This window comes from Megalops cyprinoides, chromosome 16 (genome assembly GCF_013368585.1).
Source record: "Megalops cyprinoides isolate fMegCyp1 chromosome 16, fMegCyp1.pri, whole genome shotgun sequence".
NCBI classification, from domain to species: Eukaryota; Metazoa; Chordata; class Actinopteri; order Elopiformes; family Megalopidae; genus Megalops; species Megalops cyprinoides.
Genome location: NC_050598.1, coordinates 33569052 through 33639051, shown reverse-complemented (window position 1 = coordinate 33639051; position 70000 = coordinate 33569052). Strand labels below are relative to the sequence as shown.

Here is a 70000-nt window from a genome sequence, read left to right as displayed (position 1 = left end):
GGGGGAGGGGTGGAGGGGTGGGGCCGGTGCATGTGGAGGGGGCGGGGCCGGTGCATGTGGAGAGGGCGGGGCCGGTGCATGTGGAGAGGGCGGGGCCGGTGCATGTGGAGGGGGCGGGGCCAGTGCATGTGGAGGGGCGGGGCTGGTGCATGTGGAGGGGGTAGGGCTGGTGCATGTGGAGGGGGTGGAGCCGGTGCATGTGGAGGGGGTGGGGCTGGTGCATGTGGAGGGGGCGGGGCCGGTGCATGTGGAGGGGGCGGGGCTGTGGGGCCGTGGGGCCGTGGGGCCGTGGGGCCGTGGAGCCTCTGTCATTGTGTGGAAGCTGTGTGTCAGAGAGGGGTGGGACCAGCCTGGGGGAACAGCATGGTCTGCAAGTCTTTCCTCTGCTGAAATAAATCACATTATTAGATTTCAGTAATGCTGATGAGCAGGTGCTCAGTGCTGCCACTCATTCTAATTGAATCCATCATTGAACCAACGGTACTCTATGGCAGTGGAGTGTGGAGGCCACTAACTAAACAGACTTAAGCTCATTGGGACAAACATCCAACTGAAGCCCTGCATGCAGAGATCTGCTAGTCTCACACAGACACGGGGAAAATGCAGATCATACATGAGGGCCAATATGAATAATTAAAATCCAAAAGAGAGCAGTAAAACTGTACAGATCTAAAAACAGCAGGTGAAATAAAGCTAATACCAAGAACTGAACAAGAAAATCCGCTCACCCAGCCGCTCCTGAGAGCACTGCGCTAACGCCCTCTACCACAACCTCATAACCACCCACATTCAGCCAATTACAGTTCACCAAATTATTATAACTTATAAAAACAATCCAAACAATACTACATAGCCTTTTAGGAATCACAAACATGAACACAAACCAAAATGGCATATTATCTAGCCCTAAAAAGACAGGACACCATGGCAAACTACCTGACCGTGGCAAACCACCTGACCATGGGGACTGATCAGGAAAATGTCAGTCAGTCTGTCTGTCTGTCAGTCTGTCTGTCTGTCTGTCTGTGAGTGGAGCCTGGTGAGTGGCAGAGAAGCATGGCTACTGAAGGAGGAAAGGCTGTGAGCTCACCGCTCTCAGAGAGTCTGTGGCAGAGCTGCCCTCACTGTGGCAGAGCTGCCCTCACTGTGGCAGAGCTGCCCTCACTGTGGCAGAGCTGCCCTCACTGTGGCAGAGCTGCCCTCACTGAGGCTGAGCTGCCCTCACTGTGGCTGAGCTGCCCTCACTGTGGCAGAGCTGCCCTCACTGTGGCAGAGCTGCCCTCACTGTGGCAGAGCTGCCCTCACTGAGGCTGAGCTGCCCTCACTGTGGCAGAGCTGCCCTCACTGTGGCAGAGCTGCCCTCACTGTGGCAGAGCTGCCCTCACTGTGGCAGAGCTGCCGTCACTGTGGCTGTGTTCAGGCCTGAGCCCTGAGTGTCTGTCTCTTCTCCAAAGCCCTGCTGTCCCACTGTCCCACACTGCACAGAGCACCTGTACCGGGCTGCAGGGGATTTAGAGGGATTTACAAATGCTGATTAGTTTGAGAACACTCAACAAACCATCCCTTCTCTCTCCCGTGGAGAGGTCATCTCTTTGTTCTTTAACCTTTCTGCTTTTCCCAGAAGCCTCAGAGTGTCTGTGGTGTGACTGAAGCAGCCCCTCGCTGGGGTGTATTGCGATTGTGTGGATGGCAGTGTGGCCGACACTCACATTCCCCTGCTAATCGTGCCGGCTGCACTGCTGCATCTGACAGCCATGCCTGCTAACATCTGCGCGATTCAGGGGAAAGACCTGCCCCTCCCTCTCCACACAACCTGCTGCCCGTTTACCTGTATCCCCTCCTGCCTCACCAACACTGGCAAATATAATTTCCAGACAAGTTCATTATTAGAGCGATGATTACTTCTGGTTCACTTTATTAATTATATACATGGGTGAAACACTACAGTCAGCTGTTCACATTCCCTTGTGATTGGTTGAAATCTCAAGGGCTTCATTCAGGGACACACATTCCATCATTCCACCATTTTCTGTCTTTCTTGCTCAGCCCAGTTGAGCATTATTATCAGTGCTCTTTCTATTCATACTGATGCCAGTGTATACTGATATGTACTGCTGATAGCAATTACAGTACCATTTCATAAAAAAATGGAATGAATCTCATATTCCTCCACACCCTGTTGTACTAATGCTGCTGATGATGATGATGGTGATGATGATGATGATGATGGTGATGATGGTGATGGTGATGGTGATGATGATGATGATGGTGATGATGGTGTGGCCATGGCTCCTGACAGAGCTTCTCCTCTCTGTTCTCTCCTGCAGATGGGGAGGGGGGGGAGGTGTCCCCCCCGGTGGGGGCCGGCGTGGACAGTAACAGCTGGCACTTCCGCTATGGCTCAGGCCCAGGATATGCCCCCCCCCAGCACCTGAAGCCGGGCGAAGTTCCTGAGGCCTTCATCATCCCAGGTTCCCCCGCCATCATCTCCATCCGCCAGGACCAGGACGACAAGAGCGAGGCCAAGAAGAAGAAGAAGAAGAAGAAGGGGAAGGACAGGAAAGAGAAGGGCAAGGAGGACGGAGAGGAGTAGGGAGGGCATCAGCACAGAGGAACCGGCGACAGTCCAGACGGGAGGCGTAGGAACGGCATTTAACACAGCGTTACCAACCACAGTCTGAACAGCACAGAAAGGGGGAAAAAACTGAAAAAATATAGAAAAAAGCAAAAATGTAAAATATAAAAGCCAAGGGACTCAGCGCACTGTGACCCAGGGAGTGTCTGGCTGCGTGCCTCCATGTCCACAGAAAGCAGATGAATTCTGTTCTGCTTTTACAAAATGATTCTCATCCCCTCTACAGCAGGGCCTCCATTGACCTGAGCCACGGCTGGAGGGAGGGGTGTGAGGTCCCTACCCAGCAGCAGGGAGGGGTCCTCGGACCCCCCCTCCTCCAGGCACTGAGGGAGATGATGATCCCCACCCCCACCTCACCACTGAGCTTGAGAGACCATCCCGCTGGCCTGGCTAACAGAGAGACCGTCCCGCTGGCCTGGCTAACATCGGCACCTCTGTCTCGACCCGACCGCTGTTCTCACTGACAGAAGAGGATCAAAGAACAGAGCTGCACGCTGGCCTGATCCCAGGATAAAATGTGCAAAAGGTAAATAGCTGGTTATATTAAGAGCAGGACACACATGGCACTTGTAAATACAAAGAGAGGCAGTGCAGGCTGCATCCATACCCCTCTGCAGCAACTGTGATCAAATACAGTAACCACGCCCCAACACACCCCGGGACCATGCTGACACACCCTGGCACCATGCTGACACACCCTGGCACCATGCTGACACACCCTGGCACCATGCTGACACGCCCTGGCACCACGCCCAACACGCCCTGGCACCATGCTGACACGCCCTGGCACCATGCTGACACGCCCTGGCACCATGCTGACACGCCCTGGCACCATGCTGACACGCCCTGGCACCATGCTGACACACCCTGGCACCATGCTGACACGCCCTATTAGTTTTCCCTGTGCTGAGTTAGGGTCTGAAGGCAGCCAGCTCTGCAGGGTCCCTGTGTCTGAGCCAGACCCACTCAGGCTGAGGGAGAGAGAGAGGGGAGAGGACAGACCTAGCAGGTGTGTCCAGTGAAAACACAGCAGTGAGACCTCAGGCTCTGGGCTCAGACTGGATCACTCTGCCTCTGCTCAGATGCAGTTTGTGGGTCTTGTAATATAGCTGGAATGTTGCTCTTTTTCTCTCGATTGAAGCCTGATTCTGCTCTGAATGTTTTGTAATTGTCTTTGGCTTCATAGTGCGAAAGCTCTGCTTCTTGCCGACTCTTTGCCGTTTGGTGCTTGTACAGTGAACTCTTCTGAGGGGACTGTTTTCCTGCCCCTTCCCCAGTCCTCTGAAGGCCGCCCGTCGTTAAACCTTGACTATCCTGCCTTTGATTATTTTTTCCTCACACTGGACTGTTTCCTCATTTAATGTTTTTCAAAAAGAGATGAAAAAAACTGAAACTAAAGTAAGGCCCCTCTTTCTGTGAGCTGTGGCGGTTGGGCTGTGAAATACTTGCACCGCTGAGTAGGTTTCCAATGGCTGGGAGGAAATGTGGGCGGATCTATGTAAGGCTTTGGTTTTATAATGTAAGAGGGTGTTTGGCTTACTGTGGAGAGCCCTTCTCAACACAAACGACGGAAAATGGCTGAAATAAACGAAAACAAACAGAAGGAAACTCTTGATTCCACCACAACAGAAACTCTATGAGGGGTATAGCTTATGCTTTATTTATGAAATACCGAAAAAATCAAATTCATGTTCATTCAGCTGCCAAAACAACATAAGGGAGAGTTTCACGCAAATGAAGTGAGAAATCTGGACTCTCCCAGCCCCATCCCTCCCATCCTGCTAGCCTGTTCTGAACACACTGACTCATCCCACCAAGGGGTGGAGTCAGCTTTTTGCGCCGCTGCTATTGGATGGCTTCCCTGTCTGTCTGTAGACACGCCCAGATTCCACGATTCAATACTGTCACAATACTGTCACATCACTGCGTGGCTGTTGCATGTAATTATCAGACAAAACACATACTATATAGAGCTGTATATAGATAGTTATGATTTTATTAGTATTATTTTCCTCCATTATGACACAAAAGATAGATGAGCATACAATTTCTGCACAACTTGCACATTTTCCGCAGACAGAAGTTGGGATTGTGTGCTGGTGTGTCTCGGACTGACGTTACCCTTATTGATATGTGTAATGCTGTACTGTGATGCCCTCCAATGCAATTCTCCCTATTTTTTCATTTGTTTATTTTTACAAGGATTTTGTTTTCAGAATAAGCAGAATAAGCCCTTTTGTGTTCAGCATTTACATGATTATACTTCCACTGTAATGTGAAATTGAATTATGTATGCGCCTATGAAGAGATATTCCCCCTCCCCTCTTTCAAAATGTAAAAACGAAAAGAAAACAATGGCATAAAAAGGTAGATGTGGTGTGTATATATGTAGTGTAGCTTCTTTAGTGGTGTATGATGCCATAGACAGCACTCTGATCCTACAACAACAGTGCTGCTCTATGTTAAACCTTATTATACACCTGCTCCTCTGCTGTAACAGTGTAGTAGTGTTTTTTATTTCAATAAATACTGTGGTAATGTGTTTATAAATCACAAATAAAGTTTTCTTTCTTAAATATCTGAAGGATGAGTGCCATGGTCTTATTCCTACTGTCTGCCACTCAGACACACAGTGATATTTGTGCATCATGTCTCTAATTCAGACACTAAAGAGGGCAATGTGTATCCATGTTTTCTGTATTTTCAGGTGTTAGCTATGCTGAAATGTCGGAGCGTCTGCTGAAATGTGTGCATTTGACAATGACAGGTGTCCTGTTGGTCAGATCTGCTTCCAGCCCTGAAGAATTTAGGGACTTTTTCATGCAGTTTGCACCAATGTCCAAGAGCAAGGGAGAAATGGGCTGGTGGATGGACCTCTGTGTGCCCTCTCTGCCCACAGCGGGGAGGGGAACCAGGGTGCTGAGTTCCATCATAAAGCACCACAGGAACATGGAGTTCAGTCTCAGGGTCTTTAAATCATGAATCCATTTCTGAAGTGCTGAGAATAGGATCAGATCATATAGTTAGAGTTACACTGACTGGTCCACTCTCAGTCATTGATAAAAAACAGTGTCAGACAGTAATTGACATATGAAAGTGAACAGGAAAATCACATATATGGCAGCTCAGTGAAGCCTCAGTTCCGTGCTTCCCTGAGTGATGTTTGCAGTCTCTGTAATTGAGGCTTTTATGTGAAATATATGCATAATGCTTCTACAACTCCTCCGTTTTCACTTCATTCTGTGAGAGCCACTCACAGAGAGTTCACTAGTTCAGCTATTTGTTTAGTCAAATAAGCACTCTCCCTCCCCCCTCCTGATGCAGGAAGTAGTTTCCATGGTTACAAGGAACGATGTATTTCCATAGCAACAACCTCCTGGTGAATGTGGTAGGTGTGAGAGTGAAAGAAAAGATGAGGGGTGTATGTGCGTCTTTCTGCTGACAAGCACCTGAGTAATCGGAGCATGAAGCTGTCTCCACACATCCAGGGAAGGATGCATAATCTAAAGCTTGGATTTAGGCTAGTGGTTTTCAGTGAGATCTGTGATGGTTTTCCTGAGTGGGTATATCACTGTTTGATGGGTACATTATCTTTCATCATCATTAATGTAATAAAATCTAGAGCAGCAAGAAAATGAGGGCAGATTTAATTATAGCTGCCACTGACACAGTGTGGAGAAGGTCTCTATTTCAAAGCCTACAGACAAACCTACACAGTCACTCTCTCTAGCACTAATGGCGCAGTCTGCTGCCTGCAGTTTAAGCTCCTTTCCCTTGAGCAGCCATGGCTTTCCAGGGCTGCAGAGGAGAGGAGCGTGAATGGAGCTGCACTGCAGTGGTGGAAACCCTGGCGTGTGACCCACTTACACCCTCCTCCGCAGACACAGCACCAATTCCCACAGCATCCAGTCCTCCCATATCCTAGAGAACAAACTCATTTACTCTACACTGTCTGTTCTGTAGCTGATAGTCCAGTTACTCTATACTGTCTGCTCTATAATATACACTCCTGTTATTCTACACTCTACTCTATAATATACACTCCTATTATTCTATGCTCTCTGCTCTATAATATACACTCCTGTTATTCTACACTCTGTTCTGTAGCAGATACTCCTTGGTTTCAACACATGGCTATAAAGTTTACTCCACAGAGTCAGTATTAAAGTGGCTAAGAATCTTCTTGCTATTGAGCAGTTTTCTTTGCTTCCTAGAGTGAGAGAGGCAGCTTTACGGACAGGACTGGGTGTGGTCATTAATGAGGAAGGGAGGCGGAGTTAACGTGCCATTCTCTTTCAACAGGAGTGTTCAGCTTCACCTCACTAAAATCTGCACACAGCTTGTACACAAAGAATTAAAGGCCACCTTGCAGCAGGTAAAGGCTGCGCTGCTGGTCATTCCGTCACACCTTCACCGGCCACCTGCTGCAACACGGCCGCTTACCTGCAGCGTATCCTCACCATTGCGCTTTCTGTGCAACACGGCCGCTTACCTGCAGCGTATCCTCACCATTGCTCTCTCCTCTCTGTGCAACACGGCCGCTTACCTGCAGCGGATCCTCACCATTGCTCTCTCCTCTCTGTGCAACACGGCCGCTTACCTGCAGCGTATCCTCACCATTGCGCTCTCCTCTCTGTGCAACACGGCCGCTTACCTGCAGCGTATCCTCACCATTGCGCTCTCTGTGCAACACGGCCGCTTACCTGCAGCGTATCCTCACCATTGCGCTCTCCTCTCTGTGCAACACGGCCGCTTACCTGCAGCGTATCCTCACCATTGCGCTCTCTGTGCAACACGGCCGCTTACCTGCAGCGTATCCTCACCATTGCGCTCTCTGTGCAACACGGCCGCTTACCTGCAGCGTATCCTCACCATTGCGCTCTCTGTGCAACACGGCCGCTTACCTGCAGCGTATCCTCACCATTGCTCTCTCCTCTCTGTGCAACACGGCCGCTTACCTGCAGCGTATCCTCACCATTGCGCTCTCTGTGCAACACGGCCGCTTACCTGCAGCGTATCCTCACCATTGCGCTCTCCTCTCTGTGCAACACGGCCGCTTACCTGCAGCGTATCCTCACCATTGCTCTCTCCTCCCTGTGCAACACGGCCGCTTACCTGCAGCGTATCCTCACCATTGCGCTCTCCTCTCTGCTGCAACACGGCCGCTTACCTGCAGCGTATCCTCACCATTGCTCTCTCCTCTCTGTGCAACACGGCCGCTTACCTGCAGCGTATCCTCACCATTGCTCTCTCCTCTCTGTGCAACACGGGCGGTTACCTGCAGCGTGTCCTCACCATTGCGCTCTCTGTGCAACACGGCCGCTTACCTGCAGCGTATCCTCACCATTGCTCTCTCCTCTCTGTGCAACACGGCCGCTTACCTGCAGCGTATCCTCACCATTGCGCTCTCTGTGCAACACGGCCGCTTACCTGCAGCGTATCCTCACCATTGCTCTCTCCTCTCTGTGCAACACGGCCGCTTACCTGCAGCGGATCCTCACCATTGCGCTCTCTGTGCAACACGGCCGCTTACCTGCAGCGGATCCTCACCATTGCGCTCTCCTCTCTGTGCAACACGGCCGCTTACCTGCAGCGGATCCTCACCATTGCGCTCTCTGTGCAACACGGCCGCTTACCTGCAGCGTATCCTAACCATTGCTCTCTCCTCTCTGGGCAACACGGCCGCTTACCTGCAGCGTATCCTCACCATTGCTCTCTCCTCTCTGTGCAACACGGCCGCTTACCTGCAGCGTATCCTCACCATTGCGCTCTCCTCTCTGTGCAACACGGCCGCTTACCTGCAGCGTATCCTCACCATTGCTCTCTCCTCTCTGTGCAACACGGCCGCTTACCTGCAGCGTATCCTCACCATTGCACTCTCTGTGCAACACGGCCGCTTACCTGCAGCGTATCCTCACCATTGCGCTCTCTGTGCAACACGGCCGCTTACCTGCAGCGTATCCTCACCATTGCACTCTCTGTGCAACACGGCAGCTTACCTGCAGCGGATCCTCACCATTGCTCTCTCCTCCCTGTGCAACACGGCCGCTTACCTGCAGCGTATCCTCACCATTGCTCTCTCCTCTCTGTGCAACACGGCCGCTTACCTGCAGCGGATCCTCACCATTGCTCTCTCCTCCCTGTGCAACACGGCCGCTTATCTGCAGCGTATCCTCACCATTGCGCTCTCCTCTCTGCTGCAACACGGCCGCTTACCTGCAGCGTATCCTCACCATTGCGCTCTCCTCTCTGCTGCAACACGGCCGCTTATCTGCAGCGTATCCTCACCATTGCGCTGTCCTCTCTGTGCAACACAGCCGCCTACCTGCAGCGTATCCTCACCATTGCGCTCTCTGTGCAACACGGCCGCTTACCTGCAGCGTATCCTGACCATTGCGCTCTCCTCTCTGTGCAACACGGCCGCTTACCTGCAGCGTATCCTCACCATTGCTCTCTCCTCTCTGTGCAACACGGCCGCTTACCTGCAGCGGATCCTCACCATTGCGCTCTCTGTGCAACACGGCCGCTTACCTGCAGCGTATCCTCACCATTGAGCTCTCTGTGCAACACGGCCGCTTACCTGCAGCGTATCCTCACCATTGCTCTCTCCTCTCTGTGCAACACGGCCGCTTACCTGCAGCGTATCCTCACCATTGCGCTCTCTGTGCAACACGGCCGCTTACCTGCAGCGTATCCCCACCATTGCGCTCTCCTCTCTGTGCAACACGGCCGCTAACCTGCAGCGGATCCTCACCATTGCGCTCTCCTCTCTGTGCAACACGGCCGCTTACCTGCAGCGGATCCTCACCATTGCGCTCTCTGTGCAACACGGCCGCTTACCTGCAGCGGATCCTCACCATTGCGCTCTCCTCTCTGTGCAACACGGCCGCTTACCTGCAGCGGATCCTCACCATTGCGCTCTCCTGTGCAACACGGCCGCTTACCTGCAGCGTATCCTAACCATTGCTCTCTCCTCTCTGTGCAACACGGCCGCTTACCTGCAGCGTATCCTCACCATTGCTCTCTCCTCTCTGTGCAACACGGCCGCTTACCTGCAGCGTATCCTCACCATTGCGCTCTCCTCTCTGTGCAACACGGCCGCTTACCTGCAGCGTATCCTCACCATTGCTCTCTCCTCTCTGTGCAACACGGCCGCTTACCTGCAGCGTATCCTCACCATTGCACTCTCTGTGCAACACGGCCGCTTACCTGCAGCGTATCCTCACCATTGCGCTCTCTGTGCAACACGGCCGCTTACCTGCAGCGTATCCTCACCATTGCACTCTCTGTGCAACACGGCAGCTTACCTGCAGCGGATCCTCACCATTGCTCTCTCCTCCTGTGCAACACGGCCGCTTACCTGCAGCGTATCCTCACCATTTCTCTCTCCTCTCTGTGCAACACGGCCGCTTACCTGCAGCGGATCCTCACCATTGCTCTCTCCTCCCTGTGCAACACGGCCGCTTATCTGCAGCGTATCCTCACCATTGCGCTCTCCTCTCTGCTGCAACACGGCCGCTTACCTGCAGCGTATCCTCACCATTGCGCTCTCCTCTCTGCTGCAACATGGCCGCTTATCTGCAGCGTATCCTCACCATTGCGCTGTCCTCTCTGTGCAACACAGCCGCCTACCTGCAGCGTATCCTCACCATTGCGCTCTCTGTGCAACACGGCCGCTTACCTGCAGCGTATCCTGACCATTGCTCTCTCCTCTCTGTGCAACACGGCCGCTTACCTGCAGCGTATCCTCACCATTGCGCTCTCCTCTCTGTGCAACACGGCCGCTTACCTGCAGCGTATCCTCATCATTGCGCTCTCTGTGCAACACGGCCGCTTACCTGCAGCGGATCCTCACCATTGCGCTCTCTGTGCAACACGGCCGCTTACCTGCAGTGGATCCTCACCATTGCGCTCTCTGTGCAACACGGCCGCTTACCTGCAGCGTATCCTCACCATTGCACTCTCCTCTCTGTGCAACACGGCCGCTTACCTGCAGCGTATCCTCACCATTGCGCTCTCCTCTCTGTGCAACACGGCCGCTTACCTGCAGCGTATCCTCACCATTGCTCTCTCCTCTCTGTGCAACACGGCCGCTTACCTGCAGCGTATCCTCACCATTGCGCTCTCCTCTCTGCTGCAACACGGCCGCTTACCTGCAGCGTATCCTCACCATTGCGCTCTCTGTGCAACACGGCCGCTTACCTGCAGCGTATCCTCACCATTGCTCTCTCCTCTCTGTGCAACACGGCCGCTTACCTGCAGCGTATCCTCACCATTGCGCTCTCTGTGCAACACGGCCGCTTACCTGCAGCGTATCCTCACCATTGCTCTCTCCTCTCTGTGCAACACGGCCGCTTACCTGCAGCGTATCCTCACCATTGCTCTCTCCTCTCTGTGCAACACGGCCGCTTACCTGCAGCGTATCCTCACCATTGCGCTCTCCTCTCTGCTGCAACACGGCCGCTTACCTGCAGCGTATCCTCACCATTGCGCTCTCTGTGCAACACGGCCGCTTACCTGCAGCGTATCCTCACCATTGCGCTCTCTGTGCAACACGGCCGCTTACCTGCAGCGTATCCTCACCATTGCGCTCTCCTCTCTGTGCAACACGGCCGCTTACCTGCAGCGTATCCTCACCATTGCGCTCTCTGTGCAACACGGCCGCTTACCTGCAGCGTATCCTCACCATTGCGCTCTCTGTGCAACACGGCCGCTTACCTGCAGCGTATCCTCACCATTGCTCTCTCCTCTCTGTGCAACACGGCCGCTTACCTGCAGCGTATCCTCACCATTGCGCTCTCTGTGCAACACGGCCGCTTACCTGCAGCGTATCCTCACCATTGCGCTCTCCTCTCTGTGCAACACGGCCGCTTACCTGCAGCGTATCCTCACCATTGCGCTCTCCTCTCTGTGCAACACGGCTGCTTACCTGCAGCGGATCCTCACCATTGCGCTCTCTGTGCAACACGGCCGCTTACCTGCAGCGTATCCTCACCATTGTGCTCTCCTCTCTGTGCAACACGGCCGCTTACCTGCAGCGGATCCTCACCATTGCTCTCTCCTCTCTGTGCAACACGGCCGCTTACCTGCAGCGTATCCTCACCATTGCGCTCTCTTCTCTGTGCAACACGGCCGCTTACCTGCAGCGTATCCTCACCATTGCGCTCTCCTCTCTGTGCAACACGGCCGCTTACCTGCAGCGTATCCTCACCATTGCTCTCTCCTCTCTGTGCAACACGGCCGCTTACCTGCAGCGTATCCTCACCATTGCGCTCTCTGTGCAACACGGCCGCTTACCTGCAGCGTATCCTCACTATTGCGCTCTCTGTGCAACACGGCCGCTTACCTGCAGCGTATCCTCACCATTGCGCTCTCCTCTCTGCTGCAACACGGCCGCTTACCTGCAGCGTATCCTCACCATTGCACTCTCTGTGCAACACGGCCGCTTACCTGCAGCGTATCCTCACCATTGCTCTCTCCTCTCTGTGCAACACGGCCGCTTACCTGCAGCGTATCCTCACCATTGCGCTCTCCTCTCTGCTGCAACACGGCCACTTACCTGCAGCGTATCCTCACCATTGCACTCTCTGTGCAACACGGCCGCTTACCTGCAGCGTATCCTCACCATTGCGCTCTCCTCTCTGTGCAACACGGCCGCTTACCTGCAGCGTATCCTCACCATTGCGCTCTCTGTGCAACACGGCCGCTTACCTGCAGCGTATCCTCACCATTGCGCTCTCCTCTCTGTGCAACACGGCCGCTTACCTGCAGCGTATCCTCACCATTGCACTCTCCTCTCTGTGCAACACGGCCGCTTACCTGCAGCGTATCCTCACCATTGCGCTCTCCTCTCTGTGCAACACGGCCGCTTACCTGCAGCGGATCCTCACCATTGCGCTGTCTGTGCAATACGGCCGCTTACCTGCAGCGTATCCTCACCATTGCGCTCTCCTCTTTGTTGCAACACGGCCGCGTACCTGCAGCGTATCCTCACCATTGCGCTCTCCTCTCTGTGCAACACGGCCGCTTACCTGCAGCGTATCCTCACCGTTGCGCTCTCCTCTCTGCTGCAACACGGCTGCTTACCTGCAGCGTATCCTCACCATTGCGCTCTCCTCTCTGTGCAACACGGCCGCTTACCTGCAGCGTATCCTCACCATTGCGTTCTCTGTGCAACACGGCCGCTTACCTGCAGCGTATCCTCACCATTGCGCTCTCCTCTTTGCTGCAACACGGCCGCGTACCTGCAGCGTATCCTCACCATTGCGCTCTCCTCTCTGTGCAACACGGCCGCTTACCTGCAGCGTATCCTCACCATTGTGCTCTCCTCTCTGTGCAACACGGCCGCTTACCTGCAGCGGATCCTCACCATTGCTCTCTCCTCTCTGTGCAACACGGCCGCTTACCTGCAGCGTATCCTCACCATTGCTCTCTCCTCTCTGTGCAACACAGCCGCTTACCTGCAGCGTATCCTCACCATTGCGCTCTCTGTGCAACACGGCCGCTTACCTGTAGTGTATCCTCACCATTGCTCTCTCCTCTCTGTGCAACACGGCCGCTTACCTGCAGCGTATCCTCACCATTGCGCTCTCCTCTCTGCTGCAACACGGCCGCTTACCTGCAGCGTATCCTCACCATTGCGCTCTCTGTGCAACACGGCCGCTTTCCTGCAGCGTATCCTCACCATTGCTCTCTCCTCTCTGTGCAACACGGCCGCTTACCTGCAGCGTATCCTCACCATTGCGCTCTCTGTGCAACACGGCCGCTTACCTGCAGCGTATCCTCACCATTGCGCTCTCTGTGCAACACGGCCGCTTTCCTGCAGCGTATCCTCACCATTGCTCTCTCCTCTCTGCTGCAACACGGCCGCTTACCTGCAGCGTATCCTCACCATTGCGCTGTCTGTGCAACACGGCCGCTTACCTGCAGCGGATCCTAACCATTGCGCTCTCCTCTCTGTGCAACACGGCCGCTTACCTGCAGCGTATCCTCACCATTGCGCTCTCTGTGCAACACGGCCGCTTACCTGCAGCGTATCCTCACCATTGTGCTATCCTCTCTGTGCAACACGGCCGCTTACCTGCAGCGTATCCTCATCATTGCGCTCTCCTCTCTGTGCAACACGGCCGCTTACCTGCAGCGTATCCTCACCATTGCGCTCTCCTCTCTGTGCAACACGGCCGCTTACCTGCAGCGTATCCTCACCATTGCTCTCCCTGCAGCTCCAGGCCTCTGTAGCCCTGGTCTTCACAGTGTGAGAACGATGCCCTTCAGCAGCACTGAGGTGTTCTGCTGCAGGAGTGCCCCTCCTCTGCCTCAGCGCCAGCTGCTGGTGGTGCTTGCTGCGTCTGCTGCATGTTATGGGGAAGATAACAAACAAACAAAAGCATTGCAAACACCGTTTGATCTCTTTAAGAGCGATCTCTTTAAGCATTCTGCTGGGGCTCATGAATATGGATGGAACTGCAGAACAAACAAACCAAAAACATTAAGCACAATACTCTCACAGACACACACAATACTCTCACAGACACACACAGTACTCTCACAGACACACACAGCACTCTCACAGACACACACAATACTCTCACAGACACACACAGTACTCTCACAGACACACACAGCACTCTCACAGACACACACAGCACTCTCACAGACACACACAGCACTCTCACAGACACACACAGCACTCACACAGACACACACAGCACTCTCACAGACACACACAGCACTCTCACAGACACACACAGCACTCACACAGACACACACAGCACTCACACAGACACACACAGCACTCTCACAGACACACACAGAACTCTCACAGATACACACAATACTCTCACAGACACACACAGTACTCTCACAGACACACACAGTCTCATCAACAGAGACTACATACAGGCCTATATCAATGTTATTTATCAGTTTTATTTAATGTTTATATAACCAGGTAAGTCCTATTGACATAAAAAAATCTCTCTCATGGGAGACCTGACCAAGAAGGCAGCAGGACACAGAGTTACAGATTTTTAAAAAATTCAATATGAAACATTAAAAGGCAATCACAAGATACCAAAAAAGCCTTCAAGAGAAATAACACACGGAAAAGAGAGAGATAAGAACACACAAAAGATGGAAGGACAAAGAGAGAAAGAGAGACATGAGAAAGAGGGACAGAGAGAGATCACATACAGAGTAAGAGAGGGAGAAAGAGGGAAAGAGAGGGATGGAGTAGACAACAACTTTACAACAACTTTCCCATAGCCTTGTCTTCCACAGCCCCAATAGCAGACATGAACTCAGAGACAGAAACCAGTTCCTTCAGTTTCAAATCTTTTTGCAGGCTGTTCCATGCAGAGCACTACCTTTGTTCCGGCTCTGGGGACACAGCCTCACCTCTGCTGTGCAGTTCAGGGTGAAGATGATAATAGTAAGGAAATAAAGTGGTAACATGGAAATATTAAAGTGAACTTCCTCAAGGGAGTGTATGTGAGGTACACGTTCAGGGATTTTGGACGGGGTCAAGGTTGTAGGTAGGAGAGGAGAGAAGGGCGGGGTAGGGGGGGCGATATGGCTCAGGTGGTTTGGGGTTTGCGTTTACACGTTTTGCTTCTCACTCACCGTGACTCAGCACAATATTTTGCTGAGGAAGGAGAAGGCGAGAGAAGCAAAGACGAGGGGGAAATTAACGGCCACAATAAATCAAACCTGCAAACGTGCGCTTTCCCTCTCCGAGACAGCTGCCGGCTGGAGCTGAAGGAAAATTAAATGCCAAATCGGAGACTCAGATTGTCGGCTCCTTTGAGAAATCAACACCTGCTTGTCGTGTGAAATACTGCAACATTGCTTTGTTATAAGTGCATTAGCCTGGTGATACAGTCGCGACTCGGCATTCTCTCTCCACAGCGCCGCGACGTTACGGCGGTTCCTGCACCATTAGCATGTTTTTTGCTTTGGATACTAGCACACTCACCCCGTGTCAGCCTTACACTGAAAAAGCAGGTAACCTCACAGCAAGGAGGCCACACACTCACTGTCATTCATCTGTGCCTTAACATGCGAAATATTCCAACATAATGTTTTCACAGTTTCATATTGTCTGATAGCAGTCCTCTCCATCACATTCAATGACACTTTAACCATACGTAACACGTGTGCGCCAAGGTCTACTGCGAAAGGTTATAGTAACTCTTCCTGGTATAACGAAAGCAGTTGTTTTTTCCTGTATTAATTGTTGCCACATAAATATTTAAAATGTATTTACAGCGATTATAATATATAATTTGTTACAACCACAAACTGTTTTCGTCCATCTCTGAGAAGCGATTCAATTTCCTGGGCGTTTCCGCTTATGTCCCACAGTTCAGCGAAAGGCCGCTTCGGACCGCAATGTGCGTTCATGGAGAGGAGACCAACAAACCACAAACTTGCGCCAGTCTCAGCAAAGGCGGAAGCGTGGAAGGTAACGTGTGTTCTTTCCCTCGTTTGGATTAATTAATTCACAAACAGTGTCGGCATAATGAAACGTAGACGACCACTGTTTTTGCTTTGTAGAATAGCAATGTATTCGTTCGCCTGCCTATGTTTCTTAACTGTTTAAGGAAGTACAAAAGAAAATAGTTTTTCTACACCCACGAATTAAATAACCAAAATAACGTGTTTATCCGTTACAAAAGAATTACCAACAGTTGATAGGCCATTTGGTGTCGGTATCTTTTGTCCTTATCATGCAGTCAAAAATAGGAGATCAGCCCACGTGCATTAGATGATGTCAGTGAAAATGCGTAATAATTCCGAAACGGCTCTCACGGTGTGAAACGCCACCCTGCTGCCTTCTCACACCGTACGGTGCTGCTCCCAGAATAGAAACGGAAGAACAAGCTCTGTGTATCGGGCAACAGCGCCCCAAGAGAGCACGAATACACATAGCAGATGCATTCTCAGTGTGTCGGAGAGGGAGAGAGAGGTTGAGCGGGGCTTTGCATATGACGCACTTCACACAAAGGCCTTGCACTGAGCTAAGCAGGGAACAGGGGCTTAAACACAGTCATACAATCTCTTCTGTTTCCACTGCTGCTGCAAGCATGCAAGCTTTAAGTGTATCACATATTCTGCTTTCTCCCTGTTTCTCTCTCTCTCACTCACACACACACACACACACACACACACATATTCTTTCTCATAGCCAAGGGCTCAACCATGTTCACAGATTTCACCTTGGTTTAAGAACAGACAGTGACTGTATCCAGCTGTGCTTTCATATGCCTTTTTTGCATGCAGTGGACCCAGTCTTATCCTGAGTACCATTTAATCATATTGTTAGCTGGAATCAAATTCTTGGAATATTAAATCATTTCTTTACATTATTGGCAACATTTCTAGTAAGATTCTCTTTATGGAAAACTGTTTTGAAAGTGCTTTTCATTGTGGAGTGGGGCGGATCTTTCTGCTGTTTAACCATAGAAGTTTACTGTATGACAGATAATTGCACCTTTGGGCCACCATGTCTACAGGGCCATTTACCAGAATCAAGTGTGTTTGTATGTGTGTGAGTGTGTTTGTATGTCTTTGATTATCTGTGTGAGAGAAAGTGTGTGCGTATGTGTTTGATGTGTGTAATTGTGTATGAGTGATTGTCTCTGTGTGTGTGTGTGTGTGAGAGAGAGAGAGAGTGCATCTGTGTATGTCTCTATGTAATTGTGTGTGTATGTGTGTGTGTGTGTGTGTGTGTGTGTGTGTGTGTGTGAGAGAGAGAGAGAGAGAGAGAGAGAGAGATCTCTGTATCTGTGTGTGTCTCTATGTAATTGTGTGTGTGTGTGTGAGAGAGAGAGAGAGAGTGTATCTGTGTGTGTCTCTATGTAACTGTGTGTGTGTGTGCGCTTGTGTGTGTGTGTGTGTGAGCGTGGGTGATTGTGTGTGAATGTGAGTGTGTGCAGGTCAGCTAACATGGCTCGGCAGTGATGCTGTTTGATCTCCTTGTTTTTCCCTCAGCTGTGTAGCAAGCATTGTGCTGCCTTTGTGCCATTTTATTGGAATTAAAGATTCTTTTTCAGGTGAAGCTAACAATTTGGAAGAGACCTGTAAAGCATTAAAATGACAGCAGGATACTGGGATGCTTAAAAATGGCTAGCTTGATAAAACATACACAATAGAAACTGTGCCATGAATCTTACAGTATAATCCTGTACTGAGCACACTCACAGACTGTAGCAAATGTTCAGCTGTTGCAGTCATGTTGTGGACAAAGTGCTTTTGAATTGAAAGTGAGTTTTTCCTGAAACTTCAGGAGCTGAGATGGTGACATGCTTGCTGTGCGTCGCTGTGACATCACTTCCTCTCCCGCGGATGGTGTGGTAGACAGGGTATGTAAAGCATTTTGATAGTCACTTTGTGAAGAATTTCATGCATTAATATTCAGCTGGTCATAGTTGTGTAAATGTTCGTTGCTGTGTGGGATCTATTCAGAGGTATGATACACAGTGTATGTGTGCAGTTCAAGGTTTTAACACATTGTTTAAATGCTGAACCTTGGCATAATGAGATAAATAGCTTGCATTTATCTTGGTCTTTTTTAGTTTGGTATACTGTAGTCATGGTGCTGATGCTTTTGGTGTAGTAAACAAACAGCGCATTTCATTTAACAGCAGTGCACACATGGGCATATCTTAAAGAGAACATATACAGAAGTATGATATTCATTTTAATTAGCTGTATTGATGTGTATTATTTATAGATTGCTGTACTGTTGTTAACACAGCCTGACTTGTAGCTCTTGCTGTTCACTTTAAACATCCGGCCTGGAATTTCATGCCATATCCAGGCCTGCAAGGATTCTGCTTTTGTTTTTGAGAATGCAGGGCTATCATAACTAAATTTGGCAGAATAATATTTTTGGTTCAAAGGGATTATTCAGTCAATGAAGAAACAAGGTTGAAAGGTGCAATCTTCTGTCACAGACAGAAACCTACCTGGAATAATTTCCCTTCTGAACATGAAGTAAATAGGATCTCTGAGGTCACATGGATTACTTTGACTTTTGTATTTTCACACAGAATTCATTGTGCTCATCCAGTGTGCTTAGTCCCTAGCCTAACTGACTCCAACCTGAGGAGGCAGTGTTTGCAGCTGTCCTTTGACTTTTCACCCAAAATACCTAAAAGGTCCAGCAATCGAGAGCGCAGTAGAAATGAGCTGGTGACTGTGGTTACAGACGGACTGTTTGTTCCGGTGGAATCCTGCAGAATGCTGTCCCTCACTCACTGTGTGTAAGTGAATCAATGTACCCACACTTGTAGAGAAATGGTCTGAAAGGTTTGAAACACTGCTTTTGGTGGCCTTTGTCTCCTCCTTTATGTATCAACTGCAAATGTATGCAGTTTTACAGGAAAATTCTTATTTAATTACTTAATTAAATTCTTAATTAATAGTCTGGATTGTCTTTATTTTAATTGTACACTTTGGTGTCATATTGTAGTTATAATCATCATCATTGTCCTTATTATGTCACAAGGAGGACATAGTTATGCAGTGTTGTGGCTGCTAGAGGCTTGATAGTGTAGCCTGTTCCCAATGACCTGCAGGGTCACACTACTCCTCTACAGGGCCGCACTCACAGACTACACACATGCCAGACCCTCTGTCTGTTTACACAGCCACACATACTGCCCCAGGGATCAGGGTAAATCCCCAAAGAGCATTTGTTGATTTTATGTGGGTCATCCATTTTAAGAAAGATTTAAACTTCAGACATTCACCTCAGTCAGCCACTGGGAGAAATGCTAGTCCGACCAACAATTCGTGGGGTTTACCCTAGCCCTCTGAATCCCTCTACTGTGAAAACTCACCTGGATTTAGTCACTGCTAACATGCATCCCATAATCATGTAGAGCACTGCATAAGCTTTACCCTGAGGCTGTGGGTCTTTATGATTCCACACTTTGCTGGATGTCTCGATTCTCCTTGACATCACCACCCTTGACATCAGGAAAGAGTGCTTTTTGGACAGCTATGTGGTTGTTAGTTCAACAGATGGTGCTTGTTTAATGTCTTAGACTCATTCACTTTTACATAAATGATGTAACATGATTACCATGCACACATACACATACACATACTCATATACTTAACATGATGTACCACTTCACTAGCAACAAGCAGCAATACACTTGCAGAATCTACACAAACCAGAAAGCCAAAATAGATATAAAAATATTTTATTGCATAATTCTGGGGAAACATTTTTATATACTGTGAGAAATACCACATCAGTGCCTCTAAGTTATCTAAATTGGTTTCTTATGATATGTTGTGTGGCTGTCTGCCCTGCTTCTGAGAAAAATACAAAACAACAGTGAGGGCTAAAGTCCAGACAGACAAAGGCCCAGAAGGAGGTTCCTCTGTTCTTCCTGTGGTCTTCCAGTCCCCTGGTTCACAGCTCCCTGCTTACATGCCCAAGCATTAAAAGCTCGATGCTCTGCATGATGCTGAAATCAGAGCGAATGCCATCTTTGGCACTGTTAAAGATAAGAGTAGTATAACATCTTTTGATATAATCTTTCCATAAGGAAAAAATAAACATGCAACTGATAACATTTTAACAAAGGCAGAGATGGGGAAACTCAACACCAGCTAGCAATGTCAGAGAGGAAACTTTATAGTCCTTGCTTAGTATGTCAGAGAGGGGAACATCAGAATAACACAGCATGAGAAAATGAGAGTCCATGGAAGCACTTTTGTCTGGTTGGTTGCTCAGTGTTCATCCGCCTCATAGACATGCCCACTTCCTGCAGTGTTTGATCAGAGGAGGTTGCTTATTCTGTGGAGGGCAGTACGGCACTCCATCTCCCTGACCTCTTCCACTGAGCTACCCGCTGTACACACTGCTGAGAGTGCTGCAGGTGAGCACGCACACTGCTGAGAGCGGTGCAGGTGAGCGCGCACACTGCTGAGAGCGGTGCAGGTGAGCACACGTTTAGCCAGGAAAGCAGCCAATGCGGCCACCTCCAGGTGCAGCAGGCAGTGGGGTAGCTATGTGTGTCCAGGTGCAGCAGGCAGTGGGGTAGCTGTGTGTGTCCAGGTGCTGGATACAGCAGGCAGTGGGGTAGCTATGTGTGTCCAGGTGCAGCAGGCAGTGGGGTAGCTATGTGTGTCCAGGTGCAGCAGGCAGTGGGGTAGCTGTGTGTGTCCAGGTGCAGCAGGCAGTGGGGTAGCTGTGTGTGTCCAGGTGCAGCAGGCAGTGGGGTAGCTGTGTGTGTCCAGGTGCTGGATGCAGCAGGCAGTGGGGTAGCTGTGTGTGTCCAGGTGCAGCAGGCAGTGGGGTAGCTGTGTGTGTCCAGGTGCTGGAGCAGGCAGTGGGGTAGCTGTGTGTGAACAGGTGCAGCAGGCAGTGGGGTAGCTGTGTGTGTCCAGGTGCAGCAGGCAGTGGGGTAGCTGTGTGTGTCCAGGTGCTGGAGCAGGCAGTGAGGTAGCTGTGTGTGTCCAGGTGCTGGAGCAGACAGTGAGGTAGCTGTGTGTGTCCAGGTGCTGGAGCAGGCAGTGGGGTAGCTGTGTGTGAACAGGTGCAGCAGGCAGTGGGGTAGCTGTGTGTGTCCAGGTGCAGCAGGCAGTGGGGTAGCTGTGTGTGTCCAGGTGCAGCAGGCAGTGGGGTAGCTGTGTGTGCTTGGCTAGATGTCCCTCTACAGGGGGCAGCTCCTGCATAGGCCTGGAGTGGCATCTCTTGGACTGTCTGTGACAGCAGCCTGATACCAAAATGGCAATACACATTACATCAGATACAAAATACATATACATATCAGTTATAGTGGTGCTGAATAATATGTACTGAAATACAGTGTTTGTCTGATCTTCTCATAAATATGCTAAATTATTCAGATCTCTGGATCACGATTGGTGTTAGTGTTTCTGGACATCCGGACACGGCGATATGTCTAAAAGTCAAAACACAACACAAGGCTGATCATATATATGAAATTTTCCGTTTAGGTGTTAAACTCCCAAAGCCAGTGACTGCGTGCTGCGGGAGCGCGCCGGTCTGACGCAGCCGCGCGCACCTCCCTGCTGGCTTTAAGGCTCATGCATCCAATAGTTTGAAAAAGTGTTCATTATTCTTGACATCAAAAGCATTCCATCCAAGGCAAACCCCAAAGAATTTACAGAGTCCGACAACCTTCTATCACTGTATCACTTATCACTTACTTATGTATTACTATAGTCTACCGCTTTTCTGTACGTTATAGAAACGTTATCTTTGCTCTTTATACTTTTACTCTTTCAGATACATTTTATTAGACTGGATTCGAGTATTAACACATTTTGTAGCTTCACAGCACAGCAAAGTAGAAAAGACAGTAAGCATTGCTGTAGAGTCACAGATATATTCGTCCTGATAACGGAATTGGGCAGTTTGATCGTGATGAGACAATTGCAAACATTTGTGACTGAATTAGGGTTCCTTCGCTTATTTAGTGCACAAATCTGCCAGTATGTTGGAAGCTTTCATGATGATATTGTTCCGGTGTAAATCCGAGAAGGTGCTAATGAAGGCAGTGCAGTGAGTAGGGGATATCGGAGGGGTATGCATGCATGTGTATGGTGTGTGGGTAGCACCGTGTTAGCGGAATTAGCGTAGTCTTCATACTTTTAAAGACAAGTTATATTGAGTCTGGTAATGTGGTATGGTGTGCGATGCAGTGTGATTTGGGAAATGGTAAAGGCTACAGTAGGAAGTAATCCCCTCTGCCACGTGGCTCTGGATAAAAGCCTCTGCTAAATGACAATAACAATTAAAGATTGTATACTGTATTAAATGGCATTATATTGCATTAAATGCTCAGCTCCTGTTTGGTGTGTGAAAGTTGCTGGACTTGCAAAAGCAGATTAACTCGACTTGATCTCGCCAACGAGGGCTTTAGAAGTGAAACACGTTAAATACATGCCTTAGACTGGCACCATTGTAAGCTGCTTGAAACGACCGGCGAATCAGTTTTTTAAATGAAGCGACTCTTACACAGAGCGCTGTCTCTGGCGTCGTTTGGAGAGCAAGCAGGTGCAAATGGGCTGTTGCTGTTATCCGCAGGTTGTGCCCGCCTCACTTGTAAGTCGCTTTGGATAAAAGCATCTGCCAAATGAATAAATATAAATGTAAATTCGCGTGTGGGTGTCATTCATAAACACATAGCATCACATAAATAAATTGCAATAATATCGTAGGGTTCTTGTGGAATAGCAGTGTAGATAGAAAGATGGAAACCAGCTCTGAAATGAACAGAACTAGACCGTTTAAAACGTTTTATATGGAAGTGTTGTCAGAGAAAGTAAACGCCGAGCCTCTTGCACATGGCTGTGTGCAGTTCGTATCTGACCCACTGTGCGCCGCTGCGTCGCACCGGGCGGCAGCAGCTCCCAGCTCCTGTCTGAATGTATCACTTTTCCGATTTTATGAGCATGTCTCATGGAAGGACAACCATGCAGGTTTCAGTATATCAGTCGTCTATGATTGTGCTGTTTTGGTATTTTTGTGCGTGGTTTTTTTTTTTTGGATAATCGTTTTGACATCCAGCGTAGTAAAGCATAGTGTTTGTGCGTGTGTGCATGTGTGTGCGTGTGTGCTGTGTGTGCGTGTGGATGCTCTCACAGCCTTCCTGTTATATTAGGTTTGTGGAGGTTTGTAGTTCATAAGTTGCCGCTATAGCCCCGAATATTTTCTCCCTGAAAAAGGAGGTGTTTATAGAAAAAGAACAGACTGTGTAACAGAGCGGAACTTGACTTGCAGCGTCCGAAGGTGTGATAATATTTATTTATTATAAAGGTAGATATAACCTCCCCAACCTACCGATGCCGATCTCCCTTCAAGCCCCAGGAACACTGGACTTCGCCCGGATCTTTTCAATAGCTAGAAACGTCCCTGTTGCCACTTAAATGCCATCTGCTTCATCTTTGAATCTTCAAAGCATTGCCGCTGTCCATGGTGCTAAAATACTAAGTACTGAACGCTCTGGTTAGCGTCACTGCGTATATAATTATAATTTCACGAAATTTTGTTGTTATATTTAGCCAGTTAAAATTATTTTCCGCGGGGTAAGTAAACAGGCTTATATTTAACACATTTAAATCAAATATTAATATATAATTTGATCAGATCTGTGAAGATGCTACTAATTAACCACGTTGCAACACAGCACTGCGCTGTTTTCGGAAATACCGTGTGCAGTGGTTTAAATATTCCGGTTAAGACCGATGCAGGTTTTCCTTGTGTTGATCGGTATGTTTGTGTGAATCTCCAGCAGTTACTGCGCGTCGCTGCTGCCGCGGCCCCGCGGCTACTTCTGCTGCTTCTGTTGAATGTGCCTGACGTATTCAGTGGCAACGTCCTGTCCTGCTGACGTACGCTGTATATTTGGCCCTGTTGTACATACCGGTTTCTGCCTCTGTGTGCTGCTGTTCAACAGCTTTGGATTTTAAGGCTCAGTAACCCACCCACTTTAGATTGCTGGCAACCACAAACTGCGCGGATCATCGTTGACCATTGCAGAACACCGCGTCTGCTCCATTTAAATCTAGCGGACTAACAACTGCAATCAGTCGGTTTTAAGAGTCGCAGTGGCATCAGCATCTTTGGGACAAAACATTACTGAAAATACCCGACATGGGCAATGCGAGGATCCGATACAGGACCGAATTGCAATTGCAGTGCGCGGTTTTCCTGCTCTTTCTTATGCGGGCCTCTTTTGGAGACATTGGCTACTCTGTTCAGGAGGAAACAAAGAATGATTATGTCATCGGGAGTCTGGCTAAGGACCTCAATCTAGATTTTCAAGTGCTGGCAGCTCGCAGAGCGCGCCTGGATTACCAGGGAGACCGGCGGTATTGCGGAATAGACTTCAACACCGGAGATTTCATTGTTCTTGAGAGAATCGACAGAGAGAAGTTGTGTGGACAGACATCAGCGGACAAACCTTGCCTTTTGCATTTTGAATTTATTCTTGAAAATCCACTAGAGCTATATAACGTTGCATTGGAGATAGAGGACATTAATGACAACGCTCCTGTTTTCCCCAAAGATGTGATTAAACTGGAAATAAGCGAAGCTGCGCCAAAAGGGACTCGCTTTCAAATAGCCACTGCTCGCGACCTAGACGTTGGGATAAATTCAGTCCAAGATTACCGTCTGGAACAAAATGATAATTTTGTGTTAGATGTTCAGACCAGTCAGGAGAGAGGCAGGTATGGGGAACTTGTTCTGAAAAATGCCCTGGACCGAGAGCTGCATAGGGAGCACGCTTTGTTACTGACAGCGCTGGACGGAGGCAGTCCTCCCAGATCCGGCACAGCGACTATCCACATTCTCGTCATGGACATAAATGACAATGCTCCGGTATTCTCACAGGCTGTCTACGAGGTTAACCTGCTTGAAAACGCTGCACCGGGGACTTTTGTTGTTAAGGTTAGTGCGACAGATAAAGACGAAGGCGCAAATGGTGAAATAAACTACGATTTTAACCATGTGCCTGAGAATGTGAAGCGGTTATTCCACATTGACCAAAAAAGCGGTGAAATTACAGTAACTGGTAAAGTTGATTATGAAGAGACTCCTTCGTATGGAATGGAAATTCAGGCTGAGGATGGCGGAGGCCAGGCTGGACATTGTAAAGTTATTATTCATGTCACAGATATAAATGATAATGTGCCAACAATAACTATCAAATCAGCCGTAAACCCGATTCCGGAGAATGCGCCCCCAGGGACAGAAATTGCAGTTATTAATGTGAAAGATCAGGACTATGGCGAGAATAGCAGAATCCACTGTTCACTCCCAGAAGATAGTGCTTTTGAATTACAGTCGTCTATCAAAAACTACTTCACCTTACTGACCACAGCTGGTCTTGATCGCGAGGATGTTTCTGAATACAGTGTCACCATCACGGCAACGGACGGAGGGTCACCGCCACTGTCTTCAAATGCGCATTTAAATTTCAGAATATCAGATATTAACGACAACCCGCCTGTATTTGATGAACAGTCTTACAGCGCCTATGTGTGTGAAAATAACAAACCCGGCTCCTCTGTTATTACTGTAAGGGCGAGAGACCCGGACTGGAGACAGAACGGCACGGTGTTCTATTCTCTGCTGTCGAGTGAAGTCGGCGGTGTTCCGGTTTCGTCGTTTTTATCCATTAACGGAGACACAGGAGTGATCCATGCTGTGAGATCATTTGATTATGAGCAGTTCAGAAGTTTTAAAGTCCTCGTTGTTGCCAGAGACAATGGTTCTCCTCCACTGAGCAGCAACGTGAGTGTGAGCGTCTTCATAACAGATGAGAATGATAACTCTCCACAGATATTATACCCTGCTCCAGCAGGGAGCTCCTTCATGACCGAGATGGTCCCCAAAGCTGCTCAGGCGGGCTCCCTGGTTTCCAAGGTGATCGCTGTGGATGCGGACTCTGGACAGAACGCGTGGCTGTCCTATCAGATGGTGAAATCCACAGACCCGGGACTTTTCACTATTGCTGTCCACAGCGGAGAGATCAGGACACAGCGGGACATTTCTGAATCTGACAGTATGAAGCAGATCCTTGTTATCTCAGTGAAAGATAACGGACAGCCCTCTCTGTCTACAAGCTGCTCGGTGTATCTGCTGATTTCGGACAACTTGGCAGAAGTTCCCGAGTTGAAAGATATGTCTTATGAGGAGAACAATTCCAGATTAACGTCATATTTGATCATCGCCCTGGTGTCCGTCTCCACCTTCTTCCTGACCTTCATTATTCTGATTGTAGCGGTGAGGTTTTGCCGCAGAAGAAAGCCCAGACTGTTGCTTGACGGCGCAGTCGCCATTCCCAGCGCATATTTCCCCCCCAACTACGCAGAGGTAGAGGGAGCAGGAACTCTGCGCAGTTCTTACAATTATGACACGTACTTAACAACGGGCTCGCGCACCAGCGACTTCAAGTTCGTCAGCTCTTACAATGACGTCACTCTCCCCGCTGATCAGACGCTGAAGAGGAGTCCCAATGAAAGCACTGAACAGGGTGTAGCAGCAGCGGGTGAAGTAAATGAGGTAAGACCAAACACTTTTTTTAGCTTTTTAGAGCCATTTGTTAAGTTTGTATAACTGTACTACAAGGCTGTGAGTGCAATGTACATTATTTGTAGTCTACCTGAGAAGACTGTTCTACTTTGTAAATATTATAGCTCCTAATGCATTTATCTTCATACAGTCCCTAGAGATATGACTCTCTGTGAAATATTAAATCAGCTATGCCTTTTTATATTCATTCCACCCATTAGCATAAGTATTATGCTTAGTAATATATGAGAATCACACATGTACACACTGTTACACCTACTAAATGCACCTACATTACACTGCTGTTTGCTTTCTTTTTCTCTTTCTTTGGCACTGGCTTCATCCCACCTACAGGGGGTGCTCTCACTTCCCTGCAGGGCAGGTTAACGGGGCGGGACCTGGCCTGGCTCAGGGCAGATAGGAGTTTCTCTTGTTACTGCAGCGGCAGCAGCATCTGTGTGGTTCTGCTGATAAACTGGTGGGTTTTGGAGACAGTGTTCCTCTCTTCCATGCAGCTTTTGCACTCTCACTTTCCAGGAACGTTGTATATTTATTTGCCATTTTTCTCACCTCTGGGAAACTGGACTCCCGCCATCAGCCCGAGCGGCTGGCCAGCAGGGGGCGCTGTGAGATCTGTCTCTTCCAGACCCTGCTTCCACTGCTCCTGGGGGCAGTGCCTTTTACTTTTCTTTTGTTTCTGTTCATTTTGTTTATATTTCCCTTCACAGTTTCACACACAAACCACACCCAGTTAGGATGTATCTAGCATAGGTGAGCTCGTATATGTACAGAGGGTTGACAAAATAAAGGAAACACTGAACAGTGTATGAATGTTTATTAAGGATAGGATTTATTATTAAGGATTATATCTAATAAGGAGTTTGACTGCCCTTTGCCTTGAGAGCAGCTTCAGCCCTTTCCGTAATGCTGTGATACAGATTGTGAACTGTTAGATCTGGTGAAGCCATAGACAGTTTTTCCTTCATTCTGTTGGACGGGCCAACATCGGTGGCGGCTGTGCCCCCTGTGCACGTGCACACAGAACTTTGTGCGAGTGTCCGGTCGCTGCCTGCGCGGCGAGCGGAAGCCAGGAAGTGTTCCTGAAGGGACTCGCATCCCCCTGTGTGCATGTGGCTGTGTGTGTTATTGACAAGCTGTGGGTGACAATTGCTTTGTTACTTTGATGTGTTTCTCATTATTTCAGTGTTTGTAGTGCCTGTCGATTGGTTGGTACACCGTTTGATGCGACAGTACCTCCTGTGTCCGAGGTCTGCCTCGCATGACTTGCATCTGTGACATTTGTTTCAGCGGTTTGTTGGGTTGTCAGTATGCGGTTAAGCCTTTTTTGGTTGTTGTTGGCACTAGAATGACGATGGTGTTCGCCAGTGATGTGTTTGTTGTCGACGAGGTGCGGGCGTGGTGAAGTGTAAGATGGTGGTGCTATTTGAGCAGTTCCTGCCATGTTGCGTGTGAGGTTGACCACTGGAGGGCAGCGTGGACCAGGATGATGGCCTGTACATTTGTTGGTTGTGTTGTTGAGTTGAACCACTATTCTGCTGCCTCATTTGTGATCATTTGGGCTTTGTTTGTATTTTATGGAACTTATTGTAAATCTGTTTATATTTGATTTCCTTCTAGACCACATACAGATAGGCCTACTTATTGATGTGTACACACCAGTAGAAGTTGAAGTTTGAAAGAGTTAATTAGCCTGTGCAGTACTGTGCTGCTGTATTACTACTTCTACCTTCTAAGTAAAGACTGTTAAGTGCATTCCAGACTCTGAGACCTGTGTTCTGACCGACACACCAGGGAGAGCACCACGTTAGCCTGACCCACGCTTACAGCCCACCTAACTCACACAAGGTTTAACACAACCACTCTTCAATCTGTTTGGCAGTATCTATGGGTGTGTTACCGTCTTGGAATATGGGAACATCTTGAAGAAACAATGTTTGCACCATGGGGTGTATGTGGTTGTCTAAAAAGGCATCATATTCTGTGACCTTGATTCTATCATGCAGAGTTATAATCAGACCCAGTGACTCCCATGATATGCTGATCCACCAGCATGATTAACAGTTGGATCAGACAATGTGGGCTGAAGGCTTCCTTTGGCTTTGTCCAAATACAAAGCCATCCAGATGTAGAAAACAGTAAAAGATGACCCATCAGACTGTATTGCTTTCTCCCACAGCTGAGAAGCACAGGCTTTGTGCACCAGGTGATGCATTGTTGCACAATGGCCTTGGTTATCACCGAATGGTATGATATATACATACCATAAACATCAGGCTTTGGGAAGCTCACAGTGTGCAGTTTTTGTTAAGACTTTGTCACTGAGGTGTGCAGTCTATTCTGTGGTCATTTTTGAGGCTCCTTTTTAACAACTATTCAGTTTGTCTATCTCTAACTGAGCTTTGATGTGCATTCACCGGCTGTCTGTCCTGATGCAGGGTTTCTTTGTTTGGCTGACAAGATTTTCAGTGCTGTGCCCCTTGACACATTAAATAATTTTTGCCATTTCTGTGACTGATGCACCTGCAGTTTAGGCACCAACAACCCAGCCTCTTTCAAAATCTGTTCAATCCCTCATATTCTTTTACAAACTCACATAAAAAAGTTTTGATGTTAAAATGTCTTTTAGAGCAGAAATATATTAATTACTTTTGACATCAATATGCATATGTGTAAACTCCTTTTTAGTTCCAGTTTAGTTACTCTATGTTGTTCTTTACGTTAGCGTATCTGCCTCATTCTGTAACATCAGTAAGTGTTGTTTCACACTGTCTTATAAATGACGTACCTCAGCTGACTGACTGGAAGCTGAATTTCATCTTCTTACTCATTCTGACCTATATGGCAGCTTGTATAAGTACCTAAACCTGTGTATTGGTTTGGTAATGGGCTCAGTCATATCCTGTCCATAAAATAAGGAGGGCTGTTTTCTTTCAAGCCTGTATCCATCTTTAGAGTTGTGACCATAAGGTGTTTGTGCATGTGCTCTTAATTGACCGGTTCACATCATTTTGCTGCTCCTGTGGTGAGGGTGCTTGTGGATGTGTTTCTAACACTGTGTCATAAAAGTGAATATATTCCTCTTCACTCAGAATAGAGGCTGAAAAAGGGGAACCTGTTTTTCAGAGACATGCTGAAAGCTTTTGTATGTCACGCTGGAAAGCAGAATTTTTATACATGTTTGTCAGTGCTCCCGCCCCCTAGCCGTTGTGTTTTTGTTTTTTCCCGATCCATGTGCTTTTGTTTTCCTTGTGTTTTAGCCCTGCCCTGCTCCCCGCCCGGTTCTCCGCACATCCGATTGCTCATCGCCTTCACCTGCCTGCCTGCACACCTGCTTCCCATCCCCTTGTCAGCCCTGCCCTAAATCCGCCCTGCGTTTCCCTGTCCTGGTGCTAGTTCGTAGCAGTTCATTTTCTGACTGTCTTCGTCCCCGCAATTTTTTCCTGTTTGTTGCCTTATTCCGTTTTCGACCTGCCCGTTTTTCGACCTGTTTTTTGCCTGTCGATCTGTGCTGTTCGCCCGATCTCTCTGCCTGCCTGTTGTTCGACCCTGCCTGTTCCGGTTTACCCTCTCCCGCTATTTTCCCACGGACTGCCTCTCTGGTTTTCGACCCTGCCTGTATACTGTTTACGATCTGCTCATCGGATTACTTCTGCCCGAACATCTACGTGGTCTGCGACTGAGTCCTTGCCCGAGCCCTGACACATGTTAGTGAAAAAATGACATCAGGATTGGGTTTTTTTGGTGGTCTGGAATTTGATTGTATGAAGCGTTTTGCTCGTAGGTGAGCGTGTTACACTCTCTCCAGTGTTGCAGTATTGTTTCTGTAGCACTGCTTTATACCATACCTGTCAACAGGGGCGCGTGGGGGGGGGGGGGGGGGGGGGTTGTTGGGTGATGGTGGTGCTGGATGGTGGCAGAGGCAGGCTAAATGCGCATAAATAAATACATAATAACGTGACTTATTCATGTTTCTTTTTATTATTATTATTACAAATTTTATTACATAAACAGAAACACTGCACAGCAGTTAAGCACTGCGGTGCATGTAATGTAGCACTGTGGAACATGTAACACGGAACGTCCGTCCGTTAGTGAGGAAGGTCGAAATGGCCGGTGTGCCCTTCTGTGCCTCCGCTGCGCGATTGTGCCGTTGTGATTTAATGTGCTGAGTAACGTCATTTTTCCCACCGTATCCGATATTAAAATCAGTGCGACACACTTTGCAAAAGGCGTGGGCATTGTCGATATGGCTTCGAGATATGAAATTAAATTCTTCCGTTCAGCAGTTGTTAAATTTATATTTATGTTTTTTGTTTTTTTTTTCGCCGGAGCACCACCGGTCTTCTCCCATTTCTACCAGTGATGCTTGATTCAACACCCGCGTCTACTACCTGCGCAGATATCAACAGCGCAACTGGGTTGTACGTTGCGTTTCATCTAAGATCTGGCAACTGGACAACCTTTGAATAATATATTGATGTGAATATTCATAACGAGGTTTGGGTCATACAAATTACGGGAGTTTCCCGGGAGAAATTACAAAACGGGAGGGGGACGGGAGATGGGTGTGAAATACGAGAGACTCCCGGGGAAAACGGGAGTGTTGACAGGTATGCTTTATACTGTCTCGCTCCTGTTTAGATGCGTTACTTTCGCTTTCCGGATCAGTGCTGTTATATGTGTGTCTTTATACACAGTTTCTCCTTCTTCCCTTTCCCAGCGAAACACGGGGTGTCGCTATTCACTAAGAAGGGAAATCCCCTCGCTCTCTTTTCTTGCTGCCCGTCTGCATGATTGAAGCTACGCGTGTATTTTACTGCACGGCTGCAGACAGGTGGGGGTTTGCTGTCTCTTTCCTCTCCGAATTGCGGATAGTCACTGATGAACAATAGGTTAAGGGAAGATATTTATGTTTAACTCATCCGAAGATGTCGGGGGAACGCAAACGAAGCTTATTTTTATATCAGGTACCGTGGAAAAGCTTTGCGTTTTTTCTTGTGACTGTCAGTATGTGCTTTGGAGACGTTCGCTATTCTATTCCCGAGGAAATGAAACACGGATCTGTTATTGGAAACATCGCACGGGATCTAGGAGTAGATGTTGAAACGTTCGCTCATCGGAGAGCTCGTACCGACTTTCAGGGAGGTAAACGATATTGCGACATTAACCTGCAGACTGGAGACCTTACTGTGAATGAGAGAATGGACCGCGAGGAGCTGTGCGCGCAGAGGCCCTCGTGCGCTGTGAATTTCGAGATATTTTTTGAAACCCCTGTGGAATTGCATCGGATTGTGCTGGACATACAAGATATAAATGACAATTCTCCTACATTCCCAAATGATGTGATTAATTTAGAAATAGGAGAATCTGCATTTAAAGGAGCTCGGTTCTCTATAGACGAGGCCCACGATGCAGATACGGGACTCAATTCAGTGCAGGGCTATGCTCTCAGTGCGAACGAGAATTTTAATTTGGTTGTTCATACCAGTGCCGATATAGGTAAATATGCAGAAATTGTGCTGGAAAATGAACTGGATCGTGAGAAGCAGAATGAACTCTCTCTGGTTTTGACGGCTTATGATGGCGGTACTCCGCAGATGTCTGGTACTGTAGTTATACACGTCACTGTGCTGGATGCTAACGATAATATCCCCGTGTTTACGCAGTCCGTGTATAAGGTGAGTCTTCCTGAGAATGCGCCATTAGATTCTGCAGTGGTGAAAGTTACCGCTACCGATGCGGATGAGGGAGCGAATGGCGAGGTGACGTATGAATTCAGTCACATTTCTGCGAAAGTTAAAAACACATTTGATATTGACCGGAGTTCTGGAGAAATTAAACTGAAGCGGCCGTTAGATTTCGAGGACACGAGCTTCTTTGAGATCCGCGTTAAAGCGAAAGACGGAGCAGGTCAAGCAGCGACCTGCAAAGTCATTGTTGACATTAGAGATGTTAATGACAACGCGCCTGATATTCTTATTAAATCTATGAATTCACTGGTTCCCGAGGACTCTCCCATTGGCACCGAAGTTGCGATTATAAACATACAGGACAAAGACTCGGGAGACAATAGTAGACTTAGGTGCCATATTCAACCCAACTCGCCTTTCAAAATAATACCTACAGTTAAAAACTATTATTCCTTGGTCACTAATGATCAACTGGACCGCGAATTAGTGTCTGATTACAACATTACAATCACTGCTACCGACGAGGGCTCTCCGCCTTTGTCTTCCTCTAAAACTGTGCAGTTGTCTGTATCGGACGTGAACGACAACCCGCCTGTATTTGATGAACAGTCTTACAGCGCCTATGTGTGTGAAAATAACAAACCCGGCTCCTCTGTTATTACTGTAAGGGCGAGAGACCCGGACTGGAGACAGAACGGCACGGTGTTCTATTCTCTGCTGTCGAGTGAAGTCGGCGGTGTTCCGGTTTCGTCGTTTTTATCCATTAACGGAGACACGGGAGTGATCCATGCTGTGAGATCATTTGATTATGAGCAGTTCAGAAGCTTTAAAGTCCTCGTTGTTGCCAGAGACAATGGTTCTCCTCCACTGAGCAGCAACGTGAGTGTGAGCGTCTTCATAACAGATGAGAATGATAACTCTCCGCAGATATTATACCCTGCTCCAGCAGGGAGCTCCTTCATGACTGAGATGGTCCCCAAAGCTGCTCAGGCGGGCTCCCTGGTTTCCAAGGTGATCGCTGTGGATGCGGACTCTGGACAGAACGCGTGGCTGTCCTATCAGATGGTGAAATCCACAGACCCGGGACTTTTCACTATTGCTGTCCACAGCGGAGAGATCAGGACACAGCGGGACATTTCTGAATCTGACAGTATGAAGCAGATCCTTGTTATCTCAGTGAAAGATAACGGACAGCCCTCTCTGTCTACAAGCTGCTCGGTGTATCTGCTGATTTCGGACAACTTGGCAGAAGTTCCCGAGTTGAAAGATATGTCTTATGAGGAGAACAATTCCAGATTAACGTCATATTTGATCATCGCCCTGGTGTCCGTCTCCACCTTCTTCCTGACCTTCATTATTCTGATTGTAGCGGTGAGGTTTTGCCGCAGAAGAAAGCCCAGACTGTTGCTTGACGGCGCAGTCGCCATTCCCAGCGCATATTTCCCCCCCCAACTACGCAGAGGTAGAGGGAGCAGGAACTCTGCGCAGTTCTTACAATTATGACACGTACTTAACAACGGGCTCGCGCACCAGCGACTTCAAGTTCGTCAGTTCTTACAATGACGTCACTCTCCCCGCTGATCAGACGCTGAAGAGGAGTCCCAATCAAAGCATTGAACAGGGTGTAGCAGCAGCGGGTGAAGTAAATGAGGTAAGACCAAACACTTTTTTTTACTGTTTTAGAGCCATTTGTTGATTTTGGACATTTGTGGTGTGAATTCATCAGTGAAATGCTATTACAGTCTACTCGCAAAGTTTCTACTGTCAAGAAGTATTTTGGCCCCGTTTCCTTTATTTTGTTTCAGATAGAAGACGTTTTATATAGTTTCTTAATTTTAAAGAGATTTGTGAACTCTGAACCAGTTATGTGTGAAGACGTTTTGTTGTGGCTGAAACATTTAGACATGTTTTCAAAGGAGTATTGTATCACATCTGTAGCAAACGTTTCTTGGCGTCTCATGAATCAAAGACCTCAGATAGGAAGCTGAATTCCATCTTTTTAACTCAATCTGACCTATATGGCAGTTTGTATAAATACGTAAACCTAAACTGTTGGTTTGGTAATGGGCTCAGTCATATCCTATCAACAAAATAAGGACGGCAGTTCACTTCCAAGTCTATATCCATTAGAGTTGTGATGACCATAAGGTATTTGTGCATGCGCTCTTAATAGACCGGTTCACATCGTTTTGCCGCTCATGTTTCTAACACTGTGTCGTGAAAGTGAATACATTCCTCTTCACTCAGAATAGAGGCTGAAAAAGGGGAACCTGTTTTTCAGAGACATGCTGAAAGCTTTTGTGTGTCACGCTGGAAAGCAGAATGTTTATACATGTTAGTGGAAAAAATGACATGAGGTTTTTTTTTTGGTGGTCTGGAATTTGATTGTATGAAGCGTTTTGCTCGTAGGTGAGCGTGTTACACTCTCTCCAGTGCTGCAGTATTGTTTCTGTAGCCCTGCTTTATACAGTCTCACGCTTGTTCAGATGTGTTTCTGGCGCTTTCTGGATCAGTGATATTATTGTTATTGTTATCGCCATTCCCAGCGCATATTCCGCTCCCTGCGAAACTCAGGAGCTTTTATACTGATGACGTGTATTTCAGGACTGGTTTGCGCAGCAGTGCCTTCAGGTTCGCCAGATCCTACAGTGATATCACCCGTCCAGCTGATTCTAAGATGAAGAGGGTTCCGAATGGAACCACTGAAGTATAGAACGCTACTGCGAATGCATCCAAATAACGCCTCTAGTTAACTCATTTTTAATGTTTAATTCTTCTAATTTTCCGTGTTTGTTGTTTTTCTAGTGTACCATGATATGCTTTAATTGACGACAAATAAGCTGTCGTCATTCTCTTCGTGTGGATATTAAGGCATATTTGTATGTTCCATCCAAGAATTCGATGTAAAGACACATTTTTATTCAAATTCACACTGTGTGACTGCGAAAATCTTTTTATAGATGAATTATTCTTTGGTTGTTTTTAAACATCTTAGTAACACTGTTGTCGGAAGATTGTTTTTAGCTTTTTGGAGCACGGTGTTTGATCAGGCCCAAGTTTTTACTGTCCTCCCCTCAGGAGTGAGTCATTATCGTCAGGTGCGACTGTTATTTACTATCAGTAATGATTCATAACAGCGTTTCCCCGGTTTTACTGCCCGCTTTATTCTAATATTGGAATTAAGTTGTGCTCCAGTCTTGCATCACATCAACGAGAATAGGATTTAGGATGTGAAATATGTGTCAATAATGTATGACATCTGTATTTTTGCGGTTTTGTTTTGGAGCTGGAAGCATTTCGGGACATTTCAGAAATGTATCTAGATAACATAGATTGTGTACATCACAGCATTTTTTTCTACATTGCTTTTCAGAAGATTTGCAGAAATGTTCTTTGACTACGCTGCTTTGTAAAACGTTGCATTATTCACATATAGTATTCACGTAGGAAATTTTAAGCACATGCGACGACAGTTTCACTTTGTGAATTATTCTGAAGCTATGCAAACATCTCAAATATAATACGTTCTGTTTGTGTTTGCCGTTTAACATGGATGCCGCGTTTGTGTTTGTCGCAAGTTTAGACATGTTTTAAAAGCCATCGGAGACTTTCCTTAGCGTTGATCACTCTTTCCACCTGATGAAAACGTTTATGGATGAAAATTGAAGATTTTATTATGTCAATTTCAGGAAGCCAGTTTAATCTGACCTTCTGTTTGTGTTATTCTATGGCCGCATTGGAGAAAGACCATCTGAACTGAAACCGCTGTAAACGCACTGATAGATTTAGGTGGCTGTTAATGCCTGCAGTTTGTGAAGAGTACTCAAAGTGTCGCTATTCACCAGCTAAGGGACGTTAGATGTAACTCTCCACCCACTGGTGTAATATTCAGAAGCAGGAGAGTCGCAGCAGCACCACAGAAAACCATCATACGAGCCTGACTGGTCGTGTATTTTCTGTTACTGAGTGTTCCTTTGCTGAACGGAGTCTTTCCATGCGTAATACTTCTGGATGTGCAAGACTGTAATGATAGTGCAAAGTATCTGCGGTTTCCATCTGAAGATGGGCTACAGAGGATTCTCTGTGAGCCGCTCGACGCGCTGTTTGGTTTTCTTTCTTTTCGCCCTGCCTGCTTGCTTTGGAGATGTGAGCTACTCTATTCCGGAGGAGATGAAACGCGGATCTGTCATAGGAAATATAGCGAAGGATCTCGGTGTGGATGTTAAAAGCCTGTCTGCTCGCAACGCTCGTATTGATACTGAAAGAAGACGTCGGAGTTATTGCGACATTAATGTGAATTCTGGCGATTTGATGGTGTCTGAAAGGATTGACAGAGAAGCGCTTTGTGGTCAGAAGGCTTCGTGTGTTTTAAAATGCGAGCTTGTGCTGGAGAATCCTTTGGAATTACATCGTATTTCGCTTAATATCGAGGATATGAATGACAATGCACCCCAGTTCAAGAAGGATCACATCAATTTAGAAATTAGAGAATCTGCGGTTAAAGGCGCCCGCTTCCTCTTGGATGAGGCCCACGATGCGGATATCGGGCAGAACGCTGTTCAGAGCTACACGCTACAGAGGAATGATCATTTTACTCTGGCTGTTCACACGACCGCAGTTGGAAGAAAATACGGTGAGTTAGTTTTAGAAAAAGAGCTGGATCGCGAAGAGCAGCAGGAGGTTACATTGTTACTTACTGCGTCTGACGGAGGGACTCCGCAGAGATCTGGTACTGTAGTTATACACGTCACTGTGCTGGATGCTAACGATAATATCCCCGTGTTTAGCCAGAGCGTCTATAAAGCCAGTCTGGCTGAAAATTCTCCTTTAGGCACCGTAGTGGTTACAGTCAGCGCCAGTGATGCAGACGAGGGAGCGAATGGTGAAGTGACGTATGAATTTGGGCATGTGTCCGATGGGGATATGAAATTGTTTTTTCTTGATCACAAAACTGGCGAAATTAAGGTCATTGGAGGAATCGATTTCGAAGAAGAGTCCGCATATGAAATGCGAATCAAAGCAAAAGATGGATCTGGGTTAGTCTCGTATTCTACAGTAATTATAGAAGTCACCGATGTGAATGACAACGCGCCTGTCATATTTCTGAAATCTCTGAAGAATCCCATCCCTGAGAGCGCGTTACCTGGCACAGAGGTTGGCATCATCAATGTTCAGGACGAGGATTCTGGGGAAAATCAACAGGTCCGTTGTTTCATTCATCAAAATGTTCCTTTCAAGTTAACTCCGTCCATCAAAAATTACTACTCGCTGGTAACTACAGGAGAACTAGACCGCGAATTAGTGTCTGATTACAACATTACAATCACTGCTACCGACGAGGGTTCTCCGCCTTTGTCTTCCTCTAAAACTGTGCAGTTGTCTGTATCGGACGTGAACGACAACCCGCCTGTATTTGATGAACAGTCTTACAGCGCCTATGTGTGTGAAAATAACAAACCCGGCTCCTCTGTTATTACTGTAAGGGCGAGAGACCCGGACTGGAGACAGAACGGCACGGTGTTCTATTCTCTGCTGTCGAGTGAAGTCGGCGGTGTTCCGGTTTCGTCGTTTTTATCCATTAACGGAGACACGGGAGTGATCCATGCTGTGAGATCATTTGATTATGAGCAGTTCAGAAGCTTTAAAGTCCTCGTTGTTGCCAGAGACAATGGTTCTCCTCCACTGAGCAGCAACGTGAGTGTGAGCGTCTTCATAACAGATGAGAATGATAACTCTCCGCAGATATTATACCCTGCTCCAGCAGGGAGCTCCTTCATGACCGAGATGGTCCCCAAAGCTGCTCAGGCGGGCTCCCTGGTTTCCAAGGTGATCGCTGTGGATGCGGACTCTGGACAGAACGCGTGGCTGTCCTATCAGATGGTGAAATCCACAGACCCGGGACTTTTCACTATTGCTGTCCACAGCGGAGAGATCAGGACACAGCGGGACATTTCTGAATCTGACAGTATGAAGCAGATCCTTGTTATCTCAGTGAAAGATAACGGACAGCCCTCTCTGTCTACAAGCTGCTCGGTGTATCTGCTGATTTCGGACAACTTGGCAGAAGTTCCCGAGTTGAAAGATATGTCTTATGAGGAGAACAATTCCAGATTAACGTCATATTTGATCATCGCCCTGGTGTCCGTCTCCACCTTCTTCCTGACCTTCATTATTCTGATTGTAGCGGTGAGGTTTTGCCGCAGAAGAAAGCCCAGACTGTTGCTTGACGGCGCAGTCGCCATTCCCAGCGCATATTTCCCCCCCAACTACGCAGAGGTAGAGGGAGCAGGAACTCTGCGCAGTTCTTACAATTATGACACGTACTTAACAACGGGCTCGCGCACCAGCGACTTCAAGTTCGTCAGTTCTTACAATGACGTCACTCTCCCCGCTGATCAGACGCTGAAGAGGAGTCCCAATCAAAGCATTGAACAGGGTGTAGCAGCAGCGGGTGAAGTAAATGAGGTAAGACCAGACAGCCATTTGTTGATGGTTGGTGTTGTTTTGACATTTGTGTTGTAAAGCCATTTGTGAAATGTCTATGACAGTCTACTTGCAAAGGTTCTTTTTTCTGTTTCGAATAGAAGTTATATAGAGAGAGTTTTCTTGGTGAACTCTGAGAGAGCTATGTATACGTGGATTTCGTTGTGGCTGACATATTGAGACATGGTTAGAAAGGATAATTTTACCACAATCTGTAGGGTACGTCTCTTGTCGACATATAAATTGCGTATCTTTATACAGAGATGTTGGATTCCATCCTCTCATCTCTTTCTGACATATATAGCAGTTTCCATACGTACTTAAAATTATGCAGCTAAATAGTGGGCACGTTTCGGGGTTAGGTGTACATGATTGTGTTCAGTTTAGGCGCCCATAAGACTGATTTTTGTGCATGTACTCTTATACCGGCTCACATACTTTTGCCGCTCGTGTGGTGAAGGTGCTTGAGGGGGTGTTGCAAGCGCTGTGATCTGACATTGATTGCATTGCCACAGAGGTGAACCTGCTGGTCATAGTTAGATTATTATAGATGTTGGGGAAAACAACCCAACTTACATCAGGATTGGGTTTTTTTTGGTGGTCTGGAATTTGATTGTATGAAGCGTTTTGCTCGTAGGTGAGCGTGTTACACTCTCTCCAGTGTTGCAGTATTGTTTCTGTAGCCCTGCTTTATACAGTCTCGGGTTTGTGCAGAGGTGTTTCTGGCGCTTTCAGGATCAGTGGTATTATTGATAGGGTTTTATGCTCTTGTATCTTTGTTAATCACAGTGGATAAAATCATCTACCCAAGAAGAAATCGTTGACGCCAGTTGTGATGTGTTGGGTTTATTTTACAAAACATTGTCTACGTTTTCGACTATGTTCCTTCATTGTGGAATGTAATGGGTTTGCAAGCAAGAACCTTGTGAAATGAATGCTAAAAGCGCGTGGATGCTAAAGCATTTACTGTTGGGAGAGCTCGTACTGACTTACAGGATGGTCCGACCGTGGACAGGTCCGAGTGCTGGATGCTGTGGATAACATTCTCCTGTTTATGCTGCGCGGGTTTGACGGGAATTCTGTCGGGAAATGCGCCATTAGATTCTCTTGAGGTGACAGGCAGTGATGCAGATGAGAGTGCGAATGGCGAATTGGCGCAAGAATTCAGTCAATTTACCTCAACGCTAAACACGTACAAATATTTCTATGTTCATATTTGTAATATATTTATATAAATATTAAAATTCGACTGTCATTCATTATAACTACCAGTAATGATTCAGAATAATGTTTCTCGGATTTTACTGTCCGCTTTGTTAATATTGGACTTAAGCTGTATTTCGGTTGTGCATCACAGCAACGACAGTACGATTCAGGATATGAATATATGTCCATAATGCATGGATTCTGTTTTTCCGAGTTGTATAAAAGGACCTCAGGATATTTCCTCAGTAAAACCATGTAATACATCACTAGGATTTTTTTCACAAATGTATTGAAGTAACGTCGTGTACATCACAGCATTTTTTTTGAAAATGATTTTCAGAAATGTTCTTTGCGCTGCTTTATAAAACGTTACATTATTCTCATGATTCCGATGGAGGCGGTGGTAGGAAATTTTAAGCACATGCGACGACACATTGTTTCACTTTGTGAATTATTCTGAAGATATGCAAACATCTCAAATATAATACGTTCTGTTTCTGTTTGCTGTTTAACATGGATGCCGCGTTTGTGTTTGTCGCAAGTTTAGACATGTTTTAAAAGCCATCGGAGACTTTCCTTAGCGTTGTCAACTCTTGTCAGGCTGATGAAACCTGCCAGATTTGATGCAGTTTTTTCAGAAACAGTGACATAAAGTCAATTTCCTACTATTCACTGTCACAGTAAAATATTACTCATTCACCCAACTTTATTCTTTAAATGTATTCTTTGTAATCTATGGTATTCTCTAAGCAGTATTGATTTGAAGGTGATTCCTTTTGACGTTCGGTTAGATTTTAAACTGTGAAATAATGGATAAAATTTAGGAAGCCAGTTTAATCTGACCTTCCGCTTGTTTTATTCTATGGCCGCATTGGAGAAAGACCATCTGAACTGAGACCGGTATAAACGCACTGATAGGTTTAGGTGGCTGTGAACGCCTGCAGTTTGTGAAGAGTACTCAAAGTGTCGCTGTTCACCAGCTAAGGGAGGCTGAATGCCAATCTCCACCCACTGGTGTAATATTCAGAATTGGGAGACTCGCTGCTGTAAAACAGAAAACCATCGTACGAGCTGGACTGTAGATATATTTTCTGTTTGGATGTTACCTTGGTGAACGAAGGGTCTTCGTGTGCGACATTTCTACGTTTTGAGGTTTTTAACAACAGTGGAAATACACTACGGTTTCCATCTGAAGATGGGATATAACGGATTCTCTGTGAGCAGCTCGACGCGCTGTTTGGTTTTCTTTCTTTTCGCCCTGCCTGCTTGCTTTGGAGATGTGAGCTACTCTATTCCGGAGGAGATGAAACGCGGATCTGTCATAGGAAATATAGCGAAGGATCTCGGTGTGGATGTTAAAAGCCTGTCTGCTCGCAAAGCTCGTTTTGGTACTGTAGGAAGACGCGGAAATTATTGCGACATTAATGTGAATTCTGGTGATTTGATAGTGTCTGAAAGGATTGACAGAGAAGCGCTTTGTGGTCAGAAGGCTTTGTGTGTTTTAAATTCTGAGCTTGTGCTGGAGAATCCTTTGAAATTGCATCGAATATCACTCCACATTCAAGATATTAATGACAACTCGCCACAATTTGCAAATGATCGTATTAGACTGGAAATTAGAGAATCAGCAGATAAAGGCGCTCGTTTCCCCATAAGTGCGGCCCACGATGCGGATATCGGGCAGAACGCGGTTCAGAGCTACACTCTGCAGAGGAATGATCATTTTACTCTGGCTGTCCATACGAACGCAGCTGGAAGAAAATACGGTGAGTTAGTTTTAGAAAAAGAGCTGGATCGCGAAGAGCAGCAGGAGGTTACATTGTTACTTACTGCGTCTGACGGAGGGACTCCGCAGAGATCTGGTACTGTAGTTATACACGTCACTGTGCTGGATGCTAACGATAATATCCCCGTGTTTAGCCAGAGCGTCTATAAAGCCAGTCTGGCTGAAAATTCTGCTTTAGGCACCGTAGTGGTTACAGTCAGCGCCAGTGATGCAGACGAGGGAGCGAATGGTGAAGTGACGTATGAATTTGAACACGTGTCAGATGAAGTTGAAAAAATGTTTAGGCTTGATCACAAGACAGGAGAAATTGGGGTGAAGGGGCCACTCGATTTCGAAGAAGAGTCCAATTTTGAAATGCGAATCCAAGCTAAGGATGGGTCTGGTTTAGTTTCTTCCTCTTCAGTAATTATAGAAATCACCGATGTGAATGACAACGCGCCTGTCATATTTCTGAAATCTTTGAAGAATCCCATCCCTGAGAGCGCGTTACCTGGCACAGAGGTTGGCATCATCAATGTTCAGGACGAGGATTCTGGGGGAAATCAACAGGTCCGTTGTTTCATTCATCAAAATGTTCCTTTCAAGTTAATTCCGTCCATCAAAAATTATTACTCGCTGGTAACTACAGGAGAACTAGACCGCGAATTAGTGTCTGATTACAACATTACAATCACTGCTACCGACGAGGGCTCTCCGCCTTTGTCTTCCTCTAAAACTGTGCAGTTGTCTGTATCGGACGTGAACGACAACCCGCCTGTATTTAATGAACAGTCTTACAGCGCCTATGTGTGTGAAAATAACAAACCCGGCTCCTCTGTTATTACTGTAAGGGCGAGAGACCCGGACTGGAGACAGAACGGCACGGTGTTCTATTCTCTGCTGTCGAGTGAAGTCGGCGGTGTTCCGGTTTCGTCGTTTTTATCCATTAACGGAGACACAGGAGTGATCCATGCTGTGAGATCATTTGATTATGAGCAGTTCAGAAGTTTTAAAGTCCTCGTTGTTGCCAGAGACAATGGTTCTCCTCCACTGAGCAGCAACGTGAGTGTGAGCGTCTTCATAACAGATGAGAATGATAACTCTCCACAGATATTATACCCTGCTCCAGCAGGGAGCTCCTTCATGACCGAGATGGTCCCCAAAGCTGCTCAGGCGGGCTCCCTGGTTTCCAAGGTGATCGCTGTGGATGCGGACTCTGGACAGAACGCGTGGCTGTCCTATCAGATGGTGAAATCCACAGACCCGGGACTTTTCACTATTGCTGTCCACAGCGGAGAGATCAGGACACAGCGGGACATTTCTGAATCTGACAGTATGAAGCAGATCCTTGTTATCTCAGTGAAAGATAACGGACAGCCCTCTCTGTCTACAAGCTGCTCGGTGTATCTGCTGATTTCGGACAACTTGGCAGAAGTTCCCGAGTTGAAAGATATGTCTTATGAGGAGAACAATTCCAGATTAACGTCATATTTGATCATCGCCCTGGTGTCCGTCTCCACCTTCTTCCTGACCTTCATTATTCTGATTGTAGCGGTGAGGTTTTGCCGCAGAAGAAAGCCCAGACTGTTGCTTGACGGCGCAGTCGCCATTCCCAGCGCATATTTCCCCCCCAACTACGCAGAGGTAGAGGGAGCAGGAACTCTGCGCAGTTCTTACAATTATGACACGTACTTAACAACGGGCTCGCGCACCAGCGACTTCAAGTTCGTCAGCTCTTACAATGACGTCACTCTCCCCGCTGATCAGACGCTGAAGAGGAGTCCCAATCAAAGCACTGAAGAGAGAGGCGTCAGTGAGAACGGATCCAAATGCGCAACTCTGGTAAATAATTTATATTATTTTGTTTTCACAACTCTTCTATTATTGCTACATTTTTCTCTCATGGCTTTTTCATTCACAACGCTCTTTTTGAAATGTGCATTTATGCATATGTAAGCAATAGGGACTGGATATCTCTTAGTGTTTCTCGTTTCAACGCCTTAATTAATTTGCAAACATCTTTTCAAAATTTAGTTGATTTTGTATTGGAGGCTGTGTGCAAACAATCGGGGCTGTCTTCGGAACATATGTATTAATGCATTTTTGGTATTTGTGCAATGTGAATTTTCTTCCTGGTTCATGTTATGATTTCCTACTTCGTACTTCAGTAAAATGTATCCCTGTGTGTCCTTCCTGATTATCGTTGGCTGTTTAACTTTACTGGTGATATTATCAGGCAGCACTGTGGCGTAATGGCAGGAGTTGGGTATCGTTACGCAGAGGATCATGGGTCGATTCCCAGGAGGGCCACTGCTGCGTTACCCTCGCGCGAGGTGCTTAGCCTGAACTGCCTCAGTCTATTGCCAGCTGTATCACCAGACGACGCAGACAGTTTCACGCTCTGGCAGTAACTCTGGATTAGTACACCTGCTTCAAAAAAATGTGAAGATATCGGATGACTCTGATTGTCAGAGATCCTTGTACGGATTCAGGATGTGTCCTTTTTGGTGAAGTTTTCTGACAAGGAACAAAATGACAGTTTTGTTGTTTGGCGGTGTTTAACGCAAAGAAATTGCCATTCACAGTATTTCGTGTAGTGTACTGTGTCTATGTTAAAAGTGTGGAGTTTTTTTTCTTTCATAAAAAATATCCCATCAAGTTTCGAATTTCAGAACATATGGCTGACTTCAGTGTTTTTATTTTTTCTTAAAGTTTTCTATAGTATGTGGCTGCGAGCATCCTATTCCATGACTTCTTTCACGATTTTAATTAGTATCAACATGTAATGTGTGTTTCAGTAACAACTCGCGTTTAATAAAACTTTCATTTTTGCGATAGTAAAGGAACTTTTGGTTTCTCCCAGTTAGCGCTTATCATTTGAACATTAATGGCGGATTTAAATTACACTTTTCGATACAGCTCTTCTGATTTACGTCAATGATTGCATGTATGATAGCCTACATGTTCATTATTCTAAATACCGATGAGTTATCAAACGTCACTAGAACCGGCAAGGTTTTTTGTCTACTTCGGGAATTTCATAGGGATTGTTCCTGTTCACTAAAGATCTTATTTCGAAGGACTAATTAAAAAAAGCGAACAAAAGAGTCGTTTCCAATTTGTGTACCAATACATAGAACTAATTATATAAGACGCATCGCCATAAGATTTAGTTTGGGATTAGATCTACAGACATTATTACATGGAAGCGTTTGAGCCCACTGCAATGCAATTAATCATACTAATACTACTACTAATACCAGTAGTAGTAGTAGTAGCAGCACCCATAGATGTACTTCTCGATTCTATGTGCAGTTTCTGAAAAGTACTCCGAGTGTCGCTATTCACCAGCAAAGGGACGCAAGACTCATCTCTCCACCCACTATCGTAATATTCAGAAACGGGCATCTCACTGCTGTAGGATAGAAAACCATTGAACGGGCCGAACTGGACATCTCTTTTCATTAAGCTAGGACAGCATTCATCGTTTACTGGGTGTCTTCATGAGGGATATTTCGCCAAATGTAAGAATTGGATTAAAGTGCGAATTCCCTACAATATCGATCTGAAAATGGGCTACAAAGGATTCTCTGTGAGCAGCTCGACGCGCTGTTTGGTTTTCTTTCTTTTCGCCCTGCCTGCTTGCTTTGGAGATGTGAGCTACTCTATTCCGGAGGAGATGAAACGCGGATCTGTCATAGGAAATATAGCGAAGGATCTCGGTGTGGATGTTAAAAGCCTGTCTGCTCGCAACGCTCGTATTGATACTGAAGGAAGTCGAAGTTATTGCGACATTAATGTGAATTCTGGTGATTTGATAGTGTCTGAAAGGATTGACAGAGAAGCGCTTTGTGGACAGAAGGCTTCGTGTGTTTTAAATTCTGAGCTTGTGCTGGAGAGTCCTCTAGAATTGCATCGTATATCACTTCACATCCAGGATATGAATGACAACTTGCCACAATTTGCAAATGATCGCATTGAAATGGAAATTAGAGAATCTGCGGGTAAAGGCGCCCGTTTCCCCTTAGGTGAGGCCCACGATGCGGATATCGGGCAGAACGCTGTTCAGAGCTACACGCTACAGAGGAATGATCATTTTACTCTGGCTGTTCACACGAACGCAGTTGGAAGAAAATACGGTGAGTTAGTTTTAGAAAAAGAGCTGGATCGCGAAGAGCAGCAGGAGGTTACATTGTTACTTACTGCGTCTGACGGAGGGACTCCGCAGAGATCTGGTACTGTAGTTATACACGTCACTGTGCTGGATGCTAACGATAATATCCCCGTGTTTAGCCAGAGCGTCTATAAAGCCAGTCTGGCTGAAAATTCTGCTTTAGGCACCGTAGTGGTTACAGTCAGCGCCAGTGATGCAGACGAGGGAGCGAATGGTGAAGTGACGTATGAATTTGGGCATGTTTCAGATGAAGTGAAGAAATTGTTTAGGCTTGATCACAAGACAGGAGAAATTGGGGTGAAGGGACCACTCGATTTCGAAGAAGGTTCAGCTTATGAAATTCGAATCCAAGCTAAAGATGGATCTGGGTTATTGTCTTATTCAACAGTAATTATAGAAATTACTGATGTGAATGACAACGCACCTGTGATATATTTGAAATCTCTGAAAAATCCCATCCCTGAGAGCGCGTTACCTGGCGCAGAGGTTGGCATCATCAATGTTCAGGATAAAGATTCAGGGACAAATCGACAGGTCCGCTGCTCCATTCAGCAAAATGTTCCTTTCAAGTTAATTCCGTCCATCAAAAATTATTACTCGCTGGTAACTACAGGAGAACTAGACCGCGAATTAGTGTCTGATTACAACATTACGGTCACTGCTACCGACGAGGGCTCTCCGCCTTTGTCTTCCTCTAAAACTGTGCAGTTGTCTGTATCGGATGTGAACGACAACCCGCCTGTATTTGATGAACAGTCTTACAGCGCCTATGTGTGTGAAAATAACAAACCCGGCTCCTCTGTTATTACTGTAAGGGCGAGAGACCCGGACTGGAGACAGAACGGCACGGTGTTCTATTCTCTGCTGTCGAGTGAAGTCGGCGGTGTTGCGGTGTCGTCGTTTTTGTCCATTAACGGAGACACGGGAGTGATCCATGCTGTGAGATCATTTGATTATGAGCAGTTCAGAAGTTTTAAAGTCCTCGTTGTTGCCAGAGACAATGGTTCTCCTCCACTGAGCAGCAACGTGAGTGTGAGCGTCTTCATAACAGATGAGAATGATAACTCTCCGCAGATATTATACCCTGCTCCAGCAGGGAGCTCCTTCATGACCGAGATGGTCCCCAAAGCTGCTCAGGCGGGCTCCCTGGTTTCCAAGGTGATCGCTGTGGATGCGGACTCTGGACAGAACGCGTGGCTGTCCTATCAGATGGTGAAATCCACAGACCCGGGACTTTTCACTATTGCTGTCCACAGCGGAGAGATCAGGACACAGCGGGACATTTCTGAATCTGACAGTATGAAGCAGATCCTTGTTATCTCAGTGAAAGATAACGGACAGCCCTCTCTGTCTACAAGCTGCTCGGTGTATCTGCTGATTTCGGACAACTTGGCAGAAGTTCCCGAGTTGAAAGATATGTCTTATGAGGAGAACAATTCCAGATTAACGTCATATTTGATCATCGCCCTGGTGTCCGTCTCCACCTTCTTCCTGACCTTCATTATTCTGATTGTAGCGGTGAGGTTTTGCCGCAGAAGAAAGCCCAGACTGTTGCTTGACGGCGCAGTCGCCATTCCCAGCGCATATTTCCCCCCCAACTACGCAGAGGTAGAGGGAGCAGGAACTCTGCGCAGTTCTTACAATTATGACACGTACTTAACAACGGGCTCGCGCACCAGCGACTTCAAGTTCGTCAGCTCTTACAATGACGTCACTCTCCCCGCTGATCAGACGCTGAAGAGGAGTCCCAATCAAAGCATTGAAGAGAGAGGCGTCAGTGAGAACGGATCCAAATGCGCAACTCTGGTAAATACGTTTACCATTAAGTTACACTTATTATTGTATGTGCTGCCGTTTTCGAGTAGGTTGTTTTATCTTCGTATATATCTCCTTAAGTCGTAGTGTGTTTGTTGATAGAGGAGTATTCGTTTCATTTAGGCTCACTTGGTTTGTTAAATTCCTGGACACGATTAGCTGCACCAGAGAATGTGTGATGGGTAATAAAATAATTTGATCGATTCGTATTGTTACATTTTAAGCAACATTTTTTAAGATCAAGGGATATATAATTCTTTAGTCACACAAAACCAAGAGTGCTGCATGAACAAACGAGTTGTCAGCAACAACATGAAGCTGCCAGCCACGCAGTCACAGCCTGCTGGTCAGAGCACTGGGGGCCCAACGAAGTGGCCTAACATACAACCGAGTGTATCAAAGAAAAGCTAAAATCATACAAGATCCTTGTCTGCAGCCATATGCTGGATATTAAACACCATGATCTTTTTTATGATTTCTTTGTGCTGAAGACTGAAGTTCTGCAGAGAGTGACAGGGATTCTGGACTGACCTGTACAATACTTGGGTTGTCGTGACATACACAAGCAAACAACATCCTAACAGCAAACCTCACATGCATTGTTGGGTAGATGTTGTCATGACATTGCCCAGAATTCTTCTGTGTCATTACAATTTTCCAGTCACTCACATTAATGCTACCACAGTTATATTATAACTACCGCTCACACTGAAGAGCTGTGCTTTTAACCCCCATAATAACCTCACAGACAATATATGGCATGCTGACATGTCTGCCCGGCTAACAAGCCAGCTGGCACCAAATTAATGTTTTCCATAAATTATTTAAGGTGATGTTATGGTGCGTTAATTAACAGTGAATTAATTCATGTTACATGTAATTACTTGACTGCGTAAGATAAGCTAAGCTTTTTCTTCTTCTCTGATATTACTGTATTCCTTCAGAACAGGCTACTGGAGCATCTGGGTTGGCAGTTATTCTGTGAGATTGTGTTGTGTTAACCTGTGCTGACAGAGTAAAACCGGAAGCAGACCTACATCACAGTGCAGAGTCTGCCTTATGTAGAGCTGCAGCCTCCCAGGAAGCTGTTCAGAAGGAATACAGTCATATCACAGTAAAATGCCTGAGATCATAACTCTTACAGTCAAGCAGTTACAAGCAGACTAAGGTTAATACACTGCTAATTATTTCACTGCAATATTACCTTAAACAATGTGAAGAAAACATGAATTCAGTGCTTACTTGCTATCTAGCCAGCCAGATGTATCAACACAACCAAACATTTTATTGTTTTTTTTCCCCTTGGTTTTGTGTGCACCTGGTGCCATGAGGGGGCAAGAGGGGGCTTTGCTTCTGCCCCCACAGTTTAAGTTTTATGTACCCTGTAGAAAAATAGCAAAAACAACAAAAATGGTTGGAATTCTCATTGGAAACAACACAGGGAAGTGAAGTTTGGGTCGAGAGAGAGAGTGAGAGAGAGAGAGAGAGAGAGAGTGAGAGAGAGAGGGAGAGAGAGAGAGAGTGAGAGAGAGAGTGAGTGATAGAGAGAGAGAGAGGGAGAGGGAGAGAGAGAGTGAGAGAGAGAGAGAGAGGGAGAGGGAGAGGGAGAGGGAGTGAGAGAAAGAGAGAGAGGGAGAGAGAGCTGCATGGCATGAGCAGAAAGACAGACAAAACGATCTGACCATCTTTTTTTTTTTACTTAATGACCCTGACGCTGTTGGCTATTATTTTGTTGATTTTAGCAGTCATCTCTCAGTGGTTAGATTTTATTATTTTGCTTCTTGTAGACCTATACGTTCCGGTTGCTCCGAATCACTAAATTGTGCGAGGACACTCAGGTTTAATACTGGCTTCACCACTGCTGTGAAATAAATGTATTATTTGATTTTGAAACAGTAGTTTTGTGTTGTTATTTAGGCTTTCAGAGGCTATGGCATGGTTAAATCAATGAATTTCAGTAGACCTACCACCAGACCAATCTTAGGTGGTGACCTGGCAATCTCCCCCTAATATTCCTATTTCATATTATGGCCATGACGCACAAACACATGGAAAAGGTAAGGTAGGGAATTGTTCCCATCTAGTCAAAACGGCACTATATTCACACCTGCAGGATGAAAAAATGCAGAAATAGGCATAGCACAATGATAACCCCCTGTTTTACTTTATAAAATGATTTGCCCCCTCGCCATTTTAACTGCCCCCTCAGCCACTTCATCCTGGCTCCGGGCCCGGGTTTATGCCCGCTTGTCTCCCTCCTGCAGTGTAAATACAGAAAGGGTCTCATCACGTTTTTCAGCTGATCTGCGCTTGCATGTGGTAATTTGCTCACATTATGAGAATTGCAGGTGGCTCTGTACATTCAGACCCAAGCCAGTGCGTTTCAGCAAGGTGTTGGCCAGACAGTTTCACAGACGGGTTGTTTTGCGTGAAGGCGCTGGTGACAGGTGTGTCGCTATTGGCTGTGCTGCATTTCCTGCTGACTGCAGTATGATTTGGCAGAGAGAAATAAAGGCTCATGAGTGTTGTGTTGGGGGTGAACACTGCTAGCCGCAACAGGATAGACCACTGTTTCAGGACGACCGGGAAGCTCCTCATATTGCACCTCCATTGCTGTGAAGTGAGGGAAATGAGCCCTCCATGACATTCACATCGTTATGTGCAGCCCATGACCCCCACTGAATCAAACGCTGCCTGTTTCACTCTTATTTCGTGAAGGAAGCGAAGCCAGAATGGTTTGTTGTGTATCAGATGTGACTGTGTATGTAATTAACGTTCCTGGAAATGTTTTATTCAGAAATGCAGTCACTGTGAGGAGCAGTGTGGCTGCAAATTCATCTGTTGTGTAAAAAGATCATTGTAAGAACTGCTGCTTATTCTCTGCAGAGCTGTGCAGTGTTATAAAATGTTTTAATATGATTGTCATGATTTTCATGAGAAATTTTGACTTGCAAACCTACCAGCATATAAAGCTAACCTTGTTACTTTAATTATTTTAAATGATTTATGTATATTTTCAGAACATCAGAAACTCAACACATGTTGGTTGCGTTATTTATTGAGTAATGGATCGAGCTTTTGTGTAACTCGCATATTTAGCGTCGGGTTAAAAAGTCATTGCTTATTATTTTGTAGCATTAATTTGCTGGTGTGACAGTGCTTTTGTCTTCGAGGAGAGTTTTTATCATTGCAACGTTTGAAATGTAATCTCTGACACCGTTTCAGCCGAGTTAAATTATCAGTAATTTGATCGTAAACATTTAAACCCTGGAGATTTATGCCTCTTATTATGCGCAGTTAGTGAAAAATACTGCATGTGTCGCTGTTCACCAGCAAAGGGAATTCAGATACCCCTCTCCTCCTACTGGTGTGATATTCAGAAGCAGGAGACTCGAAGCGGCACCATAGAAAACCATCGTACGAGTCGGACTGTACATACAGTTTCTGTCTGTCTGGATGTTATTATCGGAGAAAAGGAATCTCTTCCTGTGATATATTTGTAGAGAATGAAAGATTGAATTGCAGCGTAAATTAACTGCGGTTTCGATCTGAAAATGGGATATAACGGATTCCCGGTGAACAGCTCGACGCGCTGTTTGGTTTTCTTTCTTTTCGCCCTGCCTGCTTGCTTTGGGGATGTGAGCTACTCTATTCCGGAGGAGATGAAACGCGGATCTGTCATAGGAAATATAGCGAAGGATCTCGGTGTGGATGTTAAAAGCCTGTCTGCTCGCAACGCTCGTATAGATACCGAAGGAGGCAGCCGAAGTTATTGCGACATTAATGTGAATTCTGGTGATTTGATTGTGTCTGAAAGGATTGACAGAGAAGCTCTTTGTGGACAAAAGGCTTCGTGTGTTTTAAATTCTGAGCTTGTGCTGGAGAATCCTCTAGAACTGCATCGTATATCACTTCACATCCAGGATATGAATGACAACTCGCCACAATTTGCAAATGATCGTATTAGACTGGAAATTAGAGAATCTGCTGTTAAAGGTGCACGTTTCCTCATAGGTGCGGCCCACGATGCGGATATCGGGCAAAACGCTGTTCAGAGCTACACGCTACAGAGGAATGATCATTTTACTCTGGCTGTTCACACGAACGCAGCTGGAAGAAAATACGGTGAGTTAGTTTTAGAAAAAGAGCTGGATCGCGAAGAGCAGCAGGAGGTTACATTGTTACTTACTGCGTCTGACGGAGGGACTCCGCAGAGATCTGGTACTGTAGTTATACACGTCACTGTGCTGGATGCTAACGATAATATCCCCGTGTTTAGCCAGAGCGTCTATAAAGCCAGTCTGGCTGAAAATTCTGCTTTAGGCACCGTAGTGGTTACAGTCAGCGCCAGTGATGCAGACGAGGGAGCAAATGGTGAAGTGACGTATGAATTTGAACATGTTGAAGATGACGTTAAAAAAACGTTTAAGCTTGATCACAAGACAGGAGAAATTGGGGTGAAGGGGCCAGTGGATTTCGAAGAAGGTTCCGCTTATGAAATGCGAATCCAAGCAAAAGATGGGTCTGGTTTAGTTTCGTATTCTACTGTAATTATAGAAGTCACCGATGTAAATGACAACGCACCTGTGATATATTTGAAATCTCTGAATAATCCCATCCCTGAGAGCGCGTTACCTGGCGCAGAGGTGGGCATCATCAATGTTCAGGATAAAGACTCCGGGCCAAATCGACAGGTCCGTTGCTCCATTCAGCAAAATGTTCCTTTCAAGTTAATTCCGTCCATCAAAAATTATTACTCGCTGGTAACTACAGGAGAACTAGACCGCGAATTAGTGTCTGATTACAACATTACAATCACTGCTACCGACGAGGGCTCTCCGCCTTTGTCTTCCTCTAAAACTGTGCAGTTGTCGGTATCGGACGTGAACGACAACCCGCCTGTATTTGATGAACAGTCTTACAGCGCCTATGTGTGTGAAAATAACAAACCCGGCTCCTCTGTTATTACTGTAAGGGCGAGAGACCCGGACTGGAGACAGAACGGCACGGTGTTCTATTCTCTGCTGTCGAGTGAAGTCGGCGGTGTTCCGGTGTCGTCGTTTTTGTCCATTAACGGAGACACGGGAGTGATCCATGCTGTGAGATCATTTGATTATGAGCAGTTCAGAAGCTTTAAAGTCCTCGTTGTTGCCAGAGACAATGGTTCTCCTCCACTGAGCAGCAACGTGAGTGTGAGCGTCTTCATAACAGATGAGAATGATAACTCTCCACAGATATTATACCCTGCTCCAGCAGGGAGCTCCTTCATGACTGAGATGGTCCCCAAAGCTGCTCAGGCGGGCTCCCTGGTTTCCAAGGTGATCGCTGTGGATGCGGACTCTGGACAGAACGCGTGGCTGTCCTATCAGATGGTGAAATCCACAGACCCGGGACTTTTCACTATTGCTGTCCACAGCGGAGAGATCAGGACACAGCGGGACATTTCTGAATCTGACAGTATGAAGCAGATCCTTGTTATCTCAGTGAAAGATAACGGACAGCCCTCTCTGTCTACAAGCTGCTCGGTGTATCTGCTGATTTCGGACAACTTGGCAGAAGTTCCCGAGTTGAAAGATATGTCTTATGAGGAGAACAATTCCAGATTAACGTCATATTTGATCATCGCCCTGGTGTCCGTCTCCACCTTCTTCCTGACCTTCATTATTCTGATTGTAGCGGTGAGGTTTTGCCGCAGAAGAAAGCCCAGACTGTTGCTTGACGGCGCAGTCGCCATTCCCAGCGCATATTTCCCCCCCAACTACGCAGAGGTAGAGGGAGCAGGAACTCTGCGCAGTTCTTACAATTATGACACGTACTTAACAACGGGCTCGCGCACCAGCGACTTCAAGTTCGTCAGCTCTTACAATGACGTCACTCTCCCCGCTGATCAGACGCTGAAGAGGAGTCCCAATCAAAGCACTGAAGAGAGAGGCGTCAGTGAGAACGGATCCAAATGCGCAACTCTGGTAAATAATTTATATTATTTCATTTAAACAATTCTACTGGTATTGCCATATTATTCATCTTTACCTTTTCATTCTATCGAAGAGTGCTAATTAATGAAATATTGTTTCTGTCCATGTAAAGCATACTGCCAGTTTCTCTCTGAGGTTTTTTGAATGAAGCACAATTTTTAAATTTAATTTGTGCTCAGCAGATTTTGAAATTGGGAGTTTTTGCAAGTGGCGATCTGTGTCTTCCGAATCTGTACATTCTTAAATTATCTTTGTTAATGCAATATGAATTTTCTTCTGATTTGTTATAATGTCGAATTTTCTAATTCCGTTACATTTAGCGTTTTCTCATGTGCTCCCTGATTATCGCTGGCTGTTTAACTTTACCGGTGATATTATCAGGCAGCAGTGAGGCCTAATGGCAGGAGTTGGGTATCGTTACGCAGAGGATCATGGGTCGATTCCCAGGAGGGCCACTGCTGCGTTACCCTCGCGCGAGGTGCTTAGCCTGAACTGCCTCAGTCTCTTGCCAGCTGTATCACCAGACGACGCAGACAGTTTCACGCTCTGGCAGTAACTCTGGATTAGTACGCCTGCTTCGCAATATATGTGATATTAAAGATATCGGATGACTCTGATTGTCAGAGATCCTTGTACGGATTCAGCATATGTCCTTTTTTATTGAAGCTCTTATGATAACGTACAAAATTAAAGATTTGTTGTTTGGCGGTGTATAACGCAAAGAAATTGCGGCTCGGCTCAGAGATTATGTATTCCGTAGTGCACTGTCTGTATTGAAAGTGCGAAGGTTTTTTTCCCTTAGAACATATCATGTTTCGCACGGTAGAACATGTGGCCGACCTCAGTATTTTTACCTTAATTCAAACTTTTCCGTAGTATTCCATAAACTCCCTCATGATCTGAATTAGCCTAAAAATTTCATGTATGTTTCTTTAGCAACCCTTATTTCCTGAAACTTTCAGTTTTTGGTGTTAATAAGGGAACAATTAGTGTGTATCCCACTTAACTCTTATTATTTGAAGATTAGTATTTCGTTTAAATTTCAACCTTTGATACAACTCTTTTCATATACGTCAGTGATGTTATGTAATGTAGGCTACATGACCATGATTTTAAAAACTGGTGACTTATGATAAGTCAGCGGAACCGGCAAGGGTTTCTTGTATATTTGGGGAATGTTTTAGGTGCTGTTCCTCCTCGGTAAAAGTCTTGTCTCCAAGGTTAGTTTGAAAAACAAGTGTGTAGAACGTTGGTTTCCAACATGTCAACTAACACGTACATCTATTTTAAATAACAGATAGCCACAAATTCTAATTTGGGATTATATCTCTAGACATCGTTACGTGGGAGCGTCCGAGTCCAATGCATTATTATTATTATTATTATTGCTATTAGAAGAAGCTGAAGAATACCTTTAGGTGTACTTCTCTTCATCATATGCAGTTTCTTGAAAGGACTCCGAGTGTCGCTATTCAACAGCAAAGGGAAGTAAGACTCACCTCTCCACCCACTATCGTAATATTCAAAAGCGTGCATCTCGCTGCTGGAGGACAGAAAATCATTGAACGGGCCGGACTGTACATCTCTTATCATTAAGTTAGGATATTACCTATCCTTAAGTGGATCGCTTCATGCAGGATATTGCAACGAAGTGAAGGATTGAACTACAGTGGGAATCCCCTAAAATTTCGATCTGAAGATGGGATATAACGGATTCTCTGTGAGCAGCTCGACGCGCTGTTTGGTTTTCTTTCTTTTCGCCCTGCCTGCTTGCTTTGGAGATGTGAGCTACTCTATTCCGGAGGAGATGAAACGCGGATCTGTCATAGGAAATATAGCGAAGGATCTCGGTGTGGATGTTAAAAGCCTGTCTGCTCGCAACGCTCGTATTGATACTGAAGGAAGTCGAAGTTATTGCGACATTAATGTGAATTCTGGCGATTTGATAGTGTCTGAAAGGATTGACAGAGAAGCGCTTTGTGGTCAGAAGGCTTCGTGTGTTTTAAATTCTGAGCTTGTGCTGGAGAATCCTCTAGAATTACATCGTATATCGCTTAATGTCGAAGATATTAATGACAATTCACCCAAATTTAAGAAAGACCACATCAATTTAGAAATTAGAGAATCAGCAGATAAAGGCGCCCGCTTCCTCTTGGATGAGGCCCACGATGCGGATATCGGGCAGAACGCTGTTCAGAGCTACACGCTACAGAAGAATGATCATTTTACTCTGGCTGTTCACACGACCGCAGTTGGAAGAAAATACGGTGAGTTAGTTTTAGAAAAAGAGCTGGATCGCGAAGAGCAGCAGGAGGTTACGTTGTTACTTACTGCGTCTGACGGAGGGACTCCGCAGAGATCTGGTACTGTAGTTATACACGTCACTGTGCTGGATGCTAACGATAATATCCCCGTGTTTAGCCAGAGCGTCTATAAAGCCAGTCTGGCAGAAAATTCTCCTTTAGGCACCGTAGTGGTTACAGTCAGCGCCAGTGATGCAGACGAGGGAGCGAATGGTGAAGTGACGTATGAATTTGGTCGTGATTCAGACGAAGATATGAAATTGTTTAAGCTTGATCACAAAACCGGGGACATTAAGGTGGTTGGAGATATTGACTTCGAAGAAGAGTCTGTTTATGAAATAAGAATCCAAGCAAAAGATGGGTCTGGTTTAGTTTCGTATTCTACAGTAATTATAGAAGTCACTGATATGAATGACAACGCACCTGTGATATATTTGAAATCTCTGAATAATCCCATCCCTGAGAGCGCGTTACCTGGCGCAGAGGTGGGCATCATCAATGTTCAGGATAAAGATTCAGGGAGAAATCGACAGGTCCGCTGCTCCATTCAGCAAAATGTTCCTTTCAAGTTAATTCCGTCCATCAAAAATTATTACTCGCTGGTAACTACAGGAGAACTAGACCGCGAATTAGTGTCTGATTACAACATTACAATCACTGCTACCGACGAGGGTTCTCCGCCTTTGTCTTCCTCTAAAACTGTGCAGTTGTCGGTATCGGACGTGAACGACAACCCGCCTGTATTTGATGAACAGTCTTACAGCGCCTATGTGTGTGAAAATAACAAACCCGGCTCCTCTGTTATTACTGTAAGGGCGAGAGACCCGGACTGGAGACAGAACGGCACGGTGTTCTATTCTCTGCTGTCGAGTGAAGTCGGCGGTGTTCCGGTTTCGTCGTTTTTGTCCATTAACGGAGACACGGGAGTGATCCATGCTGTGAGATCATTTGATTATGAGCAGTTCAGAAGCTTTAAAGTCCTCGTTGTTGCCAGAGACAATGGTTCTCCTCCACTGAGCAGCAACGTGAGTGTGAGCGTCTTCATAACAGATGAGAATGATAACTCTCCGCAGATATTATACCCTGCTCCAGCAGGGAGCTCCTTCATGACCGAGATGGTCCCCAAAGCTGCTCAGGCGGGCTCCCTGGTTTCCAAGGTGATCGCTGTGGATGCGGACTCTGGACAGAACGCGTGGCTGTCCTATCAGATGGTGAAATCCACAGACCCGGGACTTTTCACTATTGCTGTCCACAGCGGAGAGATCAGGACACAGCGGGACATTTCTGAATCTGACAGTATGAAGCAGATCCTTGTTATCTCAGTGAAAGATAACGGACAGCCCTCTCTGTCTACAAGCTGCTCGGTGTATCTGCTGATTTCGGACAACTTGGCAGAAGTTCCCGAGTTGAAAGATATGTCTTATGAGGAGAACAATTCCAGATTAACGTCATATTTGATCATCGCCCTGGTGTCCGTCTCCACCTTCTTCCTGACCTTCATTATTCTGATTGTAGCGGTAAGGTTTTGCCGCAGAAGAAAGCCCAGACTGTTGCTTGACGGCGCAGTCGCCATTCCCAGCGCATATTTCCCCCCCAACTACGCAGAGGTAGAGGGAGCAGGAACTCTGCGCAGTTCTTACAATTATGACACGTACTTAACAACGGGCTCGCGCACCAGCGACTTCAAGTTCGTCAGTTCTTACAATGACGTCACTCTCCCCGCTGATCAGACGCTGAAGAGGAGTCCCAATGAAAGCACTGAAGAGAGAGGCGTCAGTGAGAACGGATCCAAATGCGCAACTCTGGTAAATAATTTATATTATTTTGTTTTCACAACTCTCATTGTATTACCACGGTAGGCTATTGTCTCATGACTTTTTCATTCAGAATGCTCATTTAAAAAAATGCATATGTAAGCAATAGGGTTTGGATATCTCTTCGTATATCTCGTTTCAACGCCTTAATTAATTTGCAAACATCTTTTCAGAATTTAATTTACTCACATTTGCTTTTGTATTAGAGGCTGTGTGCAAACAATCGGGGCTGTCTTCGGAACATATGTATTAATGCATTTTTGGTATTTGTGCAATGTGAATTTTCTTCCTGGTTCATGTTATGATTTCCTACTTTGTACTTCAGTAAAATGTATCCCTGTGTGTCCTTCCTGATTATCGCTGGCTGTTTAACTTTACTGGTGATATTATCAGGCAGCACTGTGGCATAATGGCAGGAGTTGGGTATCGTTACGCAGAGGATCATGGGTCGATTCCCAGGAGGGCCACTGCTGCGTTACCCTCGCGCGAGGTGCTTAGCCTGAACTGCCTCAGTCTCTTGCCAGCTGTATCACCAGACGACGCAGACAGTTTCACGCTCTGGCAGTAACTCTGGATTAGTACGCCTGCTTCACATAAATGTGAAGATATCGGATGACTCTGATTGTCAGAGATCCTTGTACGGATTCAGGATGTGTCCTTTTTGGTGAAGTTTTCTGACAAGGAACAAAATGATAGACTTGTTTTCTTGGCGGTGTTTAACGCAAAGAAATTGCCATTCATATTATTTAACCTAGTGCACTGTGTCTATGTTAAAAGTGTGGAGTTTTTTTTTTCTTTCATAAAAATATCCCATCAAGTTTCGAATTTTAGAACATATGTCCGACTTCAGTGTTTTTATTTTTTCTTAAAATTTTCTATAGTATGTGGCTGCGAGCATCCTATTCCATGACCTCTTTCACGATTTTAATTAGTATCAACATGTAATGTGTGTTTCAGTAACAACTCACGTTTAATAAAACTTTCATTTTTGCGATAGTTAAGGAACATTTAGTGTTTCTCCCAGTTAGAGCTTATTATTTGAGCATTAATGGCGGATTTAAATGACACTTTTCGATACAGCTCTTCTCATATACGTCAGTAACTGCTTGTAATGTAGCCTACATGTTTATTATTCTAAAAACGGATGAGTTATCATACGTCACTACAACAGGCAAGAGTCTTTTTTGTTTCGAGAATTTATAGGGATTATTCCTCTTCACTAAATATCTTATCTCGAAGGATAATTAAAAAAACAAACAAACAAAAAATAAATAAAACAAGTGACCAAAAGAGTCGTTTCCAATAAGTGTACCAATACATAGACCTAATTTAAAAGACAGATCGCTAGAAGCTTTAGTTTGGGATTAGATCTCCAGACATGACTACATGGGAGCGTCTGAGCCCAATACAATGCACGTAATGATAGTACGACTGCTACTACTACTACTACTACTACTAATAATAATAATAATAGCAGCACCCATAGATGTACAACTCGATTCTATGTGCAGTTTCTGAAAAGTACTCCGAGTGTCGCTATTCACCAGCAAAGGGACGCAAGACTCATCTCTCCACCCACTATCGTAATATTCAGAAACGGGCATCTCACTGCTGTAGGATAGAAAACCATTGAACGGGCCGAACTGGACATCTCTTTTCATTAATTTAGGACAGCATTCATCGTTTACTGGGTGTCTTCATGGGGGATATTTTGACATATATAAGGACTGGATTAAAGTGCGAATTCCCTACAATATCGATCTGAAAATGGGCTACAAAGGATTCTCTGTGAGCAGCTCGACGCGCTGTTTGGTTTTCTTTCTTTTCGCCCTGCCTGCTTGCTTTGGAGATGTGAGCTACTCTATTCCGGAGGAGATGAAACGCGGATCTGTCATAGGAAATATAGCGAAGGATCTCGGTGTGGATGTTAAAAGCCTGTCTGCTCGCAACGCTCGTATTGATACTGAAAGAAGACGTCGGAGTTATTGCGACATTGATGTGAATTCTGGTGATTTGATAGTGTCTGAAAGGATTGACAGAGAAGCTCTTTGTGGTCAGAAGGCTTCGTGTGTTTTAAATTCTGAGCTTGTGCTGGAGAATCCTCTAGAACTGCATCGTATATCACTTCACATCCAGGATATGAATGACAACTCGCCACAATTTGCAAATGATCGCATTGAAATGGAAATTAGAGAATCTGCGGGTAAAGGCGCCCGTTTCCCCTTAGGTGAGGCCCACGATGCGGATATCGGGCAGAACGCGGTTCAGAGCTACACTCTGCAGAGGAATGATCATTTTACTCTGGCTGTTCACACGAACGCAGTTGGAAGAAAATACGGTGAGTTAGTTTTAGAAAAAGAGCTGGATCGCGAAGAGCAGCAGGAGGTTACATTGTTACTTACTGCGTCTGACGGAGGGACTCCGCAGAGATCTGGTACTGTAGTTATACACGTCACTGTGCTGGATGCTAACGATAATATCCCCGTGTTTAGCCAGAGCGTCTATAAAGCCAGTCTGGCTGAAAATTCTGCTTTAGGCACCGTAGTGGTTACAGTCAGCGCCAGTGATGCAGACGAGGGAGCGAATGGCGAGGTGACGTATGAATTTGGGCATGTTTCAGATGAAGTGAAGAAAATATTTGAGCTTGATCACAGAACGGGAGATATTCTAATAAATCAGCCAATTGATTTTGAAGAAGAGTCTGCATATGAAATGCGAATCCAAGCCAAAGATGGGTCTGGTTTAGTCTCTTCTTCGACCGTAATTATAGAAATCACTGATGTGAATGACAACGCGCCTATGATATATTTGAAATCTCTGAATATTCCCATCCCTGAGAGCGCGTTACCTGGCACAGAGGTTGGCATCATCAATGTTCAGGATGAAGACTCCGGGACAAATCGACAGGTCCGCTGCTCCATTCAGCAAAATGTTCCTTTCATGTTAATTCCGTCCATCAAAAATTATTACTCGCTGGTAACTACAGGAGAACTAGACCGCGAATTAGTGTCTGATTACAACATTACAATCACTGCTACCGACGAGGGTTCTCCGCCTCTGTCTTCCTCTAAAACTGTGCAGTTGTCGGTATCGGACGTGAACGACAACCCGCCTGTATTTGATGAACAGTCTTACAGCGCCTATGTGTGTGAAAATAACAAACCCGGCTCCTCTGTTATTACTGTAAGGGCGAGAGACCCGGACTGGAGACAGAACGGCACGGTGTTCTATTCTCTGCTGTCGAGTGAAGTCGGCGGTGTTCCGGTTTCGTCGTTTTTGTCCATTAACGGAGACACGGGAGTGATCCATGCTGTGAGATCATTTGATTATGAGCAGTTCAGAAGTTTTAAAGTCCTCGTTGTTGCCAGAGACAATGGTTCTCCTCCACTGAGCAGCAACGTGAGTGTGAGCGTCTTCATAACAGATGAGAATGATAACTCTCCGCAGATATTATACCCTGCTCCAGCAGGGAGCTCCTTCATAACCGAGATGGTCCCCAAAGCTGCTCAGGCGGGCTCCCTGGTTTCCAAGGTGATCGCTGTGGATGCGGACTCTGGACAGAACGCGTGGCTGTCCTATCAGATGGTGAAATCCACAGACCCGGGACTTTTCACTATTGCTGTCCACAGCGGAGAGATCAGGACACAGCGGGACATTTCTGAATCTGACAGTATGAAGCAGATCCTTGTTATCTCAGTGAAAGATAACGGACAGCCCTCTCTGTCTACAAGCTGCTCGGTGTATCTGCTGATTTCGGACAACTTGGCAGAAGTTCCCGAGTTGAAAGATATGTCTTATGAGGAGAACAATTCCAGATTAACGTCATATTTGATCATCGCCCTGGTGTCCGTCTCCACCTTCTTCCTGACCTTCATTATTCTGATTGTAGCGGTAAGGTTTTGCCGCAGAAGAAAGCCCAGACTGTTGCTTGACGGCGCAGTCGCCATTCCCAGCGCATATTTCCCCCCCAACTACGCAGAGGTAGAGGGAGCAGGAACTCTGCGCAGTTCTTACAATTATGACACGTACTTAACAACGGGCTCGCGCACCAGCGACTTCAAGTTCGTCAGCTCTTACAATGACGTCACTCTCCCCGCTGATCAGACGCTGAAGAGGAGTCCCAATGAAAGCACTGAAGAGAGAGGCGTCAGTGAGAACGGATCCAAATGCGCAACTCTGGTAAATAATTTATATTATTTTGTTTTCACAACTCTCATTGTATTACCACGGTAGGCTATTGTCTCATGACTTTTTCATTCAGAATGCTCATTTAAAAAAATGCATATGTAAGCAATAGGGTTTGGATATCTCTTCGTATATCTCGTTTCAACGCCTTAATTAATTTGCAAACATCTTTTCAGAATTTAATTTACTCACATTTGCTTTTGTATTAGAGGCTGTGTGCAAACAATCGGGGCTGTCTTCGGAACATATGTATTAATGCATTTTTGGTATTTGTGCAATGTGAATTTTCTTCCTGGTTCATGTTATGATTTCCTACTTTGTACTTCAGTAAAATGTATCCCTGTGTGTCCTTCCTGATTATCGCTGGCTGTTTAACTTTACTGGTGATATTATCAGGCAGCACTGTGGCATAATGGCAGGAGTTGGGTATCGTTACGCAGAGGATCATGGGTCGATTCCCAGGAGGGCCACTGCTGCGTTACCCTCGCGCGAGGTGCTTAGCCTGAACTGCCTCAGTCTATTGCCAGCTGTAGGCATACGACGTGAAATTGTTCGCGGCATCAGCCGCTCTAAAAGTGAACGCCTGCGAAGGAAAATGAAATGTGATATTGAGAGTATTGGATTAATCTGACTGACAGAGATGACTGTAGAATTTCTGCATGTGTGCTCTTATGGTTAAGTTTTACTGATCACCAACGACAGTACCGATTTCTTGTTATTTAGCGCTGTATGAAATAATGAAATCTCATTCAGGAGAAAATGTATCCCAGAGAGCATTATGTCTCTATGTTACATGCGAAAGTTTTTAAAGTCAATATTGCACTGCGTTTCGAGTGTCAGAACATTTAGCAGATCACCGGTATTTTTCCTTTATTTAATGCTCTCCAGAGTGTGATTTCGGAAACATTGCTTTTCTTCCATGCACTCATTGATGATTTTAATTACCAGAAATATTATTTGTATGTTTCCAAAGCAGCTCGAACTCAGCAAAACATTAGTGATGTAGTTGTTTGGGATAAACACGAAATTTTTCTTTATAGTTTTTGGTTATTATTTTCAGGATGATATTTGATTTAAATTAAACCTTTCCTTACAGCTCATCTCATATACCATAGTAACTGCATGTAATGTAGCCTACATGTGCGTTATTTTAAAAACCGGTGTGTTATCATCAATTGAAAGAACAGTCAAGGTTTTTGTCCCCATGAATTTCCGGAATATTGTATATTGTGTTTCTCTTCAGAAAATGTTTTCTCTTTAAGGTCACTTTAAAAATCAAACAAGCAAGAAACCTGTATAGAATACTGTATGTGAACCAATACAGAAACCTAATTTACATGGCGAAAATCATTCGAAACTAGCGCTTGCGGCTATCTATAGACACTGTGACATGGGAGCGTCGAAACCCACAATGATTTCAAAAAAGAAATAATAATAATAGTAATAATAATAATAATAATGCCTGTAGATGTACTTCTCGCTAGTATGTGCAGTTTCTGAAAAGTACTCCGAGTGTCGCTATTCACCAGCAAAGGGACGCAAGACTCACCTCTCCACCCACTATCGTAATATTTAGAAACGGGCATTTCACTGCTGTAGGATAGAAAACCATAGAACGAGCCGAACTGTACATCCGTTTTCGTTTAGGTTGGAAATTATTTCGTCTCTTCATTTGAGATACTTCTATAGAAGAAAATTCGGGTTACACAGCGACCCAATTATAATTTCGAACTGATGATGGGATATAACGGATTCTCTGTGAGCAGCTCGACGGGCTGTTTGGTTTTCTTTCTTTTCGCCCTGTCTGCTTGCTTTGGAGATGTGAGCTACTCTATTCCGGAGGAGATGAAACGCGGATCTGTCATAGGAAATATAGCGAAGGATCTCGGTGTGGATGTTAAAAGCCTGTCTGCTCGCAACATTCGTGTTGATACTGTGGGAAGCCGTCGAAATTACTGCGACATTAATGTGAATTCTGGCGATTTGATAGTGTCTGAAAGGATTGACAGAGAAACGCTTTGTGGACAGAAGGCTTCGTGTGTTTTAAATTCTGAGCTTGTGCTGGAGAATCCTTTGGAATTACATCGTATATCACTCCATATTCAAGATATTAATGACAACTCGCCACAATTTGCAAATGATCGTATTAGACTGGAAATCGGAGAATCTGCGGTTAAAGGCGCTCGCTTCCCCTTAGATGAGGCCCACGATGCGGATATCGGGCAAAACGCTGTTCAGAGCTACTCGCTACAGAGGAATGATCATTTTGGTTTACTCATTCATACCAACACAGACGGAGGAAAATACGGCGAGTTAGTTTTAGAAAAAGAGCTGGATCGCGAAGAGCAGCAGGAGGTTACATTGTTACTTACTGCGTCTGACGGAGGGACTCCGCAGAGATCTGGTACTGTAGTTATACACGTCACTGTGCTGGATGCTAACGATAATATCCCCGTGTTTAGCCAGAGCGTCTATAAAGCCAGTCTGGCTGAAAATTCTCCTTTAGGCACCGTAGTGGTTACAGTCAGCGCCAGTGATGCAGACGAGGGAGCGAATGGCGAGGTGACGTATGAATTTGGGCATGTTTCAGATGACGTTAAGACATTGTTCTCGCTTGATCACAAAACTGGAGAAATTCTGGTGAACGGGCCAGTGGATTACGAAGAGAAGTCGCATTATGAAATGCGTGTTCAAGCAAAAGACGGGTCAGGTTTAGCGTCTTATACGAAGGTGATCCTAGAAGTCACTGATATGAATGACAACGCACCTGTGATATATTTGAAATCTCTGAATAATCCCATCCCTGAGAGCGCGTTACCTGGCGCAGAGGTTGGCATCATCAATGTTCAGGATGAAGATTCCGGGACAAATCGGCAGGTCCGCTGCTCCATTCAGCAAAATGTTCCTTTCAAGTTAATTCCGTCCATCAAAAATTATTACTCGCTGGTAACTACTGCAGAACTAGACCGCGAATTAGTGTCTGATTACAACATTACAATCACTGCTACCGACGAGGGCTCTCCGCCTTTGTCTTCCTCTAAAACTGTGCAGTTGTCGGTATCGGACGTGAACGACAACCCGCCTGTATTTGATGAACAGTCTTACAGCGCCTATGTGTGTGAAAATAACAAACCCGGCTCCTCTGTTATTACTGTAAGGGCGAGAGACCCGGACTGGAGACAGAACGGCACGGTGTTCTATTCTCTGCTGTCGAGTGAAGTCGGCGGTGTTCCGGTTTCGTCGTTTTTGTCCATTAACGGAGACACGGGAGTGATCCATGCTGTGAGATCATTTGATTATGAGCAGTTCAGAAGCTTTAAAGTCCTCGTTGTTGCCAGAGACAATGGTTCTCCTCCACTGAGCAGCAACGTGAGTGTGAGCGTCTTCATAACAGATGAGAATGATAACTCTCCGCAGATATTATACCCTGCTCCAGCAGGGAGCTCCTTCATGACCGAGATGGTCCCCAAAGCTGCTCAGGCGGGCTCCCTGGTTTCCAAGGTGATCGCTGTGGATGCGGACTCTGGACAGAACGCGTGGCTGTCCTATCAGATGGTGAAATCCACAGACCCGGGACTTTTCACTATTGCTGTCCACAGCGGAGAGATCAGGACACAGCGGGACATTTCTGAATCTGACAGTATGAAGCAGATCCTTGTTATCTCAGTGAAAGATAACGGACAGCCCTCTCTGTCTACAAGCTGCTCGGTGTATCTGCTGATTTCGGACAACTTGGCAGAAGTTCCCGAGTTGAAAGATATGTCTTATGAGGAGAACAATTCCAGATTAACGTCATATTTGATCATCGCCCTGGTGTCCGTCTCCACCTTCTTCCTGACCTTCATTATTCTGATTGTAGCGGTGAGGTTTTGCCGCAGAAGAAAGCCCAGACTGTTGCTTGACGGCGCAGTCGCCATTCCCAGCGCATATTTCCCCCCCAACTACGCAGAGGTAGAGGGAGCAGGAACTCTGCGCAGTTCTTACAATTATGACACGTACTTAACAACGGGCTCGCGCACCAGCGACTTCAAGTTCGTCAGCTCTTACAATGACGTCACTCTCCCCGCTGACCAGACGCTGAAGAGGAGTCCCAATGAAAGCACTGAAGAAAGAGGCGTCAGTGAGAACGGATCCAAATGCGCAACACTGGTAAATATTTTACTTTTACGCGGTGTTTTTCGTGTTAACTAGAATTGTTTTTTTCCTCCTCCTCCTTATGTCTGAAATTTGAAATCGAGCCCAATATTCCTAATTTGTTTCTTTTAGAGGTTTTCCAATAATTAATGGCATAGCCATGTTTTTCAGCGTGTGGATTTCTTTCATGTTTTTCGGAAATGTTGTTTAATTATGACTGATGTTTGTTTTTACTCACATTTTAAACAATGATAAACTGACTATTTTTCTCCAGATACTGCTCTTTTTTTGCAGTCTGGTCGCTTTTGCTCCATTTGCCTCTTGCCTCTTGCCTTTTTCAGACGTGGGGTGGAATCTTCTGATAAAAAGAGATTTAACGTCAGGTCCTCAGGTGTTTGTTTCAGCTCTGCTGTCCGCGCTCTCGGTTACTCACGTGCCCCTGATGTCTCGTGCGTAAGGCAGACGATGGTTCCCCGGTTAATGGATGGATTCCGTAACATACGTTGTCCTGTCTGTTAGCCTCAGGTTTCGTATAATACCTCCGCTCACATCTTAAGCATTATATTTCACCGTCAGCCCGGATTTTAGATGTGTCTGCGGATTGATCAGTATTCTTCTGATGGATCCTGCATTGCAAGAAAATGTTGCTTTTCCCCAGGTTTCTCTTTCAGTCTTTTGAAGTTTAAAACCGGGAGGTATTACCTGTTTTGAGGAGACGGCAAAGTTTCCTAAAACTTACAGCCGACCGTAACCGTCTTATGGGTTTCCCGTTTGTTTTCACGAAAACTCAGTCCCAGAATGTATATTATTCGGTGTGGTTTATCTTGTAATGCGCGGTGCATGATTTCATCTCATTTCCATTTGTTTTTGAAGGCAATTAATGACGCATAACGTGGGCTATTCAACACATCAACTTAATACCACCTTGCAATTCTGATGCGTTACAAGCCCTGCGCCTTAACACCACGCTACGGTGCTGCCCAGTGCATGACGTCATGTGAAAGCGTTCGGGTAGGAATATGATATAACGGAATAGAGACTGCGTTTGTCCATAGCCATCTGTGGTGAAACCAACTGAACTCTGCGTAAATATGAAGACGTTGATAATATCGGACACATGTCCGCATGGACACGTCAAATGAATTCATCATATGCAGTTTTTGCTAAGTGCTCAGGGTGTCGCTGTTGGCCAGCGTAGGTATGTTAGATGCGGCTCTCCACCCTTCGTTGTAATATTCAGAAAAAGGAGACTCGCTCTTGTATACCAAGACACCATCGTGACCGCGGCACCCGTAGATTTCTTTTCTTTTAAATTTCAAACTTATTTTTCTGGAACAAAATTTCATGTACGATATTAAAGTGGATTGATAGATTTGATTACATTACGCTTTCTCAGTAACTGCGGTTTGAAGATGTGCAACTATGCATTCCCTGTGAGCAGCTCGACGCGCTGTTTGGTTTTCTTTCTTTTCGCCCTGCCTGCTTGCTTTGGAGATGTGAGCTACTCTATTCCGGAGGAGATGAAACGCGGATCTGTCATAGGAAATATAGCGAAGGATCTCGGTGTGGATGTTAAAAGCCTGTCTGCTCGCAACGCTCGTATTGATTCTGAAGGAGGCAGCCGAAGTTATTGCGACATTGATGTGAATTCTGGTGATTTGATTGTGTCCGAAAGGATTGACAGAGAAGCGCTTTGTGGTCAGAAGGCTTCGTGTGTTTTAAATTCTGAGCTTGTGCTGGAGAATCCTCTAGAACTGCATCGAATATCGCTTCTTATTCAAGATATTAATGACAACTCGCCACAATTTGCAAATGATCGTATTAGACTGGAAATTAGAGAATCAGCAGATAAAGGCGCTCGCTTCCCCTTGGATGAGGCCCACGATGCAGATATCGGGCAAAACGCTGTTCAGAGCTACACGCTACAGAGGAATGATCATTTTGGTTTACTCATTCATACCAACACAGACGGAGGAAAATACGGTGAGTTAGTTTTAGAAAAAGAGCTGGATCGCGAAGAGCAGCAGGAGGTTACGTTGTTACTTACTGCGTCTGACGGAGGGACTCCGCAGAGATCTGGTACTGTAGTTATACACGTCACTGTGCTGGATGCTAACGATAATATCCCCGTGTTTAGCCAGAGCGTCTATAAAGCCAGTCTGGCTGAAAATTCTCCTTTAGGCACCGTAGTGGTTACAGTCAGCGCCAGTGATGCAGACGAAGGAGCGAATGGTGAAGTGACATATGAATTTGGACATGTTTCAGATGAAGTGAAGAAAATATTTGAGCTTGATCACAAAAGCGGGGATATTCAGGTAAATGGGCCAGTTGATTTCGAAGAGAAGTCGCATTATGAAATGCGTGTTCAAGCAAAAGACGGGTCAGGTTTAGCGTCTTATACGAAGGTGATCATAGAAGTCACTGATATGAATGACAATGTGCCTGTCATATTTCTGAAATCTCTGAAGAATCCCATCCCTGAGAGCGCGTTACCTGGCGCAGAGGTGGGCATCATCAATGTTCAGGATAAAGACTCCGGGACAAATCGGCAGGTCCGTTGCTCCATTCAGCAAAATGTTCCTTTCAAGTTAATTCCGTCCATCAAAAATTATTACTCGCTGGTAACTACAGGAGAACTAGACCGCGAATTAGTGTCTGATTACAACATTACAATCACTGCTACCGACGAGGGTTCTCCGCCTTTGTCTTCCTCTAAAACTGTGCAGTTGTCGGTATCGGACGTGAACGACAACCCGCCTGTATTTGATGAACAGTCTTACAGCGCCTATGTGTGTGAAAATAACAAACCCGGCTCCTCTGTTATTACTGTAAGGGCGAGAGACCCGGACTGGAGACAGAACGGCACGGTGTTCTATTCTCTGCTGTCGAGTGAAGTCGGCGGTGTTCCGGTGTCGTCGTTTTTGTCCATTAACGGAGACACGGGAGTGATCCATGCTGTGAGATCATTTGATTATGAGCAGTTCAGAAGCTTTAAAGTCCTCGTTGTTGCCAGAGACAATGGTTCTCCTCCACTGAGCAGCAACGTGAGTGTGAGCGTCTTCATAACAGATGAGAATGATAACTCTCCGCAGATATTATACCCTGCTCCAGCAGGGAGCTCCTTCATGACTGAGATGGTCCCCAAAGCTGCTCAGGCGGGCTCCCTGGTTTCCAAGGTGATCGCTGTGGATGCGGACTCTGGACAGAACGCGTGGCTGTCCTATCAGATGGTGAAATCCACAGACCCGGGACTTTTCACTATTGCTGTCCACAGCGGAGAGATCAGGACACAGCGGGACATTTCTGAATCTGACAGTATGAAGCAGATCCTTGTTATCTCAGTGAAAGATAACGGACAGCCCTCTCTGTCTACAAGCTGCTCGGTGTATCTGCTGATTTCGGACAACTTGGCAGAAGTTCCCGAGTTGAAAGATATGTCTTATGAGGAGAACAATTCCAGATTAACGTCATATTTGATCATCGCCCTGGTGTCCGTCTCCACCTTCTTCCTGACCTTCATTATTCTGATTGTAGCGGTGAGGTTTTGCCGCAGAAGAAAGCCCAGACTGTTGCTTGACGGCGCAGTCGCCATTCCCAGCGCATATTTCCCCCCCAACTACGCAGAGGTAGAGGGAGCAGGAACTCTGCGCAGTTCTTACAATTATGACACGTACTTAACAACGGGCTCGCGCACCAGCGACTTCAAGTTCGTCAGCTCTTACAATGACGTCAC

At 46.1% G+C, this 70000-nt stretch overlaps 9 protein-coding genes and 1 long non-coding RNA gene across 17 annotated transcripts in view; all 10 read left to right on the top strand.

The window, feature by feature from the left end:
* The window catches only part of LOC118790783 (protocadherin alpha-C2-like), a 58010-nt gene extending 52847 nt beyond the window's left edge, over positions 1–5163 (top strand). For 5 of the 8 annotated variants that reach the window (XM_036547834.1, XM_036547836.1, XM_036547835.1 and 2 more), the window contains exon 4: positions 2328–5163. In XM_036547834.1, the coding sequence (XP_036403727.1) occupies positions 2328–2593 (266 nt within the window). In that variant the 3' untranslated portion in view covers positions 2594–5163. The remainder of the gene's footprint in view (positions 1–2327) is intronic. The other 3 variants (XM_036547838.1, XM_036547839.1, XM_036547840.1) reach the window with 1 other exon arrangement.
* Positions 5164–16014: 10851 nt separating this feature from the next.
* On the top strand, positions 16015–17997 carry LOC118790791. Its single transcript, XR_005005526.1, has 2 exons — positions 16015–16097; positions 17922–17997. It is a non-coding gene; the product is annotated as an uncharacterized LOC118790791 (long non-coding RNA).
* Positions 17998–24038: 6041 nt separating this feature from the next.
* On the top strand, positions 24039–44464 carry LOC118790711 (protocadherin beta-12-like). The gene is made up of 3 exons (XM_036547701.1): positions 24039–26638; positions 43646–43709; positions 44453–44464. The coding sequence occupies exons 1-3, from the start codon at positions 24279–24281 to the stop codon at positions 44462–44464; spliced, it is 2436 nt and encodes an 811-aa protein (XP_036403594.1). The 5' UTR covers positions 24039–24278.
* Positions 31230–43515, top strand: LOC118791096 (protocadherin beta-15-like). Its single transcript, XM_036548358.1, has 4 exons — positions 31230–33875; positions 38175–38878; positions 42978–43421; positions 43510–43515. Exons 1-4 carry the CDS (start codon positions 31652–31654, stop codon positions 43513–43515), a joined length of 3378 nt encoding a protein of 1125 aa, XP_036404251.1. The 5' UTR covers positions 31230–31651.
* An 870-nt stretch (positions 44465–45334) lies between the features above and the next one.
* Positions 45335–48386, top strand: LOC118790710 (protocadherin beta-16-like). Its single transcript, XM_036547700.1, has 2 exons — positions 45335–47847; positions 48348–48386. The coding sequence occupies exons 1-2, from the start codon at positions 45439–45441 to the stop codon at positions 48384–48386; spliced, it is 2448 nt and encodes an 815-aa protein (XP_036403593.1). The 5' UTR covers positions 45335–45438.
* Positions 48387–51281: 2895 nt separating this feature from the next.
* On the top strand, positions 51282–53849 carry LOC118790709 (protocadherin gamma-A11-like). The gene has a single exon (XM_036547699.1). The coding sequence runs from the start codon at positions 51411–51413 to the stop codon at positions 53847–53849; it is 2439 nt and encodes an 812-aa protein (XP_036403592.1). The 5' UTR covers positions 51282–51410.
* A 1681-nt stretch (positions 53850–55530) lies between these two features.
* LOC118790708 (protocadherin beta-16-like) lies at positions 55531–57993 on the top strand. Its single transcript, XM_036547698.1, has one exon. It carries the CDS (start codon positions 55531–55533, stop codon positions 57991–57993), a length of 2463 nt encoding a protein of 820 aa, XP_036403591.1.
* Positions 57994–59575: 1582 nt separating this feature from the next.
* On the top strand, positions 59576–62706 carry LOC118790706 (protocadherin beta-16-like). The gene is made up of 2 exons (XM_036547697.1): positions 59576–62127; positions 62698–62706. The coding sequence occupies exons 1-2, from the start codon at positions 59716–59718 to the stop codon at positions 62704–62706; spliced, it is 2421 nt and encodes an 806-aa protein (XP_036403590.1). The 5' UTR covers positions 59576–59715.
* Positions 62707–63867: 1161 nt separating this feature from the next.
* On the top strand, positions 63868–66629 carry LOC118790705 (protocadherin beta-16-like). Its single transcript, XM_036547696.1, has 2 exons — positions 63868–66282; positions 66609–66629. Exons 1-2 carry the CDS (start codon positions 63868–63870, stop codon positions 66627–66629), a joined length of 2436 nt encoding a protein of 811 aa, XP_036403589.1.
* An 894-nt stretch (positions 66630–67523) lies between these two features.
* The window catches only part of LOC118790784 (protocadherin gamma-C5-like), a 91536-nt gene continuing 89059 nt past the window's right edge, over positions 67524–70000 (top strand). The window contains exon 1 of the mRNA XM_036547846.1: positions 67524–70000. This exon is cut by the window's right edge and continues 91 nt beyond it. Within this exon, the coding sequence (XP_036403739.1) occupies positions 67680–70000 (2321 nt within the window). The 5' untranslated portion in view covers positions 67524–67679.

What these genes read in the sequence shown, in the direction of transcription:
- LOC118791096 (XM_036548358.1), top strand. Translation starts at nt 31,652, where the DNA reads ATGTCGGGGGAACGCAAACGAAGCTTATTTTTATATCAGGTACCGTGG. An exon ending in CCCCCCCCAACTACGCAGAG is followed by an intron (nt 33,876 to 38,174) that starts GTAGAGGGAGCA and finishes ACCCTGCTCCAG; the next exon opens with CAGGGAGCTCCTTCATGACC. An exon ending in CAGCGGGTGAAGTAAATGAG is followed by an intron (nt 38,879 to 42,977) that starts GTAAGACCAGAC and finishes AACTCTCCACAG; the next exon opens with ATATTATACCCTGCTCCAGC.
- LOC118790706 (XM_036547697.1), top strand. Translation starts at nt 59,716, where the DNA reads ATGGGCTACAAAGGATTCTCTGTGAGCAGCTCGACGCGCTGTTTGGTT.
- LOC118790709 (XM_036547699.1), top strand. Translation starts at nt 51,411, where the DNA reads ATGGGATATAACGGATTCCCGGTGAACAGCTCGACGCGCTGTTTGGTT.
- LOC118790711 (XM_036547701.1), top strand. Translation starts at nt 24,279, where the DNA reads ATGGGCAATGCGAGGATCCGATACAGGACCGAATTGCAATTGCAGTGC. An exon ending in GCTGATCAGACGCTGAAGAG is followed by an intron (nt 26,639 to 43,645) that starts GAGTCCCAATGA and finishes GACGCTGAAGAG; the next exon opens with GAGTCCCAATCAAAGCACTG.
- LOC118790710 (XM_036547700.1), top strand. Translation starts at nt 45,439, where the DNA reads ATGGGCTACAAAGGATTCTCTGTGAGCAGCTCGACGCGCTGTTTGGTT. An exon ending in GATCCAAATGCGCAACTCTG is followed by an intron (nt 47,848 to 48,347) that starts GTAAATACGTTT and finishes TTTGTGCTGAAG; the next exon opens with ACTGAAGTTCTGCAGAGAGT.
- LOC118790705 (XM_036547696.1), top strand. Translation starts at nt 63,868, where the DNA reads ATGATGGGATATAACGGATTCTCTGTGAGCAGCTCGACGGGCTGTTTG. An exon ending in GATCCAAATGCGCAACACTG is followed by an intron (nt 66,283 to 66,608) that starts GTAAATATTTTA and finishes TGCCTTTTTCAG; the next exon opens with ACGTGGGGTGGAATCTTCTG.
- LOC118790708 (XM_036547698.1), top strand. Translation starts at nt 55,531, where the DNA reads ATGGGATATAACGGATTCTCTGTGAGCAGCTCGACGCGCTGTTTGGTT.